Source organism: Bombina bombina, chromosome 7 (assembly GCF_027579735.1).
Source record: "Bombina bombina isolate aBomBom1 chromosome 7, aBomBom1.pri, whole genome shotgun sequence".
NCBI lineage: Eukaryota > Metazoa > Chordata > Amphibia > Anura > Bombinatoridae > Bombina > Bombina bombina.
In genome coordinates this window covers 220,900,109-220,972,197 of record NC_069505.1, presented here as the reverse complement: position 1 = coordinate 220,972,197, position 72,089 = coordinate 220,900,109, and the positions used below count along the sequence as shown (strand labels likewise).

The 72,089-nt window shown below is 38.5% G+C and overlaps 1 protein-coding gene across 1 annotated transcript; it reads left to right on the top strand.

Annotated features, from left to right (window-relative positions):
- The first annotated feature begins 17,754 nt into the window (after window positions 1-17,754).
- COPB1 (COPI coat complex subunit beta 1) lies at window positions 17,755-70,918 on the top strand. The gene is made up of 22 exons (XM_053720619.1): window positions 17,755-17,877; window positions 21,466-21,601; window positions 26,351-26,580; window positions 27,988-28,157; window positions 29,275-29,389; window positions 33,208-33,300; window positions 34,229-34,366; window positions 35,287-35,406; window positions 36,053-36,160; window positions 36,277-36,423; window positions 36,923-37,068; window positions 37,732-37,828; window positions 39,251-39,408; window positions 40,909-41,029; window positions 49,286-49,513; window positions 52,408-52,587; window positions 54,396-54,540; window positions 63,312-63,431; window positions 65,755-65,900; window positions 67,285-67,374; window positions 68,777-68,932; window positions 70,532-70,918. Exons 2-22 carry the CDS (start codon window positions 21,511-21,513, stop codon window positions 70,589-70,591), a joined length of 2,859 nt encoding a protein of 952 aa, XP_053576594.1. The 5' UTR covers window positions 17,755-17,877; window positions 21,466-21,510; the 3' UTR covers window positions 70,592-70,918.
- Window positions 70,919-72,089: the final 1,171 nt, after the last annotated feature.

The window sequence follows — 72,089 nt, the reverse complement described above, 5'->3', positions numbered from 1 at the left end:
TTCTCTCCTGTCTCTCCCCCTCTTTTCCCTCCCTGTCTCTCCCCCTCTTTTCCCTCCCTGCCTCTCCCTCTCTTTTTCCTCCCTGTGTCTCCCCCTCTTTTCCCTCCCTGTCTCTCCCACTCTTTTTCCTCCCTGTGTCTCCCCCTCTTTTCCCTCCCTGTCTCTCCCTGTCTCTCCCTCTCTTTTCCCTCCCTGTCTCTCCCTCTCTTTTCTCTCTCTGTCTCTCCCTCTCTTTTCCCTCCCTGTCTCTCCCTCTCTTTTCTCTCCCTGTCTCTCCCCCTCTTTTCCCTCCCTGTCTCTCCCTCTCTTTTCCCTCCCTGTCACTCCCTCTATTTTCCCTCCTTGTCTCTGCCTCTCTTTTCCCTCCCTGTCTCTCCCTCTCTTTTCCCTCCCTTTTCCCTCCCTGTCTCTCCCTCTCTTTTCTCTCCCTGTCTCTCCCTCTATTTTCCCTCCCTGTCTCTCCCTCTCTTTTCTCTCCCTGTCTCTCCCCCTCTTTTCCCTCCCTGTCTCTCCCCCTCTTTTCCCTCCCTGCCTCTCCCTCTCTTTTTCCTCCCTGTGTCTCCCCCTCTTTTCCCTCCCTGTCTCTCCCACTCTTTTTCCTCCCTGTGTCTCCCCCTCTCTTTTCCCTCCCTGTCTCTCCCTCTCTTTTCCCTCCCTGTCTCTCCCTCTCTTTTTTCTCTCTGTCTCTCCCTCTCTTTTCCCTCCCTGTCTCTCCCTCTCTTTTCTCTCCCTGTCTCTCCCCCTCTTTTCCCTCCCTGCCTCTCCCTCTCTTTTCCCTCCCTGTCACTCCCTCTATTTTCCCTCCTTGTCTCTGCCTCTCTTTTCCCTCCCTGTCTCTCCCTCTATTTTCCCTCCCTGTCTCTCCCTCTCTTTTCTCTCCCTGTCTCTCCCCCTCTTTTCCCTCCCTGTCTCTCCCCCTCTTTTCCCTCCCTGCCTCTCCCTCTCTTTTTCCTCCCTGCCTCTCCCTCTCTTTTTCCTCCCTGTGTCTCCCCCTCTTTTCCCTCCCTGTCTCTCCCACTCTTTTTCCTCCCTGTGTCTCCCCCTCTTTTCCCTCCCTGTCTCTCCCTCTCTTTTCCCTCCCTGTCTCTCCCTCTCTTTTTTCTCTCTGTCTCTCCCTCTCTTTTCCCTCCCTGTCTCTCCCTCTCTTTTCTCTCCCTGTCTCTCCCCCTCTTTTCCCTCCCTGTCTCTCCCTCTCTTTTCCCTCCCTGTCACTCCCTCTATTTTCCCTCCCTGTCTCTGCCTCTCTTTTCCCTCCCTGTCTCTCCCTCTCTTTTCCCTCCCTGTCTCTCCCTCTCTTTTCTCTCCCTGTCTCTCCCTCTATTTTCCCTCCCTGTCTCTCCCTTTCTTTTCTCTCCCTGTCTCTCCCCCTCTTTTCCCTTCCTGTCTCTCCCCCTCTTTTCCCTCCCTGCCTCTCCCTCTATTTTATATATATATATATATATATATATATATATATATATATATGTGTGTGTGTGTGTGTGTGTGTTTTCTGCTAGTCATGCTTTCAGTGTCTTTTTAAAAACAACTCTAAACTCTGGAGCATGAATTCCTGTAATTTATATATTGAAAGCAAACAAAACAAAGCATATTTGGTAAATAATTTATGTTGAATTTGATGTCATACCTCTATGATTTGTTATTATTGAAACCGTTTCTAGTCAAGAGACCTGTAATATGTCAGGAGTATGGAACACTTAAAGGTACCGTCATTTAGTGTTAGTCATCGGATGGAAGATGATGCTCTGCGTCGGATGACTTGAAGATGGATCCGCTCCGCTCCGGATGGATGAAGATAGAGGATGCCTCCTGGATGAAGACTTCTGCCTGTTCGGAGGACCTCTTCTGCCCAGATCGGAAGAAGACTTCTGCCCGTCTGGACGGCCACTTCTGCCCGGTTGGGTGAAGACGTCTCAAGGTAGGGTAATCTTCAAGGGGGTAGTGTTAGGTTTTATTAAGCAGGGATTGGGTAGGTTTTAGAGTAGGGTTGGGTGTGTGGCTGGTGGGTTTTAATGTTGGGGGGTATTGTATTTTTTTTTACAGGTAAAAGAGCTGATTACTTTGGGGCAATGCCCCGCAAAAATCCCTTTCAAGGGCTATTTGTAATTTAGTATAGGGTAGGGATTTGTATTATTTTGGGGGGCTTTTTTATTTTATTAGTGGGATTAGATTAGGCGTAATTAGTTTAAAATTCTTGTAATTATTTTATTATTTTCTGTAATTTAGTGGTGTTTTTTTTCGTACTTTAGTTTATTTAATTTAATTATAATTAATTGTAGTTAGTTTAGGTAATTAATTTAATTATAGTGTAGTGTTAAATACAAAGTTGCCTGTAAAATAAAAATAAACCCTAAGCTAGCTACAATGTAACTATTAGTTATATTGTAGCTAGCTTAGGGTTTATTTGAGAGGTAAGTATTTAGGTTTAAATAGGAATAATTTATTTAATTGTAGTAATTTTTTTCCGATTATTTTAAATTACGTATATTTAAGTTGGGGGGGGGTTAGGGTTAGGGTTAGACTTAGGTTTAGGGGTTAATACATTTAATATAGCGGCGGCGATGTTGGGGTCGACAGATTAGGGGTTAATAAATGTAGGTAGGTGTCTGCGATGTTAGTGACGGCAGATTAGGGGTTAATAAAATTAAACTAATGTTTGCGATGCGGGGGTGCAGCGGTTTAGGGGTTAATATATTTATTACAGTGGTGGCGATGTCCGGTCGGCAGATTAGGGGTTAAAAAATGTATTTAACTGTTTGCGATGTGCGGGGGGTCCTCGGTTTAGGGGTTAATAGGTAGTTTATGGGTGTTAGTGTACTTTTTAGCACTTTAGTTAAGAGTTTTATGTTACAGCGTTAGCCCATAAAACTCTTAACTACTGACTTTTAAATGCGGTAGGAGTCTTGACAGGAGAGGCTGTACCGCTCACTTTTTCCAAGACTCGTAATACCGGCGTTAGGCAAATCCCATGGATAAGATAGGATAAGATAGGATACGCAATTGACGTAAGGGGATTTGCGGTATGCTTGAGTCGCGGAAAAAAGTGAGCGGTACACCTGTACCTGCCAGACTTGTAATACCAGCGGGCGTTAAAAAGCAGCATTGGGACCTCTCAACGCTGCTTTTTAACCCTAACGCAAGACTCGTAATCTAGCCGTATGTTTGCCTATTTCTCCCAAATTCAGACTTGTGGAAAGCTTCTTCTAAATAAATACTGTTGGCCTTTTTTTCTTCTATCTTCAGGGTGGCCAGAATTTAATTATATCTGAAATAGAGCACAGGTGAAATAATCAGCTGATAGGTAAAAAGCAGGTTAGTGAGAACACTTACTGGATGCCTCCTATTTTGTCAACTTCCATGTGGCTTTTCATGGGGTGGAGGTTGGAAACAAAGACAATTTATTATTTGATCCCACCAGTATTTGTTACATTTTTCTAATTGTCAGAAGGAACCTTTTTTCAATCCAGATAACCTATAACACCCCTGAATATTTGAATGACCCTCCCTGTAAAAAATATCTCTGAATATACAGATAATCCGATTGTTCACACCCTCAAAAAACAAAAGACAAATAATAGCAGAGATACCCACACCTTTATTACAGCATAATATCCCATCAATCTAAGGTAATATTCTTCTCATCTTCTACTTTTACTAAACATAATAGGGTGACCACTAGCACTATTTGCATATGACTAGGTTCACATCACTGCGGAACTCTTGAGTCCTTCAAACGGTCTCAGGGTTCTTAACTGAATTGACCCCTTACCCCATTAAACTCGTAGCAACTTGCACTACAGCCCTTTCTCAGACAAATCCTGGTAACTCAGGAAATCTATATTTTTCTCTCAAAACAGATATATTATATTTTTTTTTATAAAATAGAAAACGTGTTATTTTGTTCCTACAAAAGTCCTCAATTTCCTGTGTTTTCAGATCAATATCACTACCTCCATACTTAACCTAGATTTAGAGTTCTGCGCTAGCCGTCAAAAGCAGCGTTAAGGGGTCCTAACGCTGCTTTTGGCCGCCCGCTGGTATTTAGAGTCAGGCAGGAAAGGGTCTAACGCTCACTTTCAAGCCGCGACTTTTCCATACCGCAGATCCCCTTACGCCAATTGTGTATCCTATCTTTTCAATGGGATCTTCCTAACGCTGGTATTTAAAGTCTTGGCTGAAGTGAGTGGTAGACCCTCTACCGACAAGACTCCTAACGCCAAAAAAAGTCAGTAGTTTAGAGCTTTCTGGGCTAATGCTGGTTTATAAAACTCAACTACTGTGCTATAAAGTACACTAACACCCATAAACTACCTATGTACCCCTAAACCAAGGTCCCCCCACATCGCCGCCACTATAATAAATATTTTTAACCCCTAATCTGCCGACCGCACATTGCTGCCACCTACATTATCCCTATGAACCCCTAATCTGCTGCCTCTAACATCGCCGACACCTACATAATATTTATTAACCCCTAATCTGCCCCCCCCCAACGTCGCTGCCACCTAACTTCAAGTATTAACCCCTAATCTGCCGACCCGACCTCGCCGCTACTCTAATAAATGTATTAACCCCTAAAGCTAAGTCTAACCCTAACCCTAACACCCCCCTAAGTTAAATATAATTTTAATGTAACTAAATAAATTAAATCTTATTAACTAAAGTATTCGTATTTAAAACTAAATACTTACCTGTAAAATAAACCCTAATATAGCTACAATATAACAAATAATTATATTGTAGCTATTTTAGGATTTATATTTATTTTACAGGCAACTTTGTATTTATTTTAACTAGGTACAATAGCTATTAAATAGTTATTTACTATTTAATAGCTACCTAGTTAAAATAATTACAAAATTATCTGTAAAATAAATCCTAACCTAAGTTACAATTAAACCTAACACTACACTATCAATAAATTAATTTAATAAATTACCTACAATTACATACAATTAAATAAAACTAAACTAAATTACAAAAAAAACCCCACTAAATTACAAAAAATAAAAAAAGATTACAAGAATATTAGGCTAATTACACCTACTCTAAGCCCCCTAATAAAATAAAAAAAAAAAAAAATAATAAAATTCCCTACCCTATTCTACATTAAAAAGTAATCAGCTCTTTTACCAGCCCTTAAAAGGGCTTTTTGCGGGGCATGCCCCAAAGTAATCAGCTCTTTTGCCTGTAAAAATAAATACAACCCGCCCCCAACATTACAACCCACCACCCACATACCCCTATTCTAACCCAAACCCTCCTTAAATAAACCTAACACTACCCCCCTGAAGATCTCCCTACCTTGAGTCGTCTTCACCCAGCCGGGCTGAAGTCTTCATCCGATGGGGCAGAAGAGGACATCCAGACCGGCAGACATCTTCATCCAAGCGGCATCTTCTATCTTCATCCATCCGAGGAGCGGCTCCATCTTCAAGACCTCGGGCGCGGAACATCCTTCTTCCCCAACGATTACCCGACGAATGAAGGTTCCTTTAAGTGATGTCATCCAAGCTGGTGTCCCTCGAATTCCGATTGGCTTATAGGATTCTATCAGCCAATCGTAATTAAGGTAGGAAAAATCAGCCAATCAGATTGACCTTGCATTCTATTGGCTGATCGGAACAGCCAATAGAATGCAAGCTCAATCTGATTGGATGATTGGATCAGCCAATCGGATTGAACTTGAATCTGATTTTTCCTACCTTAATTCCGATTGGCTGATAGAATCCTATCAGCCAATCGGAATTCGAGGGATGCCATCTTGGATGACGTTACTTAAAGGACCCTTCATTCGTCGGGTAGTCATCGGGGAAGAAGGATGTTCCGCGCTGGAGGTCTTGAAGATGGAGCCGCTCCTCGTCGGATGGATGAAGATAGAAGATGCCGCTTGGATGAAGATATCTGCCGGTCAGGATGTCCTCTTCTGCCCCATCGGATGAAGACTTCGGCCCGGCTGGGTGAAGATGACTCAAGGTAGGGAGATCTTCAGGTGGTAGTGTTAGGTTTATTTAAGGGGGGGTTTGGGTTAGAGTAGGGGTATGTGGGTGGTGGGTTTTAATGTTGGGGGGGGTTGTAATTTTTTTTTACAGGCAAAAGAGCTGATTACTTTGGGGCATGCCCAGCAAAAAGCCATTTTAAGGGCTGGTAAAAGAGCCGATTACTTTTTAATGTAGAATAGGGTAGGGAATTTTTTTTTTTTTTTTTTTTATTATTATTTTATTAGTGGGCTTAGAGTAGGTGTAATTAGCCTAATATTCTTGTAATCTTTTTTTATTTTTTGTAATTTAGTGTTTGTTTTTTTTTGTAATTTAGTTTAGTTTATTTAATTGTATGTAATTGTAGGTAATTTATTTAATTAATTTATTGATAGTGTAGTGTTAGGTTTAATTGTAACTTAGGTTAGGATTTATTTTACAGGTAATTTTGTAATTATTTTAACTAGGTAGCTATTAAAAAGTAAATAACTATTTAATAGCTATTGTACCTAGTTAAAATAAATACAAAGTTGCCTGTAAAATAAATATAAATCCTAAAATAGCTAAACAATATAATTATTTGTATATTAGGGTTTATTTTACAGGTAAGTATTTAGTTTTAAATAGGAATACTTTAGTTAATAAGATTTAATTTATTTAGTTAGATTAAAATGATATTTAACTTAGGGGGGGTGTTAGGGTTAGACTTAGTTTTAGGGGTTAATACATTTATTAGAGTAGCGGCGAGGTCCGGTTGGCAGATTAGGGGGGTTAATACTTGAAGTTAGGTGGCGGTGACGTTGGGGGGGCAGATTAGGGGTTAATACTATTTATTATAGGGTTTGCGAGGCGGGAGTGCGGCGGTTTAGGGGTTAATAACTTTATTAGAGTAGCGGCGAGGTCCGGTCGGCAGATTAGGGGTTAATAAGTGTAGGTAAGATAGCGGCAACGTTGGGGGGCAGATTAGGGGTTAATAAATATAATATAGGGGTCGGTGGTGTTAGGGGCAGCAGATTAGGAGTACATAGCTATAATGTAGGTTGTGGCGGTGTCCGGAGCGGCAGATTAGGGGTTAATAGTATAATGCAGGTGTCAGCGATAGCGGGGGAGGCAGATTAGGGGTTAATAAGTGTAAGGTTAGGGGTGTTTAGACTCGGGGTTCATGTTAGGGTGTTAGGTGCAGACTTAGAGAGTGTTTCCCCATAGGAAACAATGGGGCTGCGTTGGGAGCTTAACGCTGCTTTTTTGCAGGTGTTAGGTTTTTTTTCATCCCAAACTGCCCCATTGTTTCCTATGGAGGAATCGTGCATGAGCACGTTTTGCCAGCTTACCGCTACCGTAAGCAACGCTTTTATTGAGGGTTGAAGTGGCGGTAAATTCGGCTCAACGCACCCTTTTTGGAGCCTAACGCAGACCCTCAGACAACTCTAAATACCAGCCTAGTCTTAAGGGTGCGTTGGGAAAAAAAGCTGCCTTAGCTATGTGGGTCTTTACCGACAAAACTCTAAATCTAGCGGTTGGTCTTTTTTCAGAGAAGTTTAGAAACCTAAAGAATGAAATATCCCATACTCTGCAAACAATATATATATATATATATATATATATATATATATCTTTCAGGAACATTTAATTACTGAAATCCTCTAACCAGCCTATTTTTCCCGCACTCCTCCATTATCTACCTCTCCTACTCTTGGTTATGTCAGTGGACTTTATATTTTTGTATCCTACTAGTTTCTAATTTTTCTTGTTTTTCCTGTTTTTCATAATATATTTGACTATGAATTGTATTCTTTTTTCCTAGCTTCTAACATATTAAATTACATTTTTGTTTCTTCATTAAGCTTCTTCTACTAAAAGAAAATTAAATTATAATAATTATTACTCCAAACATGTCAACAAGGAATCACATTCTTCTGAAACTATTGCTATATACACAGTAACACCTGTAAAATAAACAAACAAGCAGGATCCAGGAGCAACTCTACATTTGCAGTGAAAGAGTCTGAAATCAATTGAAAATAATGCTTTAAAATGTACTGAAAGAGATGACATACTTTGCAATGAGGGCCTTTAAAATGGCATCATAACAAAATAGGTTTATAGATTTTATTGATTTATTAATTGTTAAAGATCTGAGAACCCTGGCACTTTACACTTTACCTAAAGTACACAAAAATGTATACAGTCTCATGGGACACCCTATAGTGTCAGCAAGAGATTCAGTTCTATCATATTGCTATATACTTTGACTGTATATTAAGACCTTTTGAAGAAAACACTCTATTTTGTTTTTAAAATATGGCGTTATTTGGTGCCGCTATATTGATGATATTTTTGGAATTTGGTTGGGTGGGGTTGAAACTCTTAGTTATTTTGTTTGCTCTTTAAATAGTGTAACGGAACATAAAAAAAACAAATTAGAATGTAAAGAAGAACATCACTTTTTTGGATACATGGGTTTATAGATCAGGGTATTTCTTGAAAGAGGTTTTATATAGAAAAGATACTGAACGCAACAATCTATTGCATGGTAATAGCTCTCATCCTTTATATTTAACAATTCACTACCGAGAAGTACATTTTTGAGGGGCTTGAGGATAGTAACAAATGAAGAAAAAGCAGAGAAGATGTTAAGAGAAATGGCTACCCTCTTTATAGATTAAATTTGAAAAATCACCAGTTTAATGTAATTTCTTATAAGCAGGTTATTATGTATCCCAATTATGATAACAAATTATTGAACAGTTTCTAGGGCTAGATGAGGTATGTAGTAGAGAACAATTGTAGAAACAAAGAGAGGTCTTTTGTATTTCCAGTTAGACACTTTGCAACCAAATGACATGAACAAGGACTGGGACTGTTTTTCTATAGTTTAGGGTTACTACAATTAAAAAAAAAAACTGTTTTCCCAATTTAATTAATTGTTATGATATGTTCAGTTTATTCAATGGGAAGCATATGTAGTAGAATTATGGCTATACACAGGGAATCAGTTTGTTGCTGGGGAATCACCCCTATTCTGGAAGCTGTTCATAACTGTGCCAGGGCATCAGATTGTGTGACTAATCATCTTATGGATAGTTTACACCTGCAATACTTACATAGGTACAGTGCAGGTTATAAAAGATTGCAGTTGAAAAGTGTGGAGGATTTGATAGAAAGGTAATGATAAAATATATCTATCAAATCTGTACAATCCTTCAGTCTATGTCCAAATCTCTCCTTCTTTACCTATATTTATATCACAAGCAACATAGTCATTATAATTTTTTTTCCCAGAGACTACAGAAGAATCGCATACCAGGCATTTAAAAGTCCATGGATATCTGGGACACAAACATCCTCGGCCTATACCAGCTTTACTATTGCGTACATGGCTGGTTTTTGTAAGTAATATCTGCCATTGGATAGGGGTTGGGTCCGATCTCTGTGTTAGCTCTGCCCTTTTGAAAAGGGCGTCCCTCCATAGTCTGTTAGTCATGCTGCAATGGAAATGTTTTAGGTAAGTTACTCTTAAACTTTTTTTAAATATTTATTATATCAGTATTTATTTAGTTTTTTATGATTTACTTATAGATGTAGTCTTAAGTACTGTTTGTGCACTGCCTCTTTCAGCACAGAAGAGGGAACCAATTTCTTAAGTGGAAAGCCATTTTAAAATGGTCATAATCTGAAGAAACATTATCAATATAATGTTTAATCAATTATACACTACAGCTTAAGAAAGGGTATTTCCTTTGTCTATCCTTAGGAGTCCACAAAGTCTAAGGATAAGGGAATCCAAAGCTGCATATGAGGTTAAATACAGCTAACCAAACAAGAGAATAAGTGAATGGTGCCCTCTTAATGGTCTCTCTTTACTGTATAGTGTATTAAGAGTTTACCTGTGGTAAAGAGCTCTTGGTAGAGAGAGCAAAGGAAAACATCTGTGCACTGTGTATCAGTAACCCCAGTTTCGGTATTTCCCCTTTAATCTATTTTACATTATCGGTCTTTGCTGCATCCATGATCCCGTTCTAAATTCCACAATTTCATTTTTTCATTATTTCCAGATTCTATTTGAGTTAAAATTTGACAATAGAAAATGTCAACTGTGGTGTCCTGTTCACAAAATACAGGCTTTACTTATCCTCTGACACAACCAGCCAGGGAGGGATACCTACTATTGGAGTGAAAATAGAGCGTAATACAGTTTTTGTCTTCAGTTGGGTCTGACAAAAAAGTAAAAGTGATTACTAATAGAACTGGTTTATCTAAAATATACTCACTCGTCTCTTATTATGATGGTTTTAATTTACAAAATATAGTTTAACAAAAGATACATTTTCATGGTAATACATAATAACTGTGCCCAGCAATCAGGAAACATGAAAAAAAAAAACTAAATACGTTCAGTCAGCACCTGTTGTCCCTAATCCTCCTGTAACTTAGATCTATAAAGTCTGGAGTAACAAGAATATGGAGCTACATATTTAAAACAATGTCCTTAGAAGATTCTGTGGAGCAAAGCATCTCGACATCAGTGTAATATTTGTTTAATGTAGAAAACAAGCAGCAGAAAGTATTCCTGAAGATGATTACCTTAAGCACAGAAAAGTGCACCAAGCTTCTCTTTTCTAATTTCTTTTTAAAGACACTATGAGTCCACAGATTTCATCCTTACTTGTGGGTTTACGCCTCCTGGTCAGCAGGAGGAGGCAAAGAGCACCACAGCAGAGCTGTATATATAGCTCCTCCCTTCCCTCCCACTCCAGTCATTCTCTTTGCCTGTGTTAGTGATAGGAAGAGGTAAAGGGAGGTGTTAGTTTCGATTCTTCAATCAAGAGTTTGTTATTTTTAAAATGGTACCAGTGAGTGCTATTTTATTATAGGGTGTAGCCGTATTCCTTGTCAGCCTCTATAGTAGAGCTACAGGTGGCTTTAAAGCAATGGGAACTGGTGGGACATAACTCTCACTGCGTCTCCCATACTGAGTGCTGCCCTTCTGATGATGGTCTTAGCAGATATTAACTAAGGCCCTTTCTGTGTCCACAGAACTGCAGGAGGGAGAAGACCTCTTGATCCTGTGAGACCTGACATGCTGTCGCTCAGCATAGAGGTAAGTGCAGTCCTTTATTTTTCTGGGACATGAAATTAACTCAGAAACGACTGTATGCTTACATATCTGATAGTGGGAAATTAGATTATTATATCAGGACTTCCCTTATTGTTCAGAAATACTTGGCTTTCATAATCATGACAACCGGCGCAGTAATATGCTGGGACTGTTATTTTATTATGGGCTTTTTACTGTCTAATAGCCACGATGTGTTAGTGCTGTGGGCAAAACGCTGTGACTTTAAGCTCCGGTGCAAGGCGGTGTATTTTTACTTTTGAGTTCCTTGTTAAAAATATTTTACTCTGACCGGCAATTAGTTTGTGCGCAACATAAGCGTTTGGCATGGTTTAGCCGGAAGGTTTGGAATGACGCCCACGAAGGGTGGGGCGCTCTCGAGAGAAGCCCCACAGTTATTTCTTCTACGGAGTCCCGGTATCTGGCGTGCAGTGAGCCTCCTCGCAGAGTGACTTGCATTGTTATCTGGTGTTCACTAAGACCGCATGGTTGATAGTTAAAGCAAGTGGTCTTAAGTGTTCTGAAGCACGGTTTGGAGTAGTCGGTGTACCGTGGGGGCAGGTAGGCGCCTCAGCAGAGCTGTTGAGGCGAAGAGGTGTCTTTTTTTCATTTAATTTAATTACAGTATATAGAATTAAATGTCAGTTTTTTCTTGTGCAGTAAAAATGTTAGTTTTCAACTTTTAAAGGCACAGTATACTCCCTGTTTCAGAGGATATAGTTAGCCAGCATTTATATTAGTGCTGTTCTCATATATTTTCTGACTTAAATTATATATTTAAAGGCCAAAATTTTTTTTGCTTTGCTTTATTTTATCATGGAAGATCTTCAGAACATTACATGATCCATGTGTTTGAATGCCAATGTGGAACCTCCTGTTACTTTTTGTCCCTCATGCATTGAGAGGGCGTTACACTTTAGAGAGAACATTTTCTTTGATAAAAAATTGACTAAAGCGGATGCTTCTCAGGATTCTAATGATTAGATACAGAGTATGCCTCAACTTTCTCCCCAAGCGGCACAGCCCTTAACGCCCGCTCAAGCGGAGCCAAGTACCTCTGCAGTTTCGGCTGCGTTTACATTAAAGGTCATAGCGGCAGTTATGTCATCTACACTTTCTGATGCGTTATCTGCCTTTCCCGTATTTCAAGGCAAACGCAGAAGGAAGGAGAACCACGTGGTCAATGCAGCTTCTGATGCCTTGATGGCGATCTCAGATGTACCCTCCCAGGGCTCTGAATTGGAGGGTATGGAGGTCCTATCCGAAGGTGAACTGTCTGATTCGGAAGTGCTTTACCACTGACGGATTCCGAAGTGGTTTCCTTCAGGTTTAAGCTTGAACACCTCTGCTTATTATTGAGGGAGGTTTTGGTGACTCTGGACGACTGTGATTCAAAGATCTATGTTCACCAAGGGTTGCTATTACAACCGGCGGCTTGTATTGTTACGGTTACCAGTGCGGCTGCTTATTGGTTTGATGCTCTGGAAGAGTCTCTTAAGACTGAGACTTCTTTGGAAGAGATACAGGATCGGATTAAAGCTCTTAAATTAGCTAATTTGTTTATTACGGATGCTTCTTTGCAGATTACTAAACTGGCGGCTAAGAGTACGGGGTTTTCCATCTTAGCATGCAGAGCCTTATGGTTAAAGTCTTGGTCTGCGGATGTGTCACCCAAGTCTAAACTTTTGGCTATTCCTTACAAGGGGAAAACCCTGTTCGGACCTGACTTGAAAGAAATTATTTCTGACATCACGGTAGGCAAGGGTCATCTCCTCCCTCAGGTAAGAAATCCAAACAGAGAGGTTGACAGAGTAATTTTCGTTCCTTTCGAAATTTCAAGGGAATTCTCCCTTCCTCTTCCTCTAAACAGGAAGGGAACTATTCACAAACCAAGTCTACCTGGAGACCCAACCAGTCTTGGAACAAGGGTAAACAATCCAAGAAGCCTGCTGCTGCTCCCAAGTCAGCCTGAAGGGCTGGCCCCGGATCCGGGACCAGATCTAGTAGGGGGCAGACTTTCCTTCTTCTTCCAGGCTTGGATACAGGACATTCAGGAACCCTGGGCAATAGAAATAGTGTCTCAGAGATACAAATTGGAGTTCAGAAATTCTTTCCCCAGAGGAAGGTTTCTTCTTTCATGATTATCTGCAGACCAGATAAAAAGAGAGGCGTTCTTACGTTGTGTAAGAGACCTCTCCTACATGGGAGTAATCTGTCCCATTCCAGTTCAGGAACAGGGACAGGGGTTTTACTCAAATCTGTTTGTAGTTCCCAAAAAAGAGGGAACCTTGAGACCTATTTTAGACCTCAAGAGTCTAAACAAGTTTCTCAGAGTTCCATCCTTCAAGATGGAAACCATTCGTACCATTCTTCCATTGATCCAGGAGGGTCAATTTATGACAACAGTGGATATCTTCATGTTCCTATCCACAGAGATCATCACAAATTCCTGAGGTTTGCCTTTGTGGACAAACATTCTCAGTTTGTAGCTCTCCCTTTTGGGCTGGCCATGGCACCCAGAATTTTCACAAAGGTTCTGGGGTCTCTTCTGGCGGTTCTAAGACCGCGGGGCATTGCGGTGGCGCCTTACCTGGGTGATATTCTGATCCAGGCATCATCCTATCAACTTGCAAGGTCCCATACCGACTTTGTGCTATCCTTCCTGAGAACTCACGGGTGGAAGGTAAATCGGGAAAAAAGTTTGTTAGTTCCTCAGACAAGGGTTCCCTTTCTATTTTAATGAAGGTTTTTCTGACGGAGATCAGAAAGTTAAAAATTCTGGATACATGTTGAGTCCTTTAGTCCAATCCTCGGCCGTCAGTGGCTCAGTGTATGGAGGTAATCGGATTGATGGTGGCGGCAATGGACATCGTACCATTTGCTCGTTTTCATCTCAGGCCTCTACAAGTAAGCATGCTCAGGCAGTGGAATGGAGACTATACAGATTTGTCTCCTCGAATAAATCTAGATCAGGGGACGAGGGACCCTCTTCTATGGTGGTTGTCACCGGATCATCTATCCCAGGGGACATGCTTTCGCAGACCCGCATGGGTGATTGTGACAACGGATGCCAGCCTGTTAGGATGGGGAGCAGTCTGGGCTCAAAGAGTATGGACTCAAATAGAATCTCTCCTTCCCATCAACATCTTGGAGTTGAGGGCGATATTCAATGCTCTTCGGGCTTGGCCTCAGCCCAATTCATCAGATTTCAGTCGGACAACATAACGACGGTAGCTTACATCAATCATCAGGGAGGAACAAGGAGTTCCTTAGCGATGACCGAAGTGGCCAAAATAATTCAGTGGGCGAGACTCACTCTTGCCATCTGTCGGCGATCTACATCCCAGGGGTGGAAAACTGGGAGGCAGATTTTCTGAGCAGGCAGACGTTTCATCCGGGAGAGTGGGAACTCCATCCGGAAATATTTTCAAACCTGATTCTCAGATGGGGTTGTCTGGAGTTGGACCTTATGTCGTCTCGTCAGAACGCCAAGCTTCCGAGATTGTATATCCCATACGTCACTAGCTCATGGACTCTTGCCAATTACATGAAAGAAATGTGTAATATAAAATGTTATAATTTTTTTTATATTAATAAGTTACATGTTCACATGTACTGGACTATGTCACATGATTCATTTTGATTATTTTAATATGAAACATCAGTATTTTTTTTAATATCATATTACATCAAAGTAATTTATACTGCTAACTATTCCAAAATAAATAGCATTTAAAATCCTGATATATATATTCATACAAATACAGCATGTTTCCCATTCAGTACACCCCCATTGGGACAAATATGTGAGTATTTGTTAACCAGGCCTGAAAAATAAAAGGTTAGGTTATTTATATTTTTCATTTAGCAGACATTCATATTTAATATTATACGAACAGACAATTTTATATCCATTAATGTTCTTCCTTTCATTTTCCATTAGCTTCCTGGAAAACAGAAAAAAATTATTTATTTTGGAATAATTTAAACATTTTATATCTACTAATGCAGTTATTCATTTAATTTATTTCAATCTGAATTGCATTATAGACATGTAATACAGTCTAAGGTATATATATTAAATATTTTGTCTGAATATATGTACATGTATATATATATGCATTCATTTCTATGCTGTCTTTTAACAATGGTTCCAAACCCTCACTGCCTCAATACACAGGCAGGGGTAATTAACAAGTCTATGCTAATCACTATGTAGTCAGAATTTTATTGCTTATCTAATTTTAGGCTCAGAATGTTGTCTCCATACATTCCCTGTTTGCTACCCCCTGCAAGGCTGTGAGCTTCAAAAGCTATGTTATCTTTTAATTAGGATAAAGTGTCTTCATCCAGCTAAAACCATTTGGCAGAGGGCTGTGACTTACAGTGAAATAGAACTGTTGTAAATAGCCTCATATTTAATTAATCCTGTGGTCTCACCAACTATATATATGAAAATGATATATATATATATATATATATATATATATATATATATATATATATATATATATATATATAATTTTCATCTATAATATTCATATACCCTGACAGCCCCAAAACAAGCCCATGAAATACTAGTAGTATACTTTAGTTTTAATGATTGCTTAAAGCGATAGGAAATTCAAAATGAAACTCTCATGATTCAGACAGAGCATGTGATTTTTAAATTCACTTCTATTACGAAATTGACATTGTTATCTTGGGTACCTTTGTTAAAGTAAATAGGGTTGCCACCTCAGACATGTTTTCCTGGACACTTATGAGTTACACACGCTGCAGGGTGTGCAGGGAGGAATAAGAATAGTGCATATAAATAGTACTGTCGAGAAACCTATTCCTCCCTGCACACCCTGCAGCGTGTGTAACTCATAAGTGTCTAGAAAAACATGGCTGAGGTGGAAACTCTAATACATATCCTCAGCAGCAGCAATGCACTACTGGGAGCTAGCTGTTAACTGGTGGGTGGCTGCACACATTTGTCTTTTGCCATTGATTCACCAGATGGCCTGCCGGGATACTGGGATTTTTCTTTAGCCATAGGGCCACACTCTTAGTCAGAGAGGTCATGGATGAGCCTTGTGCACATTTCTTCAAGGCCGCTCCTTACAAGGGTATGGGGGCCTGTTGCCGAAGAAAGGGTAAGAGGGTGAAGGTGGAGCCAGGGGGGCTGGGGTGGAGGTGGGGTCTGTCTGATTTCCCATTCCTGCCCTGTCAGCTAGCAACCAGTAATTTTCTGCTGCTCTTAAATAGAGGGTTCATTTTAGCCCCCACTACTATGTAATACAGTAGCACAGAGAATGTATTTTGACTTCATTTCAGTTAATAAAAACTGATGTTCTATTGCTTGTGGACATTTTTATTGGATAAGAAATTAAAAATCTAAGGGCTAGATTACAAAGGGAGTGCTAATTAAACGTGCGCCTGTAAAGGAACAAATTTGCCTGTTTACAGTTGCACATTAAATAACCAGCCATTACAAGTGGATGGCTATTGCTAACGTTAGCTCTCGGTAATATGCGCTCGTAAAATTCCCTCAATTGCTCCCACTGTGCCTTCATAAAAACAAAATAGCATCTTTATATTATTAAAAAATAACTGCACAAAGCAGTTCTAATTGGTTAAAGTTAGTGGGTGTGGGATGTGTCTTTACAGTGTGGTCTATGGGGACTATGTTAAAACTGCAAATATTTATGTATATGCTTATATACTGTACATATATATTTATGTGTTAATACATATAAACACATAAATATATATGTATATATTCATAAACATATTTTAAATTTGCTGCCCAAAGCTGCAAAATTTACCCCCTTCGCTGCGCTAGGTTCTGTGCCCTGTCTGACGGCCTCAGAACGAGCCAATGGAAGCACGTTTTTGTGAGCGCAAAGCTTCCATGCAATTGCGTTTTACCTATAATACCAGGGCACATTTGCATGCTCTGGTATTATGAGTGTAGCACAAATATCGTGCTCGCGAAAGTGCAATTTTGCACTCCACTCGCAATGTGGCCCTAAGCGTCCCTTAAAGGAACATGAAACCTAAACTTTTGCTTTCATGATTCAGATAGATCATACAAGTTTAAACAACTTTCCAATTTACTTCTATTATCTCATTTGCATTAATGTCTTGGTATCCTTTTTTGAAGGAGCAGTAATGCACTACTGGGAGCTAGCTGAACTCCAATGGCAAGATACAAGTGCAGCCACCAACCAGCAACTTCTGAGTCTATATAGGTATCATTTTCAACAAGGGATAGAAAGAGAACGAAATAAATTGGAAAGATATTTAAAATTGCATGCTCTATACGAATCATAAAAGAAAAAAATGTGGGTTTCATGTCCCTTTAAATCTTCATAAGATTGAATTACCTGGGCAATATTATATTCACTCTCAATGAAAGGTTTGCAGTTGAACACATAATATACTGAATGTTTCTATATTAAAATGTATCAGTGTAATAACTACTTATACATTCATTTGCTGATTCAGGGTGTAAAGCTGTGACCATTAAAGGGACACTTGTCAAGTAGTGAGGACTGGTGACGTCACCCGTGTCTTGCTATGCACACTATACACTCGCAGGGCAGCCAGCCAACAGTAACTGTCACTAACACTTCCTGGTTTCGCTTTCTGATTGGCTGAGGTTTTCTGACTCTCCCCGGCTTCCGTAGTATTGATGTGGCTTCTGCTTGGCCGGGCACTTCCACGTCACCCAGTGAGCGATTCTTCTCCTCCTCCGCCTCCCTGACACGGTCAGAGACTGGGCGCCGGGAGCCGCAGGTACGGGGCCTTCACGCGGATCTTACTAAAGGGGAACAGGGGCAGTCACTGTACTGTTCGTCTGAGGCTCGGGAGCTTACGGATCGCATCCCTTGGTTACCGGGCCCTAGGTGCCTCTGCTTGTGTGTATGTAGCTTATGTGTGAGGTATTTACATTACAGGTTATATGTGAGCTGCACACTGTGCTAATATCTGTATCATTATAATGGTGCACTATAGTGTCACTCTATAAAGCTGTTATATGACATGTAATATAGTATCTAGCACAGGTGAGCTACACCAGGGTACAACACCCAGCTAAAGTCATTAGTATCCAGCACATGTGAGTGACACCAGGGTACTGTCAGGGTACAACACCCAGCTGAAGTCACTAGTATCCAGCACACGTGAGTGAGACCAGGGTACTGTCAGGGTACAACACCCAGCTGAAGTCACTAGTATCCAGCACAGGTGAGTGAGACCAGGGTACAGCACCCAGCTGAAGTCACTAGTATCCAGCACAGGTGAGTGAGACCAGGGTACTGTCAGGGTACAACACCCAGCTGAAGTCACTAGTATCCAGCACACGTGAGTGAGACCAGGGTACTGTCAGGGTACAACACCCAGCTGAAGTCACTAGTATCCAGCACAGGTGAGTGAGACCAGGGTACAGCACCCAGCTGAAGTCACTAGTATCCAGCACAGGTGAGTGAGACCAGGGTACTGTCAGGGTACAACACCCAGCTGAAGTCACTAGTATCCAGCACACGTGAGTGACACCAGGGTACAACACCCAGCTGAAGTCACTAGTATCCAGCACAGGTGAGTGAGACCAGGGTACTGTCAGGGTACAACACCCAGCTGAAGTCACTAGTATCCAGCACATGTGAGTGACACCAGGGTACAACACCCAGCTGAAGTCACTAGTATCCAGCACAGGTGAGTGAGACCAGGGTACTGTCAGGGTACAACACCCAGCTGAAGTCACTAGTATCCAGCACACGTGAGTGACACCAGGGTACAACACCCAGCTGAAGTCACTAGTATCCAGCACAGGTGAGTGAGACCAGGGTACTGTCAGGGTACAACACCCAGCTGAAGTCACTAGTATCCAGCACATGTGAGTGACACCAGGGTACAGAACCCAGCTGAAGTCACTAGTATCCAGCACATGTGAGTGACACCAGGGTACAGAACCCAGCTGAAGTCACTAGTATCCAGCACATGTGAGTTACACCAGGGTACAGAACCGAGCTGAAGTCACTAGTATCCAGCACATGTGAGTGACACCAGGGTACAACACCCAGCTGCAGTCATTAGTATCCAGCACATGTGAGTGAGACCAGGGTACTGTCAGGGTACAACACCCAGCTGAAGTCACTAGTATCCAGCAAATGTGAGTGACACCAGGGTACTGTCAGGGTACAACACCCAGCTGAAGTCACTAGTATCCAGCAAATGTGAGTGACACCAGGGTACTGTCAGGGTACAACACCCAGCTGAAGTCACTAGTATCCAGCAAATGTGAGTGACACCAGGGTACTGTCAGGGTACAACACCCAGCTGAAGTCACTAGTATCCAGCACATGTGAGTGACACCAGGGTACTGTCAGGGTACAACACCCAGCTGAAGTCACTAGTATCCAGCACATGTGAGTGACACCAGGGTACTGTCAGGGTACAACACCCAGCTGAAGTCAGTTGTATCCAGCACGTGTGAGTGACACCATGGTACAACACCCAGCTGCAGTCATTAGTATCCAGCACATGTGAGTTATACCAGGTTACAACACCCAGCTGAAGTCATTAGTATCCAGCACATGTGAGCGACACCAGGGTACAACAGCCAGCTGAAGTCGGTTGTATCCAGCACATGTGAGTGACACCATGGTACAACACCCAGCTGCAGTCATTAGTATCCAGCACATGTGAGTGAGACCAGGGTACTGTCAGGGTACAACACCCAGCTGAAGTCACTAGTATCCAGCACTTGTGAGTGAGACCAGTGTACTGTCAGAGTACAACACCCAGCTGAAGTCACTAGTATCCAGCACATATGAGTGAGACCAGGGTACTGTCAGGGTACAACACCCAGCTGAAGACGGTTGTATCCAGCACAGGTGAGTGAGACCAGGGTACAACACCTAGCTGAAGTCACTAGTATCCAGCACTTGGGAGTGAGACCAGCGTACTATCAGGGTACAACACCCAGCTGAAGTCACTAGTATCCAGCACATATGAGTGAGACCATGGTACTGTCAGGGTACAACACCCAGCTGAAGACGGTTGTATCCAGCACATGTGAGTGAGACCAGGGTACAACACCCAGCTGAAGACAGTATCTTTACTGTAGAAAGGAGCAGCACACAGACAACGAGCCATGTGGCATGATTAAGGGCTACTTGGCCAAAACACTGTCATCTTTGTGCTGCTCTTTTCTAAAGTAAAATAATACTTGTTCTGAGCAGTGCTGCTGAATTGACTTTGTGGCTATATAATGTTATGCCATAGATTTGTGTAAAATTGATCTATTTAACACCTTAGTTGTGCCGGTGAGCTAATAACTAGCTAAATATATTATTGGGGACTATTAACTAACAAAAAGCATACTGCTAATCAGATTAATAGTGGAAAAGGGGGAAAAAGCACAAAAGGATTTTATAGATAAGAGTGCACACTCTAGCATACAAATAGTTAACAAAATAGAAAAGGTTTGTTTGTGTTAATAGTAAACAAAAAAAAAGTTCCAATGTACTGACTAGCATACACTAGTATGCTGTGGTTTGCCAGTTTTGCAGAGACATTTCAGGACATTTTTGTGTGTCCATAATGTCACAGGTTGCTATTAAAATCTTAGATTTTGCATTATTATTGTATTAGTATGCATGACAGCGCATGCACAGTAGAGCCCTACTCTGAGTCTGCATATGCTCAGTAAATAGTGTCTCGCATGCACAGACTGGATCAGGACATCCTTAGGACAGCCCAGAACAAGTGACATACCTGTAAATTCTGGGACTGTCCCAGTGAATTTGGGTTGCAGTGAAAAATGTTTTGTAAGTAAATTATGAGAAGTTTTGTATCACAGCAGAGCAGATCACTTAGAAATCTGTAAAGAACATGTGTTTTTGTTTTGAAGTTACTAAACCTGTAAAAAAAAATGTTTTAAAAATTTATTTAGATTAAGTTAGCATTGCCATTGCAGCATGGAGTAGTGTGATTTAATAACGTGATTTGTGTGTGGTTGATAGTGACAAGTGACTACATTTCTGGTAAAAGTAGATGGAAGAGAGACATTTATTTTAATACTAATTTTCAGCCATTTCATTATAATCCTGTTGTACTAGCTGAGCTTTTAATTCTATATTTTATAAAATTGTATTAACTTGAATTATCTTGACACTATTTTGTAAATGAGATCAGTTGGCAATAAATATTAGAATCGACTTGTTGGCTTAGTTTAGTTTCTGGTGAAAAAAACTGAAACTATATTTTCTCATTGTAGCACCTGTTTGAGTGTTGCAGATCTGCTTTTCACTGTAGTAGTATTACGTTTGTCTTGTTCCCTCCTAGTGGAATAATAAAATGTATTTTTTTTTATTCTTCTAGAACCAGCTTCTTCTTTAATAGAGCAAAGCACCTGAAAGCAGAACAATGACTGCTGCAGAGAATGTGTGTTACACATTAATAAACGTTCCGATGGATTCGGAACCTCCATCAGAAATCACATTGAAGACTGACCTGGGTAAGATACAAATGATTAATAGCTTTAAACCTCCCTTTGTTTTGCTTGCGTGGAGACAATGTGACAGTGCAGGCATGACAAGAAATCCTTCTTTTTAACTGTATACTCAAGTTTTATATAGCCCACAAATCTACTGGTCAGATTTCATTACAAATCCACTCCGGTCTCCACCTGTATTTATTGTATTCTATGCTGCTGTCTTAAAGGGCCGTAACAGTCGATATGAAACTTCCAATATTGTCATTTTAAGAGACATTTTCCGTTTACTTCTGTTATCAAATTTACTTTGTTCTCTTGGTATCCTTTGTGAAAAAGCTTACTTAAGTAGGCTCGGAAACATCACTGTGCCACTGGGAGCAAGGTTGTGATTGGTGGCTACACATCTATACCTCTTGTCCCTGGTTCACAAGAAATGTTCAGCTAGCTCCCAAGTAGTGCATTTCTCCTCTGGAGCTTACTTAACTATGTGCTTAATTTATTATCTATAAAATATTTTAAACATTCTGTTTTATATAGAGTAGTATTGTGCCCCTTTAGGTAAAGAACTGTAGAAGCCAATTAGGGTTTTTATTAACAAGCAGTTAATGACAATGGACGTACCTGGTACGTCAGTTATCTAACAGAGTGCTGGAAGCGATTGCGATCGCTTCCAGCAGCTCTGAGGGTATTGCAGTGATGCCTCGATATGGAGGCATCCTGCAATACCCCTTTACAAGCCTCCGATGCAGAGAGAGCCACTCTGTGGCACTCTCTACACCGGAGCGTCGTTGGTGGGTGGGAGCAAAGCAGGGAGGCGGGTGGGCGGCCTGCAATGTTCCTGTGATTATGTGGAGGGGGGCGGGATCGGAAGCGGGAGTGCCCGGGGGCGTGCACGGGGCGGGAGCGGGTGGGAACCGCTACACTACAGAAAAATTGAATAAAAAATTGAGAGAAAAGGGGGGGAATTTTTAATTTATAAAGCAATAGAAGGGTTCTGTGAGGGGATAGCTACACTACAGAAAAGGGCAAAAAATTAAAGCATATTTTTTTTTTTTTTTTACTAAACTGGGTACTGGCAGACAGCTGCCAGTACCCAATATGGCGCCCATTAGGCTAGAGAGGGAGGGTTAGAGAACTGTTTGATGGGGGATCCGTGAGATTGGGGGCTAAGGGGGGATTCTACACAGCAGCATATGTAAATATGCTAAAAAACAAAAAACACCAAATATTCCTTTTATTTTAGTACTGGCAGACTTTCTGCCAGTACTTAAGATGGCGGGAACAATTGTGGGGTGGGGGAGGGAAGAGAGCTGTTTGGGAGGGATCAGGGGGTCTGATGTTTCAGGTGGGAGGCTGATCTCTACACTAAAGCTAAAATTAACCCTGCAAACTCCCTACAAGCTACTTAATTAACCCCTCAATACACGAGTGATGCGCAGCGGCATTTAGCGGCCTTCTAATTATCAAAAAGCAACGCCAAAGCCATCTAAGTTTGCTATTTCTGAACAAATGGGATCCCAGAGAAGCATTTACAACCATTTGTGCCATAATTGCACAAGCTGTTTGTAAATAATTTCAGTGAGAAACCTAAAGTTTGTGAAAAAGGAAACATTTTTTTTTTTTTATTTGATCGCATTTGGCGGTGAAATGGTGGCATGAAATATACCAAAATGGGCCTAAATCAATACTTTGGGTTGTTTACTACACTAAAGCTAAAATTACCCCAAAAATCTCCCTACATGCTCCCTAATTAACCCCTTCACTGCTGGGCATAATACACGTATGTGCGCAGTGGCATTTAGCGGCCTTCTAATTACCAAAAAGCAACGCCAAAGCCATATATGTCTGCTATTTCTGAACAAAGGGGATCCCAGAGAAGCATTTACAACCATTTATGACATAATGGCACAAGCTGTTTGTAAATAATTTCAGTGAAAAACCGAAAGTTTGTGAAAAAGTGAACGATTTTTTGTATTTGATCGCATTTGGCGGTGAAATGGTGGCATGATATATACCAAAATGGGCCTAGATCAATACTTTGGGATGTCTTCTAAAAAAAAATATATACATGTCAAGGGATATTCAGGGATTCCTGAAAGATATCAGTGTCCCAATGTAACTAGAGCTAATTCTGAAAAAAAGTGGTTTGGAAATAGACAAGTGTTACTTGTATTTATGGCCCTATAACTTGCAAAAAAAGCAAAGAACATGTAAACATTGGGTATTTCTAAACTCAGGACAAAATTTAGAAACTATTTAGCATGGGTGTTTTTTGGTGGTTGCAGATGTGTAACAGATTTTGGGGCTAAAAGTTAGAAAAAGTGTTTATTTTTCTTCATATTTTCCTCATATTTTATAAAAAAAAAATTATAGTAAATTATAAGATATTATGAAAATAATGGTATCTTTAGAAAGTCCATTTAATGGCGAGAAAAACATTATATAATATGTGTGGGTAAAGTAAATGAGTAAGAGGAAAATTACAGCTAAACGCAAACACCGTAAAAATGTAAAAATAGCCTTTGTCCCAAACGGACAGAAAATGGAAAAGTACTGTTGTCATTAAGGTAAAAAAATTAAGCATCTTTCTAATTTACTCCTATTATCAATTTTTCTTTGTTCTCTTGCTATCTTTATTTGAAAAAGAAGGCATCTAAGCTTTTTTTTGGGCTCAGAACTCTGGAGAGCACTTTTTTTTATTGGTGGATGAATGTATCCACCAATCAGCAAGGACAACCCAGGTTGTTCACCAAAAATGGGCCGGCATCTAAACTTACATTCTTGCATTTCAAATAAAGATACCAAGATAATGAAGAAAATTTGATAATAGGAGTAAATTAGAAAGTTGCTTAAAATGTCATGCTCTATCTGAATCGCAAAAGAAAAAATTTGGGTTCAGTGTCCCTTTAATAATTTTACAGTTTAATGTATATACTTTATAGTCTTTATTGCAACGGTTTGGTGTCTAATACTGATATTAACTATGTGGGTTATTTCTCACACTTACAAGTTAGGAGAGCACAAGAATATCAAAGAGCTAATCACACATCACCTGCGAAATCAAACAGTGTTTGTATTTAAATAACATGCAGAATCATTTTGAAAGGTAGAATTCATTTGGAGCTATGGTTCTGTGATCCAGATGATTTGTTTAGCCCTTATGTCTCGTTCAAATCTAATAATGAGCGAAATTTCATATTTCGATTACAACATCAGTACGGAAGAAATGTTTTGGAAACACAGGACCTATTGCTTGAAAAAAGGTCTGTGTACAAAAAAATCACCCTCTTAGAGATGACCTGCTTAATCATTTTTACATCATAGAAATGCTGCATGTCATGTATTTTGGTGTCTTAGGAAGGGGGTAATATCCTGAAACCTTACATTTAATAAAAGGTGACGGATGTGAAAAAAATCATGGCGAGTGCGTCCCTTCACTGGAATATTGTTTATTTTCTGGAAGCACCCTGGGTTGTTGCTGTAAGGATTGTAAGTGCTGGCTTGTTTCGAATTTGCAAAATATATATACAGTATATATAATATTTTACATATGTGGAAAATATCACTATGGTTTACTAGTCTGGGGTTAAAATATACTAGCCCAGAGGGGAAAGGTTACTAGTCCACTCAATGTTTAAAATAGGAAAAAGCCAAATTTAAACTCGTCCGCTGCAGTTTCTAAGTCATCTGGGACTAGTGGATATTAAAGATATATATATATATATATATTCCTGCTAACTGCCTTGTGGAAATTTAGTACTGATGTGTGTGTTGATATATTATATTTTAATTATTATATTTTATTTTTTTATTATTAAAAAAACAATATAGTTTTTAATGTATACTCTGCAGCAAGTGATGGATAACTATCCTCTTCCCTTTGGTTTTAAAACAGATTTAAACAACTTTACTCCTTGGTTTTTCATGCAGGAAAATATGTTAACATCCTTTTAAATGTGTGCTATTTATGTTATTTAAAACATAATGCATTACTTCTTGTCCAATTGCAGCAGTTGATTATGGGGGGGCATTGTGTTTTTGCATATTGAAAGTAAAGCTCATCCTGTTTTTGCATCCTGTAGCTGCCCCTCCCTCCCAGGAAAAAAAGGAGCATGTTTTTAGTACTTGTTGCCATCAGAAAGAGACATAAGCAGTACTGTGCACTACAGTAGCTCCCTCATTTCAATAAGGGAGCAAGAGTGTACTCACATTGAGGCCAATAACTGTTGAGTGATTGGCTGAAGCAGTCACAGCCTAATTTACAAATAAAATGCTGTAAAATAGGGCGTGCTTCTTCAGAAATACAAATTAAACACTTTATAATACACTAGAGCAGTGGTCTCAAAGTACAGGCTATGGGGTGTCTTGCGGCCCTCAAGAATAGTTTCACCTGGCCCTCCCATGCATTGTCCAGTGTAGACTCCCATTGCTTGGATAAATGCAGTTCCAGTATGATCACTTTACTTGGCATTTACAAGCTATAGATGACTATGTATGTCTCTTGTGGGATACAAATCCCACCTTATGCTACTACTTGAGTAAATGTCACTTCCCGTTCCTAGTATATCCTGTTCCAGAGCACTCACTCTGTTTAAGCTGCCCCCACAGGACAATACCACTTTGCCAGTGGCCCCCAGATAAATTAAGCTTGATACCCCTGCTGTAGATGAGTATATTAATGCTATAATGGTAAATTACTGGGACTTGTTTATGCAAAGTGTGAATGTATTTGCATTATTGTCACTTGTTGCTTGTCCTGTTTTTCTGCAGAAAAAGGAGATGTCAAGTCCAAAACAGAGGCGCTGAAGAAAGTGATTATCATGATTCTGAACGGAGAGAAGCTCCCAGGTCTGTTAATGACGATAATTAGATTTGTGTTGCCGCTTCAGGATCACACCATCAAAAAGCTACTGCTGGTCTTCTGGGAAATCGTTCCTAAGACAACTCCAGATGGGAAACTGTTGCAGGAAATGATTCTTGTGTGTGATGCTTACAGGAAGGTGAGGAAGAAATGTAAACATACAGGAATGAACTAATTGTGTTACCTGAGATTTTACCTTTTAATTAGAGGGAACTAGATTTGTTTTTTAGATCTGTATCTTATTCACATTTATCTCTGCACATAATAGATGGATTACAAATAAAAAAAAAATTATTTGAAGACTTGTCTGAATATTTTAGCATCATTTTATAGTTTTTACCGTTATTTTTAAAAGAGACACAAGGATAGACTAACCAGAGGTGAACACATTTATTTCAAACGTAGGAACCAGACATATGCACACATCTTTAGTTCATTTTATTTCCATTTGTTTTTTTCTTTAAAAATAAATAACAAAAATACATAACCGTATTGTTGCTTGTGTAGACATACGTAAAATAATCAAACATAAGTTAGTAGTCCAATATACAGCTCTAGTAGTTGTTTCACAGAATTCTTAAGATATAATTATTTATCTTAGGAGATAGGGAATAATAATGTAATGTTTGGGGCATCTACTGTATTTTAAACTTTGAAACTCAAATTATTTTTAGCTTTATGATATATTCAGAGGAAATTGTATATTTGTTACACACGTCTGAATTAAATAATTTCAGTCTTTAAAATTTTTGTTAAAAATAAGTCACACGGCAAAAAAATATTTTTAACATGCTAAATTGTTGCAATTTTATATGTAGATTTTTTTTTCCTGTTTCCATTTAAAGGGACATAACTAAATGTTGAATCACGTGAAAGTGCTGAAGCATGTCTGTAAAAAGCTGACAAGAGAATATCACCTGAACATCTCTATGTAAAATAGGAAGATTTTACCTCAAAATTTTCTCAGTAGCCACATCCCATTGTAAAGAGATTTTAAATAGCCAATCAGGATGGTAGTCCTGGGACTAGCATAGGAGCGTGCATCTGGCATGTGCAGGCACAGTCATGTTATTTCTCTACTCAGTTTAAGGAAGTTTACTAAGAAGTCTCACAAGATTTCAGTGCCATTTCATGATATCACAACAAAGGAAAGCATGATCTCAGGATTGCTGATGCTGCTTCACTATTTTTTTCTTCTTCTAAACTTACAGATAGACAGTTGCTTGAAGTATAAATGTTTACTGAGCACTTACTTTGGTGAGCTGAAGAAATTTGTTGTAAAATGTCTTCCTTTTTTACATTGAGATGTTCAGGTGATATTATCCTGTCAGCTTTTTATCGTTATGCTGCATCACATTCAAGTGATTTAGCATATGACTATTATGTCCCTTTAAGTGAGAGTCTGATTAAAATAATTATGAAGCATATTTTACTCATTCAGCCAAATCAGGGGCATTGCTCCTTGTAATAATATTTTATGTAACTTCAGCAAAGGATTGTGGGTAAGTAGTCCTAATGTAAACACATTTTCTGTGTGCTCTTTCAGGATCTCCAACATCCTAATGAATTTATCCGTGGCTCCACGCTGCGTTTCCTTTGTAAACTTAAGGAAGCAGAGCTGTTGGAGCCGTTAATGCCAGCTATCCGTGCCTGCCTCGAACACCGGCATAGCTATGTCCGTAGGAATGCGGTTCTTGCCATCTACACTATATACCGGTGAGCCAGGAGCAACGCCACTAACATACTGCTCTCTCCTATGGCAAAGTCTTATTATAGTACTTATGTTTGTCATAAAAATTATTTAGAACATAAAATGTTAATTTGTATTACCGGCTACCGGTGCAAATGAGTGACTTTTGCCTTTTACACGTAGACAATACAATGTCTTACATTTTAACATACTTTTTGTTTCTCTCATACAATTTTAGAATTTTTCTTTTGCTTAAAACTTTTCTGATTAGATTAAGTTTAAACCCCTCTTTTAGTGCATTAAACTGATTATAATATGATGTCAAAAAGTCTCTTTACTTTCTTACAATTTAAATAGACATGATACTCCATTTTAAAGATAGATAGATTTTTTTTTATTTTTTTTTCCTGTGGATGTTGTCCCTATTGGCCAGTGACCCGCAGAATCTGAAGACTCAGTTGTACAAAATCATGCACATTCCATTTGTTTCACTTTAAATTTAAACGGCTTTCGCCTACGTTCTATTAAAAATTAAATGGATGTGTATGTGTGTATATATCTATATCTCATTCAGATAGGACATGCAACTTTCTAATTTACTCCTATTATCAATTTGGTATCTTTATTTGAAAAACAGGAATGTAAGCTTAGGAGCCGGTCCATTTTTGGTTCAGCACCTGGGTAGCGCTTGCTGATTGGTGGCTAAATGGGCCAGCTCCTATGCTTACATTCCTGTTTTTTTTTTTTTTTTAAATAAAGATACAAAGAGAACAAAAACATTTTTATTATAGGAATAAATTAGAAAGTTGCTTAAAATTGCTGCTCTATCTGAATCATGAAATACAAAAATTGGGTTTGGTGTCCCTTTAACTGCTGCTCTCTCATATACATGAGGACATGTTTCTCAGTGTCATGTCCCTTTTAATGAGTCTGTTTTATGCAAGTTGCTTCTTTGCTCTCTGATTTTCCTTCTTATTTGCTGGAGAGTTGTGCTTCAGATTCTTTATTTACCTCTTGTTCATGGATAGCTCAGTAGTAGCTTTAGATAAGGTAACAAATACAATGCTAGTTTTGCCCTTGTGTATAAGCACGGCATAAAGATTTGTGTAAAACAAACGTGGAACAATCTGTGTTTATCTGCAGAAACTTTGAAAACCTCATTCCCGATGCTCCTGAACTGATTCATGATTTCCTAGTGAATGAAAAAGACGCCAGCTGCAAGAGAAATGCTTTCATGATGCTTATTCATGCCGATCAGGTCAGTAAAGGAGTCTGGGTAAATCTGATGTGCAGTATTTAGCAAGGGTAGAAAATCCAGGTGATGTTACTGTTTGTTATAGAACGTGCACTATTCACATGAAAAGCGTTTTATTAAACCCAAATATATTTCATAATAGAAGTAAATTAGAAAGTTTTTTTAATCTGAATCATCAAATTTACTTTGTTGTTTTGGCATCCATTGTTCAAGAGCATCAGTAGGTAGACTCAGTAGCGTGCACATGTATGAAGCATTATATGGCAACAGTGTAGCATCAGTGTTTATAACAATGTTATACACTACTGTGCAAATACTGCTGCTATCTAGTAATCAAAGCATTGTCCCAAAACTGCTGTCATATAGTGATCTAGACATGTACTTGCCCCTGTGCCTACTGCTGTATGCTCTTCAACAAGGGGTACCAAGAAAATGATGCCCACACAAAAAACATCTGCTACAAGTGTATTGTATTTCCAACTCCTCAAGTAACCCTAACAGGGCAGATTTTCATGGGCAACTAGAGCACAGGAGATATAATCAGCTGATTGGTAAGAACAGGTAAATTACTTAGCTTGTTCTTTAGTTAAGATATCGTGTAAATCTAGCCTGTTAGGGGAACTGGAGTCACGTTGATTGATCACTGAATCGGATGTTGTGAATAATTGCTGTACACAGTAAATGTGTGCTAGACATGATGCTGTTATCAAAGGAAACATTAGCCTTAGAATAATGTGTTAGTTTAAAGAGACACTGAACCCAATTTTTTCTTTCATGATTCAGATAGAAAATGAAATTTTAAGCAACTTTCTAATTTATTCCTATTATCAAATTTTCTTTGTTTTCTAGCTATCTTTATTTTAAAAGCAGGAATGTAAATCCTAGCAGCCAGCCCATTTTAGGTTCAGCACCATGGGTAGTGCTTGCTTATTGGAGGCTGACATTTACCCACCAATAAGCAAGCATAACCCAGGTTCTCAACCAGAAATGGAAGCGGCTCCTGTGCATCACATTCCTGCTTTTTAAATAAAGATTGCAAGAGAACAAATAAAAATTGATAATAGGAGTAAATTAGAAAGTTGCTTAACATTTCATGCTCTATCTGAATCATGAAAGAAAAACATTTGGGTTTAGTGTCCCTTTAAATACTGACAATAGAAGTATAAAGGATTAGTTTATTTTAGATTCTATAAAGCAATGGGCACTGCCATGATTGAACATTTTCTATTTATCTCTCTCTATTGTGAACCATTAGGAAAAGATATAGAAACCCAGACAGCCTTGTTTGTACGAGTCTATTTTATTGCAAGTTTTATATCTGTAACTAATTGTTTGCAACAGGATAGTGCGATAAGGTTGAAACTTCAGTTTAGACATGGCGTCAGCGGAACTTAAAAAAACAACAATTTTCAGAGTTAAATTACAGAAAGAGGGAAAAAAAAAAATGACAGTATATTGCAAAGTTTTTTTTTTTTAACACATAAACATTTTATATTACTATCTCATACTGTTTAATATCCCTTTTATTTAAACACTGAAGAGTTAAGAAATAATAGATTTTGTATTTAAATTAATTTTTTGAGTTAAATATTTTTTTAAAATACAATTGTTGAAGCTGTCTTGCTGGAGGCTGCTAGCGTATGGATTTCAAAGCGTAGATTTGATTGTGTTTATTAAGAAAATCTAAAAGTAAATTCAGGGAATATAGAGTTTAATAATCCGCATATAAGTTCGGCTAATATATTTGATTTTAACCAATGGAAGCAGACTGGAAAGTATAAAGCTGTGCCTTTTATTTAAGAGGCAGTAAGCACCTTGATATTTTTATACACAGTATTTAGTTATGTGTAGTAAAACAAATGTGCAATATAGTTTCATTAGTTTACCCCTTGTTGTGTAACTTGGGTCTGAAAATTTTATTTTCTCTAATCTGAAAAAGCACACTGCAGACTTCTTAAAGCTAACCCTGCAACATATCTGTCACTAATGTGCTTTATAAAATATGTTCAAAACAATACCCTTTATACTAACATTATAACTAGCATTGTCAGCTGCTTACTCAAGCCTGGATTGGCTCCTACAAATGAGGCAAATGGTGGGCGGAATTTAGAAACATAGAAACATAGATATTGACGGCAGATAAGAGCCATAGGCCCAGCAAGTCTGCCCGACCTTACCTAACAATATAAACTTATCTAGTTTGTAGGATAGCCCTATACTTGTCCCATGCATTTTTAAAGTCCCCCACAGTGTTTGTTGCTACTACCTCTTGAGGAAGTTTATTCCATAAATCAATCACTCTTTCTGTAAAGAAGTGATTCCTCAAATTACTCCTGAATCTACTACCCTTTAGCTTGAGCTCATGACCCCTTGTTCTTGAATTTTCCTTTTTATGTAAAATACCCACAGCCTCAGTTTTACTAAACCCTTTAATGTACTTGAAAGTTGCTATCATATCACCTCTTTCCCTTCTCTCCTCTAAGCTATACATATTTAGGTCATTGAGCCTATCCTGGTAAGTTTTATTTTTTAGACCATGTACCATTTTGGTAGCCCTCCTTTGCACAGATTCAAGTTTGTTAATATCCTTCTGAAGATATGGCCTCCAGAACTGCACACAATACTCAAGATGAGGCCTAACTAATGATCTATAAAGTGGCATAAGAACCTTACTATTTCTGCTGCAAATACCTCTACCAATACATCCAAGCATTCTGCTAGCCTTACTCACTGCATTACTACATTGTTGTTTAATTTGTCTATTGAGAACCATTGTAGCAAACAAAATCTTTTAATTTGGTTTTAAAAATGCTTAGACTTGTTTGCTATGTTAGTCTATAGCAAGGCAACAGAAATGTTATTGTAATTACAAATTGTTTACTGTCCCTTATAGTCGTTGGTCTAATGCACTTTCATCATTGGAACTTACTCCTAGACATAGCTATATTTTTCACCAATTTTTGCTACTTGCATGTAAATGTTTACATTACCATAAAGTGTTTATTTGTAATCATAGCCTAAGTGTCAAAGAGTTGCTGTATATAATGATAATATGAAAGAAGTGATTGCTTTAAGGGTTATAAACAGTCTGTTTCATTGTTGTAATAAAACGGTACAAAGCAGAGGGCTATACGGAATAAAAATCACTTTACAATATGTAGTCTTCATCATTCTTAAAGGATTTTACCTTTTTTAAACTTCATTTGTGCAGGGTCCATGAATTCCTGTCGCAGTCCTACCAGGAGGCTGGGGTCTCAACAGGAAGGCATATCTAGTGTACAGAATAATGTTATATAAGAATTATATTACATTATCTTAGCGGTTATTTTATAAATTAAAAGCATTGCCAGTTTTTCTTTTAGTGTAAAGTTGGATTACTAGATCAGAGCAGGAGCCAGCTACATTTAGTCCAATAGCGCGATCGGGCGTGCTGTGATTAGCCTGCAAGCATGCAAAGTGCTTTGGAAATCCAAGACCCACTCAGTAGAGCCTGGAGTGGAGTCAAACTTTACTCTAAAAAAAACTGGCAATGCTTTTAATTTATGAAGATACAGCTAAGATAATGTTATGACATTATTCTGTATGTTTACTGTCCCTTTAAGGTCCATTACATGTATTCCATACATACAGGCTAGCATTTCAATAACATTTACTAACATATTTGCTCTCTCAATTCCCTGAGGACAGTGACTACACTGAGATTTTCTAAGAGCTCATTTGTCTTGCGTTTCTTTTTATCTTTAGCATATTTGCTCTTTTAGTAAAAACACTGTTTCATATCTCTCTAAAGCAGCTTCTGTTTAACGTTCCTTCTCTTGTAGGACCGAGCTCTGGATTATCTAAGCACTTGCATTGACCAAGTACAGACATTTGGTGACATCCTTCAGCTGGTTATTGTTGAGTTGATCTACAAGGTATGTGACTGAGCTATCTCTATGGACAGTATAAGTCTGTTGTTCACTAATGCTCGTCTGACTTTAATCATTTTTATGACGTAATATTTTATTGCATGAAATCAACTTCCTTATTTTTATTGTAAATTTGCTTTGCTACAAGACACCACTGTGTATAAGCAGCTAGAAATACAGACTTCTCAGAAGGTGCTGCAGCTATTGTGCTAAAATCAACACGAAAATCATAATTCAGATAGAGCATGTGATTTCCATTATCAAATTGTGACATCTGTGATTGGATAATGGCTGTCACATGATATAGATGGCAAAAACATTTGAAATAAACTTTAATATTTGTCCAAAAAAATGTTTTTAAAAAAATCCACTGCTCATTTGAAATTGAGTAAATGTTATTGCATTATCTTTTTATCATGAATTTGTTGATGAAGTATTTACTGTATTTAATAGCCCTTACCGTATTATGTGCATATGGTGTTGTCTTCTCTCAGTCTCTTGTTCCTAGGCTATTGGGAATGAAGCTGTGCAATATTTAATCAATAAGAGGATTATAATACTTAGTCAAACCCTCTGCTGCAAGAAGTTGATCGACAAAAGCACATACTGTAGGGCTACATTTCAACTCATTTGCAGTGATCTATTTAATATTTATAGGCTTCTGCCATTTTGAACAAAAAAGAGACAGATGTTAGTGGAAATTCCTAAATCTATAGTAGTTCATCTCCTCAGTTGCTCTTGATATTCTTACTGCAAAATACTGAGACTGCTGGATTCTAAGGTCTCAAACCTGACACCTAATGTTCCTGTGAACTTGGAGAAGAACATATATCTTGCCTTTCCATCAGTGTCAATATTTATTTGTTACAAGTTTTAACGACTACAACCTCAATGTCTCTCTCTGAAATGAACACACTCTTTTTCATTACTGTAGGTTTGTCATGCCAACCCGTCAGAGAGAGCGCGCTTTATTAGATGCATCTTCAACCTGCTGCAGTCATCTAGTCCTGCAGTGAAATATGAAGCAGCTGGGACACTTGTCACCTTGTCCAGTGCACCGACAGCCATTAAGGTATAATATGGTCTTATGGCGAATTCAAGCTGTCTCGTTTCTGAAGTCCTCAGCATTTATTTTGCTTTTACAAAGGTTTTAATTTTTGTTTTCATTAAATCCATTATACCATAAACGTAACTATTTCTTAAAGGGACATGAAATCCAAAATGTTTCTTTCATGATTCACATAGAGCATACAGTTTTCAAAAACGTCTATCATCTAATTTGCTATGTTCTTTTAGTATCCTTTGTTGAAAAGAATGCCTAGGCTGGCGCAGGAGCTGGGAGCGAGCTGCTGATTGGTGGCTGTTCATATATGCTTTTTGTCATTGGCTACAGATGTACTCAGCTAGCTCTCAATAGTGCATTGATGCTCCTTCAATAAAGGATACCAAGAGAATGAAAAAAAATAATAGAAGTAAATTGTAAAGTTGTTTAAAATTGTCATGCTGTATTTGAATCTTGAAAGAAACATTTTGAGCTCCATGTCCCTTTTCAATAGTCAGTCAGATTCAAGGAAATTAAGCTATGTATATGTGTATGTTTATATTTGTGTATGTTTATATGTGTATATATGTTTGTGTGTGTGTATGTGTTTATATGTTTATGTGTGTGTGTATATGTGTATATATGTTTGTGTGTGTGTATGTGTTTATATGTTTGTTTGTGTGTGTGTATGTGTTTATATGTTTATGTTTGTGTGTGTATGTGTATATATGTTTATATGTGTATATATGTTTATATGTGTGTGTGTGTGTGTATATATATATATATATATATGTATATGTGTGTGTGTGTGTGTATATATGTTTATGTGTGTGTATATATGTTTATGTGTATATGTTTACATGTGTCGGTATATCAATTTTTTTTTTTTTTTTTTCTTTTCTTCCGGTGAGTGACTGAAATGTAAAATGTTTCTCTTTTGTGCTGTATAGGCGGCTGCTCAGTGCTACATTGATCTGATTATTAAAGAAAGTGACAACAATGTAAAACTCATTGTCTTGGATCGTTTAGTTGAGCTGAAGGACCACCCATCTCATGAACGTGTGCTGCAGGTGAGCCGGACTAGTCTTTTGGAATTGTTCTGTAATTTGTAAACTGCACAACAACAGTTTTTATTTAATTCCTATCATTTTCAGCTTTGTTGCTATAATTATAGGTAAGACACATTATCTACCCCAAATATAATCATTTTATAGTCTCAGGTGCCAGTTTACTACAAAACATAAGTCAATTTGTGATCCTAATATTAAATGGATAAAATATCTAAATACATAATCCGTTATGCATTCACCATGTAAGTTATCTCTAATACAGTTTCCAGTGTACACCATTATCATGTTATTGAAGCTCTAGAATTGGCTATAATGAGCAGAGACAGTTTTATTCTTATACCTGTACTTTATTCCCCAGCAATATAAAGCACTAATGTTTGTGGAAGATGTTACATGTATACGTTTTCTTAACTCCAGCAGTATCTTGATATGTAATATGAAATGTGCAATTGTGCACCCGTATACAAATGCAGTGTTATTAATATAACCAAAGTCTCTAACTATGCGATACTCACGTTTGTATTGTCTGTTATGAATGATCTTACTTCATTGTAACAACATGCAATAAATGCTGTATATGATCAGATAGGATTTTATGTGTTAGTTTTCCTTCTGTCTCACATAATCTATTTAAATTTTATCCCAGGATCTTGTCATGGACATCCTGAGAGTTCTCAGCACCCCAGATCTAGAAGTACGTAAAAAGACTCTTCAGTTGGCTCTCGATCTGGTTTCTTCTAGGAATGTTGAAGAGGTAAAACACTTTCTGCTTTTTGATAATTTGTTTACGTTTAAATGTCTTTTTTTTTTTTTTTTTTTTTTTTTTTTTTGTGTTTGTTAACTTCTGATCTGTGCTTATTTCCATTGCAGCTGGTGATTGTGCTAAAAAAAGAAGTAATCAAGACTAACAATGTGACCGAACACGAAGATACAGATAAATACAGGCAGCTGCTAGTGCGAACTTTACACTCCTGTAGTGTCCGCTTCCCAGACATGGCGGCCAACGTCATCCCTGTGGTATGATCTCCGTGCTGGATATTCATGTAACATATATGCAATATATTCAGTTAGTTTAGGGCAGTATTTTATTTAAGCTTACATGTGATGCTTTTATACTACAAAAGAGATTTTTTATTAAATACAAACCGTTGAAACCACAACAATAATAGTTTTGTTGCCAAGCTAAAAAATGTAAGCAGCTCTATGACAAAGTCCCCATTCTGGCAGAATCTGTTCAAAATTGTTTTGAATATGATACTTGTTAATATAATTGTTTGATTACTTTGGAATCTGTATTCATCAAATACATTTATATAAAATATTCTATAGATTTCAATCATCTTTTAAAATACCAACATTTGTTTTTCCTCCTATTAATCACCAATAGGACAAAGCCTAAAAAAACAATTTACTGCATTTTATATCTGCTCATTTATCCGAGAGAGACACATTTTACTGACTGTTTTTGAGCGATCTATACCAGGGTTGTTCACTTGCTGATCCCCTTTGTATTTAGTTGATGGAGTTCCTGAGCGACAGCAATGAGGCTGCAGCTGCAGATGTCTTGGAGTTTGTACGAGAAGCTGTGCAAAGGTTTGATCACCTCCGGCCGCTGATTGTAGAGAAGATGCTGGAGGTTTTCCATGCCATCAAAACTGTAAAGTAAGTCTTCAATCCTCTTCTGTAAACCGTATACTTAAGTGCAACTGTTCAAGTTCCTTTAGGGGACATTGAATGCATTTAATCTATGCATAGATGACATCTGCACTGTAAAAATCAGTATACCAAATAGGTGCTTTAAAGTTATTTAAAACTTTAATTGTGTATACAGAATTTGCATTGTTTTGAGGTCCTGTAAAAAAAGCTTTTTGAGTATTGAGTCTTATCTCCTATCTCTTTGCTGCGGCTAATTAAAGAATAGAGACTGATATAAATGAGCTTTTCCATCAAGCAATCACTGTGTAGAATACAGAAGTTCTAGATCCAGCAGGTTGCATTCCAGCATATTTTAGGTAGAGGACAATAAAAGTTATATTACATGCTCTAATTTGTTAGATAATATAATTTTTTGACCAGCCATCTTGCACCTCTGTTTTTAACCCCCGCAAACGTGTTAAACTCGTAGCGTAACAATCATGTCCCGCAGAGCACTGCTGATCTGAATCAGAAACTGCTGCTGATTTAATCAACAGCGCCAGTTGCACAGCTGGGTTGTGCATAAAATGTACCTATAATTACAGCCCTTTACTGGCACTTTATTTTTTAGAACAATAAGACTTTAGGCCAGAAGAGCTGTATTTATATTAATGCTCTCTATAACTGCAGGATATTTCGAGGAGCTTTGTGGATCCTGGGTGAATATTGCAGCACAAAAGATGATATCCAGAGTGTGATGACAGAAGTGCGCCGGTCACTGGGAGAGGTATCCGTTTTCTAGAAAATAAAATATTACAATATATCGGCGCAATATAAATTTATTACAGAATTTTAGTATTGCACTTATGCTTATTTATAACAAAATGTGAGCCCCATTAATGCACTAATGGGAACTACTTGATGGTTCCTGGTTATACACACTTGTCATTGGTTCCCAAAAGGTGCTCGGCTGGGTCCAAGTAGTATATATTTCTGCCCACAGAGATGACTTTAACTATGTGTTTAAGCACTTTACACTTAGTGCAATAATAAAATTAACTAGTACATTAGAGAGTGTTCCTTTTTGTCCTTGTATGTCCCTTTAAATATCCAATCAATAGTAACACACTTGTGAAAGTAAGACATTTAACTGCATGCTGGTTTCGTGAGGATTGCCTTTACTTATGGGTTTTACTCTATAGGTATAAGTATTCATGGTAGATGAGCTTATCATTCCAAACCCAGCCAGGCTTAGTCTTCCTCTGTTTTACTAGTACTCATAATTCAGTTGTCTTTATCAGTCTCCTTCCAAGAAAATGCCCCCCATTCTAGGACCTACCCAGTGTTCCAAATCATAGTTTAAGATTCTAAGAGGAATTAGACAGGATACAGTTAACCCATTGACTGTTACAGAGGGCTGTAGTGCTAATGTAGTAATGAAGAACAGAGGGCTGTAGCGCTGACATAGTAATGAAGAACAGAGGGCTGTAGCGCTGACATAGTAATGAAGAACAGAGGGCTGTAGCGCTGACGTAGTAATGAAGAACAGAGGGCTGTAGCGCTGACATAGTAATGAAGAACAGAGGGCTGTAGCGCTGACATAGTAATGAAGAACAGAGGGCTGTAGTGCTAATGTAGTAATGAAGAACAGAGGGCTGTAGGGCTGACGTAGTAATGAAGAACAGAGGGCTGTAGCGCTGACGTAGTAATGAAGAACAGAGGGCTGATGTAGTAGTGAGGAACGTAGGGCTGACGTAGTAGTGAGGAACGTAGGGCTGACGTAGTAGTGAGGAACGTAGGGCTGACGTAGTAGTGAGGAACGTAGGGCTGACGTAGTAGTGAGGAATGTAGGGCTGACGTAGTAGTGAGGAATGTAGGGCTGACGTAGTAGTGAGGAATGTAGGGTTGACGTAGTAGTGAGGAATGTAGGGTTGACGTAGTAGTGAGGAACGCAGGGCTGACGTAGTAGTGAGGAACGCAGGGCTGACGTAGTAGTGAGGAACGCAGGGCTGACGTAGTAGTGAGGAACGCAGGGCTGACGTAAATAAGTTATGACATTAAGCACAGTTTACAATGGTAGAACACATCTGATCTCTAGCTCTTTACTACAAGTCAGCTGCTGTAAATAAACCATCTCCTGATTTAGATGGGCTTGTCAGTTGCAGGGTTGGTTTTGCATCTTAAATTATTGACCTTTCAATTCTTGCAGGTCCCAATTGTTGATAGTGAAATCAGGAAGGAATCGGGTGAGAAAGCAGAGGAAGAAGTGACTGTTGGCCCCGCTCAGAAGCTGGTCACAGAGATGGGCACTTACGCCACACAGAGTGCGCTCAGCAGTTCACGACCTGCAAAGAAGGATGAAGAGAGGTTGGTTGGGGGCTTATTTTATGTTATTACATCGTTCTCTGCTGCCTTAACAAAATATTCCCAAGTGCTAAATCTTCCCCTTGTGAATAGCAAGATCATTGTGTTTTGTTAGACTTTTATTGCAAGAGATTTCTGCCTATTATGCTAAATTGCTGATTTTAAAAATTATTTTTTTTCCTGAATAATAAGGGCTGTGAGATATAAATGTTTTTTTAAAGGACCACACAGATTCAAGAGCAGTATTGAAATTCTATTTGCAGGGACATTCATTTTACTAGCTGGGTTGCATTATGAAGTTGCTGGGTGGGGGCAGATTACTGCTTTGTTTCTGTTACTTATAAATTATACTTAAAGGGACATGAAACACAATGTTTCGTGATTCAGATAGAGAATACATTTTTTTTTTTAAACAATTTTCCAGTTTACTTCTTTTATATAATTTGCTTAATTCCTTTAGTATCCTTTGTTGGAGAAACAACATTGCACATGGCTGAGCCAATAGCATGAGGCAAATATGTGCAACCACTAACTAGCAGCTCCTGAGCCTACCTAGGTATGCTCTTCAACAAAGTATACCAAGAGAACAAAAAACTTAGATAATAGAAGTTGGAGAATTGTTTAAAATGACGTGCTCCCTCTGAATCATGAAAGAAAAAATGTGAGTTTCCAAAACAGAAATGTAACTTACTATTTGCTTAAATTATTGCCAGGTGGTCAGTAAAATCAGCTTGGTGGTGTGCCCATTAAATAGGTCCTGGGGAGAATACTGTAAAATATGCACAATACGTTCTCAATCAAATAGGAACTTAACTAGTTTACATGCTGCGTATGTTTCTTATTTAATTTGTTTGTGGCCCATTCAAGTCAGCTGTATATGAGCTCATGCACTGGTTTAAGCAATCACTGTGCAGTATATAGCAGAGGTAAACGAAAACATACTTAAAGGGACATTCCAATCAAAATTTAAATGCACATAGATGAATTACATCTTTGAATAGAAAGATATTTACAAATGTATTGGCTAAATACTTCTAGTAAAAGTTTTCACTCTTTTGGTGTTAGCATTTTTTCTGTGCACATGAAGCATAGCTAGATATTCTCAGTGCACCAGCATTTAAATACTGCAGCTGCTCAGAGCACCAGTGGGGCTTGTATCATGTGAGCAATTAACACATTGAGTCATTACCAGATAGTACAAGCACCTGAGGTTCCCTGAACAAGTGTTGTGTTTAAAATGCTGGTGCACGGTGCATACTTCAATACACTATAGCTTTTATTAGAAGCATTTTTGCCAATATGTGTATCTTACAACAATGCTTCTATTCAAAACTGAAATGCATCCAGGTGGATTTCAATTTTAGCTGGAATGTCCCTTTAAGCTGTATTTTTACATTACAAGTAGACACATCAATTAATGGATATATATTGCTATGTTGTATTTTCCTTAAGTAAGAATGCATGTTACGTATTATGTTTTATGTCCCTTTTAATCTGTGACAGACCGCCACTGAGAGGATTCCTGCTGGATGGGGATTTCTTCGTAGCAGCATCTCTGGCAACAACTCTAACCAAGATTGCACTGCGCTATGTGGCGTTGGTTTCAGAAAAGAGGAAGCAAAATGTATGTTTAAATCTCTGGTTAACCAAATTAGATTTGTTTTCTTTAGAAAAGAGGCGCTTGAGTACAGATATGATTCACTTAAGGACTCTACAAGACAGTTGGTGGGATCTGAATGTAAAAAGTGGTTACCCTGTTAGGCTAGAGGAAAGGAGAATTTTACCTTTCTCCAACATAGGTGTGTCCGGTCCACGGCGTCATCCTTACTTGTGGGATATTCTCTTCCCCAACAGGAAATGGCAAAGAGCCCAGCAAAGCTGGTCACATGATCCCTCCTAGGCTCCGCCTACCCCAGTCATTCTCTTTGCCGTTGTACAGGCAACATCTCCACGGAGATGGCTTAGAGTTTTTTAGTGTTTAACTGTAGTTTTTATTATTCAATCAAGAGTTTGTTATTTTAAAATAGTGCTGGTATGTACTATTTACTCTGAAACAGAAAAGAGATGAAGATTTCTGTTTGTATGAGGAAAATGATTTTAGCAACCGTTACTAAAATCCATGGCTGTTCCACACAGGACTGTTGAGAGGAATTAACTTCAGTTGGGGGAACAGTGAGCAGTCTTTTGCTGCTTGAGGTATGACACATTCTAACAAGACGATGTAATGCTGGAAGCTGTCATTTTCCCTATGGGATCCGGTAAGCCATTTTTATTCAGACAGTAAATAAGGGCTTCACAAGGGCTTATTAAGACTGTAGACATTTTCTGGGCTAAATCGATTCATATATTACACATATTTAGCCTTGAGGAATCATTTAATCTGGGTATTTTTGTTAAATAATATCGGCAGGCACTGTTTTGGACACCTTATTCTCTAGGGGCTTTCCCTAATCATAGGCAGAGCCTCATTTTCGCGCCGGTATTGCGCACTTGTTTTTGAGCAGCATGACATGCAGTCGCATGTGTGAGGAGCTCTGATACATAGAAAAGACTTTCTGAAGGCGTCATTTGGTATCGTATTCCCCTTTGGGCTTGGTTGGGTCTCAGCAAAGCAGATACCAGGGACTGTAAAGGGGTTAAAGTTAAAAACGGCTCCGGTTCCGTTATTTTAAGGGTTAAAGCTTCCAAATTTGGTGTGCAATACTTTTAAGGCTTTAAGACACTGTGGTGAAATTTTGGTGAATTTTGAACAATTCCTTCATACTTTTTCGCAATTGCAGTAATAAAGTGTGTTCAGTTTAAAATTTAAAGTGACAGTAACGGTTTTATTTTAAAACGTTTTTTGTACTTTGTTATCAAGTTTATGCCTGTTTAACATGTCTGAACTACCAGATAGACTGTGTTCTGAATGTGGGGAAGCCAAGGTTCCTTCTCATTTAAATAAATGTGATTTATGTGACACTGAAAATGATGCCCAAGATGATTCCTCAAGTGAGGGGAGTAAGCATGGTACTGCATCATTCCCTCCTTCGTCTACACGAGTCTTGCCCACTCAGGAGGCCCCTAGTACATCTAGCGCGCCAATACTCCTTACTATGCAACAATTAACGGCTGTAATGGATAATTCTATCAAAAACATTTTAGCCAAAATGCCCACTTATCAGCGTAAGCGCGACTGCTCTGTTTTAGATACTGAAGAGCATGAGGACGCTGATGATAATGGTTCTGAAATGCCCCTACACCAGTCTGAGGGGGCCAGGGAGGTTTTGTCTGAGGGAGAAATTTCAGATTCAGGGAAAATTTCTCAACAAGCTGAACCCGATGTGATTACATTTAAATTTAAGTTGGAACATCTCCGCGCTCTGCTTAAGGAGGTATTATCCACTCTGGATGATTGTGAGAATTTGATCATCCCAGAGAAACTATGTAAAATGGACAAGTTCCTAGAGGTCCCGGGGCTCCCAGAAGCTTTTCCTATACCCAAGCGGGTGGCGGACATTGTAAATAAAGAATGGGAAAGGCCCGGTATACCTTTCGTCCCTCCCCCCATATTTAAAAAATTGTTTCCTATGGTCGACCCTAGAAAGGACTTATGGCAGACTGTCCCCAAGGTCGAGGGAGCGGTTTCTACTTTAAACAAACGCACCACTATACCCATAGAAGATAGTTGTGCTTTCAAAGATCCTATGGATAAAAAATTAGAAGGTTTGCTTAAAAAGATGTTTGTTCAGCAAGGTTACCTTCTACAACCAATTTCATGCATTGTCCCTGTCACTACAGCCGCGTGTTTCTGGTTCGATGAGCTAGTAAAGGCGATCGATAGTGATTCTGCTCCTTATGAGGAGATTATGGACAGAATCCGTGCTCTCAAATTGGCTAATTCTTTCACCCTAGACGCCACTTTGCAATTGGCTAGGTTAGCGGCGAAGAATTCTGGGTTTGCTATTGTGGCGCGTAGAGCGCTTTGGTTGAAATCTTGGTCAGCGGATGCGTCTTCCAAGAACAAACTCCTTAACATTCCTTTCAAGGGGAAAACGCTATTTGGCCCTGACTTGAAAGAGATTATCTCTGATATCACTGGGGGTAAGGGCCACGCCCTTCCTCAGGATAGGTCTTTCAAGGCCAAAAATAAACCTAATTTTCGTCCCTTTCGTAGAAACGGACCAGCCCCAAGTGCTACGTCCTCTAAGCAAGAGGGTAATACTTCTCAAGCCAAGCCAGCCTGGAGACCAATGCAAGGCTGGAACAAGGGAAAGCAGACCAAGAAACCTGCCACTGCTACCAAGACAGCATGAAATGTTGGCCCCCGATCCGGGACCGGATCTGGTGGGGGGCAGACTCTCTCTCTTCGCTCAGGCTTGGGCAAGAGATGTTCTGGATCCTTGGGCACTAGAAATAGTCTCCCAAGGTTATCTTCTGGAATTCAAGGGGCTTCCCCCAAGGGGGAGGTTCCACAGGTCTCAATTGTCTTCAGACCACATAAAGAGACAGGCATTCTTACATTGTGTAGAAGACCTGTTAAAAATGGGAGTGATTCATCCTGTTCCATTAGGAGAACAAGGGATGGGGTTCTACTCCAATCTGTTCATAGTTCCCAAAAAAGAGGGAACGTTCAGACCAATCTTAGATCTCAAGATCTTAAACAAGTTTCTCAAGGTTCCATCGTTCAAAATGGAAGGTCAATTCATGACCACGGTGGATTTAAAGGATGCGTATCTACATATTCCTATCCACAAGGAACATCATCGGTTCCTAAGGTTCGCATTCCTGGACAAGCATTACCAGTTCGTGGCGCTTCCTTTCGGATTAGCCACTGCTCCAAGGATTTTCACAAAGGTACTAGGGTCCCTTCTAGCGGTGCTAAGACCAAGGGGCATTGCAGTAGTACCTTACTTGGACGACATTCTGATTCAAGCGTCGTCCCTTCCTCAAGCAAAGGCTCACACGGACATAGTCCTGGCCTTTCTCAGATCTCACGGATGGAAAGTGAACGTGGAAAAGAGTTCTCTATCTCCGTCGACGAGGGTTCCCTTCTTGGGAACAATAATAGACTCCTTAGAAATGAGGATTTTTCTGACAGAGGCCAGAAAAACAAAACTTCTAAACTCTTGTCAAACACTTCATTCCGTTCCTCTTCCTTCCATAGCGCAGTGCATGGAAGTAATAGGTTTGATGGTAGCGGCAATGGACATAGTTCCTTTTGCGCGCATTCATCTAAGACCATTACAACTGTGCATGCTCAGTCAGTGGAATGGGGACTATACAGACTTGTCTCCGAAGATACAAGTAAATCAGAGGACCAGAGACTCACTCCGTTGGTGGCTGTCCCTGGACAACCTGTCACAAGGGATGACCTTCCGCAGACCAGAGTGGGTCATTGTCACGACCGACGCCAGTCTGATGGGCTGGGGCGCGGTCTGGGGATCCCTGAAAGCTCAGGGTCTTTGGTCTCGGGAAGAATCTCTTCTACCGATAAATATTCTGGAACTGAGAGCGATATTCAATGCTCTCAAGGCTTGGCCTCAGCTAGCAAAGGCCAAGTTCATACGGTTTCAATCAGACAACATGACGACTGTTGCGTACATCAACCATCAGGGGGGAACAAGGAGTTCCCTGGCGATGGAAGAAGTGACCAAAATCATTCAATGGGCGGAGACTCACTCCTGCCACCTGTCTGCAATCCACATCCCAGGAGTGGAAAATTGGGAAGCGGATTTTCTGAGTCGTCAGACATTACATCCGGGGGAGTGGGAACTCCATCCGGAAATCTTTGCCCAAATTACTCAACTGTGGGGCATTCCAGACATGGATCTGATGGCCTCTCGGCAGAACTTCAAGGTTCCTTGCTACGGGTCCAGATCCAGGGATCCCAAGGCGACTCTAGTAGATGCACTAGTAGCACCTTGGACCTTCAAACTAGCTTATGTATTCCCGCCGTTTCCTCTCATCCCCAGGCTGGTAGCCAGGATCAATCAGGAGAGGGCGTCGGTGATCTTGATAGCTCCTGCGTGGCCACGCAGGACTTGGTATGCAGATCTGGTGAATATGTCATCGGCTCCACCATGGAAGCTACCTTTGAGACGAGACCTTCTTGTTCAAGGTCCGTTCGAACATCCGAATCTGGTCTCACTCCAGCTGACTGCTTGGAGATTGAACGCTTGATCTTATCAAAACGAGGGTTCTCAGATTCTGTTATTGATACTCTTGTTCAGGCCAGAAAGCCTGTAACTAGAAAAATTTACCACAAAATATGGAAAAAATATATCTGTTGGTGTGAATCTAAAGGATTCCCTTGGGACAAGGTAAAGATTCCTAAGATTCTATCCTTTCTTCAAGAAGGATTGGAGAAAGGATTATCTGCAAGTTCCTTGAAGGGACAGATTTCTGCCTTGTCGGTGTTACTTCACAAAAAACTGGCAGCTGTGCCAGATGTTCAAGCCTTTGTTCAGGCTCTGGTTAGAATCAAGCCTGTTTACAAACCTTTGACTCCTCCTTGGAGTCTCAACTTAGTTCTTTCAGTTCTTCAGGGGGTTCCGTTTGAACCCTTACATTCCGTTGATATTAAGTTATTATCTTGGAAAGTTTTGTTTTTGGTTGCAATTTCTTCTGCTAGAAGAGTTTCAGAATTATCTGCTCTGCAGTGTTCTCCTCCTTATCTGGTGTTCCATGCAGATAAGGTGGTTTTACGTACTAAACCTGGTTTTCTTCCAAAAGTTGTTTCTAACAAAAACATTAACCAGGAGATAGTCGTGCCTTCTTTGTGTCCGAAACCAGTTTCAAAGAAGGAACGTTTGTTGCACAATTTGGATGTTGTTCGCGCTCTAAAATTCTATTTAGATACTACAAAGGATTTTAGACAAACATCTTCCTTGTTTGTTGTTTATTCTGGTAAAAGGAGAGGTCAAAAAGCAACTTCTACCTCTCTCTCTTTTTGGATTAAAAGCATCATCAGATTGGCTTACGAGACTGCCGGACGGCAGCCTCCTGAAAGAATCACAGCTCATTCCACTAGGGCTGTGGCTTCCACATGGGCCTTCAAGAACGAGGCTTCTGTTGATCAGATATGTAGGGCAGCGACTTGGTCTTCACTGCACACTTTTACCAAATTTTACAAGTTTGATACTTTTGCTTCTTCTGAGGCTATTTTTGGGAGAAAGGTTTTGCAAGCCGTGGTGCCTTCCATTTAGGTGACCTGATTTGCTCCCTCCCTTCATCCGTGTCCTAAAGCTTTGGTATTGGTTCCCACAAGTAAGGATGACGCCGTGGACCGGACACACCTATGTTGGAGAAAACAGAATTTATGTTTACCTGATAAATTACTTTCTCCAACGGTGTGTCCGGTCCACGGCCCGCCCTGGTTTTTTAATCAGGTCTGATAATTTATTTTCTTTAACTACAGTCACCACGGTATCATATGGTTTCTCCTATGCAAATATTCCTCCTTAACGTCGGTCGAATGACTGGGGTAGGCGGAGCCTAGGAGGGATCATGTGACCAGCTTTGCTGGGCTCTTTGCCATTTCCTGTTGGGGAAGAGAATATCCCACAAGTAAGGATGACGCCGTGGACCGGACACACCGTTGGAGAAAGTAATTTATCAGGTAAACATAAATTCTGTTTTTAACAATTGTTTGTTTTTTTCTCCTGGTTTTCCCCACTTCAATAGCAGATGAGATAGAGAAAGAAGGTGGTAATTGCAGATAACCATAAAAAGGTCTCCGCTGTAGTGATCTGGGCTAGAATAGTATCCATGTTCTAGTACGTTAAAGGGACAGTCAAGTCCAAAAAAAACCTTAATGATTCAGATAGAGAATGTAATTTTAAACAACTTTTCAATTTACTTTTATCACCAATTTTGCTTTGTTCTCTTGGTATTCTTTGTTGAAAGCTAAACCTAGGAAGACTCATATGATAATTTCTAAGCCCATGAAGGCCGCCTCTTATCACATGCTTTTTTTATTTGCTTTTCACAACAGGTGAGAGCTAGTTCATGCGAGCCATATAGATAACATTGTGATCACGCCCATGGCTTGTGGCAGACACTGCATTAATTGGCTAAAATGAAAGTCAGTAGATAATAAATAAAATGTCATGTGATCAGGGGGCTGTCAGAAGAGGCTTAGATACAAAGTAATCACAGAGGTAAAATGTATATTATTATAACAGGGTTGGTTATGCAAAACTGGGGAATGGATAAAAAAAGGGATTATCTTTTTAAACAACAAAAACTGTCCCTTTAAGGGTAACCGTATTTCGTGCAGTCAATTCATTTGGCAATGGTTTTATTATAATGTCCGGGGTTAAAGGAGCTCTGTGAAGAATACACTTAAGCAGCTCTTTGTGACGTTATATTAACCCAGTAGATAATAAAGAAAAGGCTTATTAAGGTTGCGCTTTCAGCCATAGGTTTTGATCAACCCTAAAATGTAGAAGGGAATTTGTTTTTCTGCCTGTGCCTCTATCTAAGGGAGTTTAAGAATGACTGGTTTATTCACAAGGTGATATTGTTGTTTAATTAGAGGGCCATAAAACTCCCCAATCATTATTTCATGATTTAGATAGAGCATACAGTCTTTCCTAATTACTTCTGTTATCAAATGTACTTCTTTCTCTTAGTATCCTTTGTTGAAACGTAGGTAGGAAGGTGTAGGAGCATGCATGTGACTGGAGCAATATATGGCGGCAGTTTTAGAACTTCCATACCTTTGCAAGAACAATAGGTGGCAGCAGTGTTTCCTGTCATGTTCAGATGCAGAAATGTGCATATTACCTATCTAGATATCTCTTCTACTAAGAATTCCATGAGAACAAAGTAAATTTGATAGTAAAAATGGAAAACTAAGTTCTGTCTGAATCACAGAAGAAAAATTTGGGGTTTCATGTTCCTGCAAGTGTACAATTAAAGGTACACGTTGTAGTTATATTTTTTATCTATTTCTAGATGGTTTTTATATTGCTGCCTTAAAGGGACATGATACTCATATGCTAAATCACTTGAAACTGATGCAGTATAACTGTAAAAAGCTGACAGGAAAATATCACCTGAGCATCTCTATGTAAAAAAGCAAGATATTTTACCTCACAATCTCCTCAGCTCAGCAGAGTAAGTTCTGTGTAAAAAGTTATACTCAGCTGCTCCCAGCTGCAGGTAAAAAAAAAATGAAGAAATGAACAGCATCCAATCAGCATCAACAGTGCTGAGGTCATGAACTCTCTTACTGTGATCTCATGAGATTTGACTTAACTCTCGTTAGATTTCATTGTAAACTTCCTTTAAACTGAATAGGCAAATAAGATGAGTGCACGAGGCTCAACCCTTCGGCTGTCCCGGGACAGACATACTGATATGCTGCTTAGAAGTCCTTTACAATGGTATGTGGCTACTGAGAAACTTTTGAGGTAAAATATCTTTCTTTTTTACATAGAGATGTTCAGGTGATATTTTCTAGTCCACTTTTTACAGCTATGCTGCATCACTTTTAAGTGTTTAAACATTTGGGTATTATGGCCCTTTAAATAAACGGACATTTTCTGGTCACTTGAAGAGGTTTATCCTGTTACCAGTAAAGCAGAGGCATCAGCCAGTTACGATTTAGTAGGAAGTAAAAAAAAAAACTAAAAAAAACTGAAGTATTAATTTAATTTTAAATGGACAGTGAATCCCTTTAGGTTTCAATATAAAAGGTTGTTTTGCACAGTAATACAACTTTGCAATATCCTTTTATTATTTATTTTGCCTCCTTTATATGTAATTTAACACTGACATTGAGTATTTTGTTGTGGTTTAATCGCATGCGTAAAATAGATGAGATCATCAGTGCGCAGGGGCAGATCAGGTGGGCGCATTTCTTGCATGTGACAACGTTTTCTTTCTTCCCTAGTCCTTTGTTGCAGAAGCTATGTTGCTCATGGCTTCCATCTTGCACCTGGGGAAATCCTCTCTTCCAAAGAAGCAGATTACTGATGATGATGTGGACAGGATCTCACTCTGCCTTAAGGTGCTGTCTGAATGTTCTCCACTCATGACTGAGATCTTCAACAAAGAGTGTCGCCAGTCCCTGTCTCTGATGCTCTCTGCTAAGCTCGAAGAAGAGAAACTTTCTCAGAAGGTGAGAATTGCTGACATGATACCAAACATGCCCTTGCTAGACCTAGAGGAGCGGCATGAACTGCACATGACAATTACACTTCCTGTTCATTTTCAATATTTAAACAGAGGGATATATATTGACATGATTTGCTGCAAAATAGCACAAGATCACTTGAATTCAGTGTTAATTTCGTTGACTAAAACTAGACTAAAATGAGTATAAAACTAAAGATATTCTGATGACTAAAATACGACTAAAACTAAAATGGCATTTTAGTCAAAAGACTATGACTAAAACTAAATCAAAATTTGCTGACAAAAACATTTTATGGAAGGTGTTGTAATCAATCCATATTTAATTACTGCTCTTTTGTAAGATTTCCGAAACTTAATTTTATTAAAATTTAAGCTAGACATGTTATATACCACAACAGTTAAATCTGTATTGCATGTTCAAACCTTAATACCATAAATAAAAACAGGTTAAAGGGACACTCAATCAAAATTAAACTTTCATTATTCAGATAGAGCATGCCATTTTAAACAATTTTCCAATTTACTTCCATTAAGTAAATGTGCACATGCTTTTTATATTTAAACTTTTTGAGTCATCAGCTCCTACTGAGCAAGAATAAATGTGTGTGCATTTGTGATTGGCTGATTGCTGTCACATGGTACGGGGGGAGTGGAAATAGACATAACTTTTAAAATTGTCAGAGAAAAAAAATCTACTCATTTGAAGTTCAGACTAAGTGCTATTGCATTGTCTTGTTATCTTGCATTTGTTGATTATGCAAATCTACTGTGTTGACTGGTCCTTTAATAAACCTTTACTCCAGGAGTATATAATGCGTTTGGAAGTTCTAGAGCAGTGCTAATATCGTTGCCAAAATGTTTTCAAATCTGTGAACAATAAATTGATTCTTCCTATAGAAATAAGCATAACCCACAAGTATGGGTTTAAGTTATGCTGTGCCTGTGCTAGCTGCAGAAACTTTTTTGTTGGGTTGAGTTACTTTTTTTTTCATTCTTAACAGAGAACTGTTAAAGTTTTTATATTGGGTAATATGTGCAATACAGTTTACATTTTTTTTTTTGTGTATATTTTAAAGTTGCACTTCTGTTTGTTTATGGAGCTTGGTTTTATTTAAAGGGACATGAAACCCAATTTTTTTCTTTCATGATTCAGACAGAGCATACAATTTTAAACAACTTTCTAATTGACTTCTATTATCTAATTTTGTTTCATTCTCTTGGTATCATTTGTTGAAGTAGCAACAATGCACTAGTGGTTTCTAACTGAACTCATGGGTGAGCCAATCGCAATCAATATATATAGGCAGCTACCAATCAGCAGCTAGAACCTAGGATCTCTGCTGCTCCTGAGCTTTCCTAGATAAAGCTTTCAGCAAAGGATAACAAGAGAAGGAAGCAAATTAAATAATAGAAGTGAATTAGAAAGTTGTTAAAAATTGTATTCTCTATCTGAATCACGAAAGAAACATTTTGGATTTCATGTCCCTTTAATTTTAAGTTTAATAAAGATGTTATATATCACAACGGCTAAATCTGTGTCTGTATTGCAGGTTTAAACCTTAATACCATAAATAATAACAGGTGTTATGTTTACTCCTGGAGTATATAATCAGTTCAATTATAGAGAAATGCTTAAATAATGCATTACACTTTAACTAAACCCCTTAGATTTTAGTCGACTAAAATCTACTGGAGATTCAGTCGACTTAAACTAGACTAAAAACTAAAACAATTCAGATGACTAAAATACGACGAAAACTAAGACTAAATTGAGATTTGCTGTCAAAATTAACACTGCTTGAAATTAGAGCTCTTGGTGTCCATAAAAAGAAAAAAACTTGATGTTGAAAACATTTTTAAATCTACAGTGCAGCGTAGTCTTGTCTCATGCTGTTTTGTTCGTATTTACAAAATGCACTTTAGAAAAAAATAGTTTAAATATTAAAAATTAGTTGTTATATATATATATATTTTTTTTTTTTCTTTGAAACTGTGGAATTATTATTACTGATATCATACATGATATGTTATATATTATTTGTCAGTTAATTGTCCTGGATGTCGGTCATACACCTAATACATAGGGGCAGATTACAAGTGGAGTGCTAATTGCCAGTTTGCGGGCACGCAATAATTAACCAGCCATTACAATTGACTGGTTATTGCTACCGCAAGCTCGCGGTAGCAATTAGCGCTCAGAAAATTAACCAGAGATGTAGCACTAGGCAGTATTTTGGAGTTTAAGTTGGTGGGAGTGGGGTGTTAGAAAAAAAAACGGCACTGAAATGTTCCTTTACATTGCGGCCTATGGGAGCTGTGTGTTTTCAGTAAATATATGTATATGACTATATACATATATATTTGTTAATAGGTGTATGTACACATGTTAACTCATACAAATATATGTATATGAACATGAGCTCGCGTTTGCATTGCTGTTAACTTGTAAAACCAACGCACATTGGCGTGCGCTGGTATTACACAGTGGAGCGCAAATATCGCCATCAAGGAAACAATATTTAGCGCTCCACTTCTAATCTGGCCCTTAATGTATTAAACAATCTTCCAGCAACAGTATCGGATTTCTCTCACTTATTTTCAGTATTTTTTTCACCTCAGCCTCATGTATCATATTTTTAGACATTTCATCAACAGAAAAAAGGCATCACTGAAATAAAACTATATCTGTTTCTGCCTTGACATTTGCAACTTAGTATTATCTGACCTTTTCATCATATGGACTGTTGGTGTTTTTATTTTATCTGTATTTCTTTAAATATACCCTTCAGTACTTTAGAGCTCATTTTAAATAGACAATTCCTTAACTCAGTTTGTTTTCTATGGGTTTTTTTTTTTTTTTTTTTTTTAAATCAACAGAAAGAATCAGAAAAGCGAAATGTGACTGTTCAAGCAGATGACCCCATATCCTTCATGCAGTTGACTGCCAAAAATGAAATGTCTTCCAAAGAAGATCAGTTTCAGCTGAGTCTCCTTGCTGCAATGGGGACCACCCAAAGAAAAGAAGCTGCGGACCCTCTGGCATCTAAATTAAACAAAGTAAGCTGGGGTTATTCAGAAATGGGATTCTCTAGTTAAGCCCTGTAATGTTTAAATATGGCAAAGTAATGTTGTTTCTATTTTCATCATCTCCAGCAATTTTTAAAGCCTATTGCTTTATGTTAAGTGTTTATTCACAGGGTGCATTTTGTATGTGTGATTGAAGGGTATGGTATGTGTGCGCGTCTGTGTAGTTGAGCGGTATGGTGTGTGTGTGCGTTTGTGTGGTTGAGCGTTACATTGTGTGTGTGCACGTGGTTGAGTGTTATGGTGTGTGTGTGTGCGCGCGCACGCATGTGTGGTTAAGCGGTATATGTGTGCGCGTCTGTGATTGAGCATTATTGTGTGTGTGTACGCACATCTCTGTGGGATTGAGCGGTATGGTGTTTGTGCGTCTGTGGTTGAGCCCTATGGGGGGGGTGTGTGTGTGCGCACGTCTGTGTGGTTGGGCGGTATGGGGTGTGTGCGCCCGTCTATGTGGTTAAGCGGTATGGTGTGCTTGTCTGTGTGGTGTGGTTCAGCAGTATGGTGTGTGTGTGTGTGTGCAAGTGGCTTTGTGGTTGAGCGGTATGTTGTGTGCGCCCCTCTATGGTATGATGTGTATGTGTACGCCTATCTGTGGTTGAGCGGTATGGTGTGTGTGTGTGTGCGCGCATCTGTGTGATTCAGCAGTATGGTGTGTTTGCGAGTCTGTGTGATTTAGCAGTATGGTGTCTGTGTGGTTCAGTGGAATGGTGTGCGCGTGTCTGTGTGGTTGAGCGGTATGCTGTGTGTGCGCGCATCAGCTGTATGGTGTGTGTGCACGTCTGTCTGGTTAAGCCGTATGGGGGGGTGCGCGTGTGGAGTTGAGCCGTATGGGGGGGGTGTTTGCGTATGTGGTGGAGCTGTATGGGGGGGGGGATGTTTGCGTATGTGGTGGAGCCGTATGGGGGGGGGGGATGTTTGCGTATGTGGTGCAGCCGTATGGGGGGGGGGGTGTTTGCGTATGTGGTGGAGCCGTATGGGGTGTGGTTAAGTGGTGTGTGGTTGAGTGGTGTGTGTGTGTGTGTGGTTAAGCAGTATGGTGTACTGGTTGGTGTCAGAGGGTGCGTGTGCAGTGGAGGACTGAAGCTGTGCTTTAGGATAGAGAATGTGTTTTGTTCCTGGGGCTATGGCTGTAAAATGTTGGGAGATGTCTGGCTCTGTGTTAGCAGAACAGTAAATATTTGAGTATGTGAAGTGTAAAAGAGTTATGTGGAGTTTGTTGTATGTATCTGTTTCATGGAAGTGCAAATTCAACTTTTATGATTAATATAGTCTGCAAGTTTTAAAGGCATTGCAATTTATTTGTATTCTCAAATTTAATTTTTATTGATATCGTATCTGCATTCCGTGAGAGCATATTGAGGTAGGCTCAGGAATGTGCATGTTTCTTGAGCATTATATGGTAGCAGAATTTGCAGAAATGTGTGTAACAATGTTCTACATATAGTGCACACTCCGTAGAAATGAGCTACGGATACTGAGGGAAATAGGTAAATCTGATAAAAATGTACATTGTATCCAAATTATGAACTTTATTAGTTTTGAGTTTCATGTCCCTTTAATAAAAATCTCTGCATACATAACACAAGTCTGTTCCTTCAGTTAAAATATTCTATTAGATTTCACACGTTTTGTGCTGTTTTAATATGATTCTAAAAGCAAAAATGCTGTGCCTAATTCATTAGCCTATTCTATTCCCTCTAACTAATGAAATAAATATTATATAGACCACAAGGGAGGTGTCAGCGTGTTGTCACTAACGCTACATGTTTGTACCATTGCAGGTCACCCAGCTGACTGGTTTCTCAGACCCAGTGTATGCAGAAGCCTATGTTCATGTTAACCAGTACGATATCGTATTAGATGTCTTGGTTGTCAATCAGACTAGTGATACTTTGCAAAACTGTACCCTGGAGCTGGCGACTCTAGGTAAGTCTGTGCTTATAGGTAAGCCTGTGCTTTTACTATAGGTAAACCTGTGCTTGTAGGTAAGCCTGTGCTTGTAGGTAAGCCTATGCTTGTAGGTATGCCTGTGTTTTAATAGGCATGCCTGTCCTTTGCTTATAGGTAAGCCTGTGCTTATACTGTAGGTAAGCCTGTGCATATAGGTAAGCCTGTGCATATAGGTATGCCTGTGCTTATACTGTAGGTAAGTCTGTGCATATAGGTATGCCTGTGCTTATACTGTAGGTAAGTCTGTGCATATAGGTATGCCTGTGCTTATACTGTAGGTAAGTCTGTGCATATAGGTATGCCTGTGCTTATACTGTAGGTAAGTCTGTGCATATAGGTAAGCCTGTGCTTATACTGTAGGTAAGTCTGTGCATATAGGTAAGCCTGTGCTGCGTGCATATAGGTAAGCCTGTGCTTATACTGTAGGTAAGTCTTTGCATATAGGTAGGCCTGTGCTTATAGGTAAGCCTGTGTTTTTTTTTTTATACTGTTCCAAAAGTAGTATAACAGCACCACCGATTTAATAAAAAGATTACTTTATTAAGCCAACATAATGTGCATACATTTAAAATCAACCTTAAATAGGCTATAACCACGCCCCCACATACACCTCCACCAGTCTTAACCCTTGCCTGTACAAAATCACATCAATTTCTAAAGATAGTGCCATCTAGTGGCCAAAACATATGTTGTTTAAACACATAGTAAAAAGTATCTCTAAGATCCAATTTTTTGGGGTCATTAGTATAACATAATTACCATAATTGAATTTTAAATCCTAAAGGAATGGTTATTTATTCATTACAAGCATACCCCCCAATCCATTTCCCTATTCATCCCATTTGGGGTCATAGTCCCTAACTCATGTATCCAGTATAGCTCCCTATTCTGTAAAATTTTTGTTCTATTTCCTCCTCTTCTGGGTATTCTAACATGCTCCAGTACCTGAAACCTGAGCTGGTTTATTTGATGTCCATCCATAATAAAATGATTGGACACAGGGACCTCCAAATTACCTATTCTAATATTACTCTTGTGCTGGTTGATGCCTTCACGCACCTTACGAGTAGTCTCGCCAATGTACCCCAGCCCACAAGGACACTTAGTTAAATAAACTGCATACTTTGTATTACAGGTATAATGATCTCTTAATCTATGTTTTTTACCTGTACGAAGATGGGTACAGATTGGGCCTTTTATGATGCTGTTGCAATTTTGACAACCAAGGCAGGGAAAACATCCCAAATTTTTCTCACAGATGTAAATTTGGTTAACATTCTTTATTGGACCGACATCTGCCTTTACCAATGTATCTTTAAGGTTTTTACCCCTTCTGAATGCAGTCATAGGGGGACTTATAAACCCCTTCACATCTGGGTTTAAAATCTGTAAAACATGCCAATGCTTTCGCAGAACCTTTTATATCTGGCTACTCCAAGGGGAATAGTCATTAACAAAAATCATTTTGGGGGTACCCTTAACCTTTATTTTGTCTTTAAGAATGGTGTTCCTAGGAATTTTCAATACATCCTTCATTCCCTGTTCAATTATATCTGCCGGGTATCCCCTCTGTTTGAAGCGATCACCCATTTCCAAAAGCCTATGTTTAATTCAATTCTCATCAGAGACAATCCGTCTCACACGCATGAATTGGCTTCTGGGTAAACTCTTCACCAGAGCAGGAGGATGTGCACTTTCAAAGTGCAACAGATTGTTGCAGTCTGTTTCTTATAAAGATCTACAGCCAACATACCATCTTTTTTGTACACAGTAGTGTCCAAAAAAGCAATTCTTTCTTCACTCATATTTAATTAAGACTTAGTATGCTATGTGGCACAATTTAGATACCTAACAAAATGCTCCAGGTTTCCAATGTCACCCAACCATATGCCAAAAATATCATCTATATAGCGCCACCATGTGGCGTCATATAGATGAAACAACTGATGACTATAAACAAAATATTCTTCAAATGTATTCATGAAAATATTGGCATAGGTTGCAGTGACATTGGAACCCATAGCCGTACCCTGCAATTGCAAATAAAAATGATCTTGGAACAGAAAAAAATTGCATCTAAGGACAATACACAAGAGATTCAAAACAAAATGTCCCCTGTCTCTCACTTCTATCCAAATCTTATACTAAACACCTATTGACAGCACCCATACCTGCCTCGTGTGTAATCAAGGTTTATAGACTTGTCACGTCAAGGCTAAATAGAATACCCTTGTTGTTATCTAATATCACATTTTGGACTTTATTTACAAAGTCCCCTGTATCTTTAATATACGAGGTGGAGCAAACAAATGGCCTAAGTATTTTATCAACATATATAGATGCTTTAAAAAGTATAGAGCCCACCCCTGCCACAGGAGGCCTTTCCATGTCCTTGTGGACTTTGGGGGGGTGTACAGGACAGGTATAGTGTCTTCTGTTTCTAGAATAAATCTGGCTGTCTTGCTATCAATTAATCCAATTCTTTGAGCTCTAACCACACATGTTTCAAGCTCCTTTTTATTTTATACATTAGATTAGATTGTAGCAATTGATATACATCAGCCAGCTGTCCCACAATCTAATATTCTTTTTTTTTTTTAAATGACAAGGGTTCCACCCTTGTCCGCCTCTTTAGAAATAAGTTTATTATTTTCCTTAAGGCTCTTCAAATTGCCCCTATCCTCCCTATTAAAGTTATTCACTCTATATGCATGTTCCACTAGTTGGATAAAGGTACTAACACCTGGGTTCACCTGTTGTGGCGTAAAGTTACTTTTATTATTCAAACCCAGTGCTTTTAACTTAAATCTATTGTGTGACGTTGAAATACAGGTAACATCATCAATATTCCCAGCATTTACCCCAGGAAAATTACATTTTAATTTTAGAGATCTGTAAAAACGCTGTAACTCTCCTTAATTCAAAAGTGTCCAGTCTCTGTTGTACCGGACAAAATGAGAGTCCTTTACAAAGAGTTCTCTGTTCATCTGGTGCTAGAGGATAAGCACTACTGACCGTACTTGCTGCGGGTCATTACCCGGTAAGCACTCTGGCGGTTCCTGCTTCGTCCACCTCTTCTGGTGACTCTCCTACCGCGCGGCCTCCTTCCAGGTCGGATGTTTGGCTCTATAAGCCTGCATAGGCATTTTGCGTGTCATGGCGTCTGGTGCCGGAAGTAGTTCCCCATGTACTTCCGGTCCGGCCATTCAATCCCCGGTAAACCGTTCCAGATAGGTAATCGTTCTCATCACGGCTCCATTTGCTCTTTTTTACGCTCTTGGATTTCATTTCTCAACTCCAGGATCTGTTTGAACAGGTGCAGAGAAATACAGGTAAGTCCAATATGTACAAGCACCAAGGTAACCCCCACCAATGGGGTTGCAAATTGTTTGCAGGTGTGCAAGCTAACAGACCGGCACCACGGTCTGGAAAAATTGAACTGTTCCAAAAGTAGTATATCAGCACCACCAATTTAATAAAAAGATTACTTTATTAAGTCAACATAAAACAGACAACGTTTCAGATTTTCATCCTTAATCATGTCTAATGTGCATACATTTAAAATCAACCTTAAATAGGCTATAACCATGCCCCCACATACACCTCCAGTTGGATCGGCTCAAGAAAGACCTACAGTCCAATCTATCTCCGGATGCCTTACAACAGTATATCGACACGATTGACAAACAGATCCTGGAGTTGAGAAATGAAATCCAAGAGCGTAAAAAAGAGCAAATGGAGCAGTGATGAGAACGATTACCTATCCGGAACTGTTTACCGGGGATTGAATGGCCGGACCAGGAGTACATGGGGACTACTTCCGGCACCAGACGCCATGACACGCGGAATGCCTATGCAGGCTCATGGAGCCAAACATCTGAATCGGGGTCAGGGGACTCCGACCTGGAAGGAGGCAGCGACACCGGCGGGGCAGTAGCAGACACCGAAAGAGGTGGACGAAGCAGGAACTGACAGAGGGGCAGAGGCCAGAGTGCTTACCGGGTAATGACCCGCAGCAAGTACGGTCAGTAGTGCTTAATTTAAGTACTTATCCTCTAGCACCAGATGAACAGAGAACTCTTTCTAAAGGACTCTCATTTTGTCCGGTACAACAGAGACTGAACACTTTTGAATTAAGGGGAGTTACAGCATTTTTACAGATCTCTAAAATTAAAATGTCATTTTCCTGGGGTAAATGCTGGGAATATTGATGTTACCTGTATTTCAAAGTCACACAATAGATTTAAGTTAAAAGCACTGGGTTTGAATAATAAAAGTAACTTTACGCCACAACAGGTGAACCCAGGTGTTAGTACCTTTATCCAACTAGTAGAACATGACATTGATAATTTATGCAAAAGGGGTTGAAAGGAATTGTTGTTCTAAACATGCATATAGAGTGAATAACTTTAATAGGGAGGATAGGGGCAGTTTGAAGAGCCTTAAAGAAAATAATAAACTTTATTTTTAAAGAGGCGGACAAGGATGGAGCCCTTGTCATTTTAGAAAAAGAATATTATATTTAAGAGATTGTGGGACAGCTGGCTGATACAAATGTATATCAATTGCTACCATCTAATCCAATGTATAAAATCTAAAAGGAGCTTGAAACATGTGTGGTTGGAGCTCAAAGAATTGGATTAATTGATAGCAAGACAGCCAGGTTTATTCTAGAAACAGAAGACACTATACCTGTCCTGTACACACCCTCCAAAGTCCACAAGGACATGGAAAGGCCTCCTGGCCTCCTGTGGCAGGGGTGGGCTCTATACTTTCTAAAGCATCTATATATGTTGATAAAATACTTAGGCCATTTGTTTGCTCCACCTCGTATATTAAAGATACAGGGGACTTTGTAAATAAAGTCCAAAATGTGATATTAGATAACAACAAGGGTATTCTATTTAGCCTTGACGTGACAAGTCTATGCACCTCGATTACACACGAGGCAGGTATGGGTGCTGTCAATAGGTGTTGAGTACAAGATTTGGATAGAAGTGAGAGACAGAGGACATTTTGTTTTGAATCTCTTGTGTATTGTCCTTGGATGCAATTATTTTTCTTTTCCAAGATCATTTTTATTTGCAATTGCAGGGTACGGCTATGGGTTCCAGTGTCGCCCCAAACTATGCCAATATTTTCATGACTACATTTGAAGAATATTTTGTTTATAGTCATCAGTTGTTTCATCTATATGGCGCCACATGATGGCGCTATACAGATGATATTTTTGGCATATGGTTGGGTTACATTGGAACCCTGGAGCATTTTGTTAGGGATCTAAATTGTGCCACACAGCATACTAAAGGGACATAATACTTATATGCTAAATCACTTGAAACTGATGCAGTATAACTGTAAAAAGCTGACAGGAAAACATCACCTAAACATCTCTATGTAAAAAATGAAGATATTTTACCTCACAATTTCCTCAGCTCAGCAGAGTAAGTTCTGTGTAAAAAGTTATAATTCATCTGCTCCCAGCTGCAGGTAAAAAAAAATGAAGACATGAACAGCAGCCAATCAGCATCAGCAGTGCTGAGGTCATTAACTCTTTTACTGTGATCTCATGAGATTTCATTTTAAGCTTCCTTACACTGAATTAGGGAAATAACATGAGAGTGTACGTGGCTCAACCCTTCGGCTGTCCTGGGACAGACATACTAATTTGCTGCTTAGAAGTCCTTTACAATGGGATGGGGCTATTGAGGAAATTTTGAGGTAAAATATCTTTCTTTTTTACATAGAGATGTTCAGGTGATATTTTCTAGTCATCTTTTTACAGCTATGCTGCATCACTTTCAAGTGTTTAAACATTTGGGTATTATGGCCCTTTAAGTTTAAATTAAATATGAGTGAAGAAAGAATTGATTTTTTGGACACTACTGTGTACAAAAAAGATGGTATGTTTGCTGTAGATCATTATAAGAAACAAACAGACTGCAACAATCTGTTGCACTTTGAAAGTGCACATCCTCCTGCTCTGGTGAAGAGTTTACCCAGAAGTCATTTCATGCGTGTGAGGCGGATTGTCTCTGATGAGAATTTAATTCAAGATAGGCTTTTGGAAATGGGTGAACGCTTCAAACAGAGGGGATACCCGGCAGATATAATTGAACAGGGAATGAAGGATGTATTGAAAATTCCTAGGACCACCCTTCTGAAAGACAAAATAAAGGTTAAGGGTACCCCAAAATGATTTTTGTTAATGACTATTCCCCTTGGAGTAGCCAGATACAAAAGGTTTTGCGAAAGCATTGGCATGTTATACAGATTTCAATCCCAGATGTGAAGGAGTTTATAAGTCCCCCTATGACTGCATTCAGAAGGGGTAAAAACCTTAAAGATACGTTGGTAAAGGCAGATGTTGGTCCAATAAAGAATGTTAACCAAAGCTACATTGGTGAGAAAAATGTGGAATGTTTTCCCTGCCTTGGTTGTCAAAATTGCAATAGCATCATAAAAGGCCCAATCTGTACCCATCTTCGTACCGGTAAAAAATATAGATTAAGAGATCATTATACCTGTAATACAAAGTATGCGGTTTATTTAACTGTGTCCTTGTGGGCTGGGGTACGTTGGCGAGACTACTCGTAAGGTGCTTGAATGCATCAACCAGCACAAGAGTAATATCAGAATAGGTCATTTGGAGGCCCGTGTCCAATCATTTTATTATGGCTGGACATCAAATAAACCAGCTCAGGTTTCAGGTACTGGAGCATGTTAGAATACCCAGAAGAGGATGAAATAGAACAAACGTTTTACAGAATAGGAAGCTATACTGGATACATGAGTTAGGGACTATGACCCCAAATGGGATAAATAGGGAAATGGATTGGGGGGTATGCTTGTAATGAATAGATAACCATTCCTTTAAGATTTAAAATTCAATTATGGTAATTTTTATACTAATGACCCCCAAAAAATTGGATCTAAGGGATATTTTTTACTATGTGTTTAAACAACATATGTTTTGGCCACTAGATGGCACTATCTTTAGAAATTGATGTGATTTTGTACAGGCAAGGGTTAAGACAGGTGGAGGTGTATGTGGGGGCGTGGTTATAGCCTATTTAAGGTTGATTTTAAATGTATGCACATTAGACATGATTAAAGGGACATTCAACACTGCCCACAACAATAATCTATGTTTCTAAACTAAGTATAAAGAGCAAGTTTCAACGTTCCCCCTTTCTCTTACTTACTGCCTTCACTGTTCAATCCTCATCGATAACTTCAAAATTTGTTTCCTAATATGGCTGCTTAACTCCCCCCACTGTGATGTATAGCTTGTCTTCTTCAAACTTGCCGGCAGTTATATCCCATTTCTCCTACTTCAATCCCAGCGCGTTCACGGGCGTTAGCACATGTGCGATACAATAGGAACATTAAAAGCGGAACCATAATAACCCAAGTTGTTTCCGTTCCGATTATCTTACTTATAGTACTCCATTACGTAATATAAGCGGAACGGAAACAACTTGGATTATTTTGGTTCCGCTTTTAGTGTTCCTAGTATATTGCGCATGCGCTAACGGCCGTGAACGCGCTTGGATTTCAGTCCGGGGAATGGGCTCTCATTGGCTGCTAGTTTGAGAAAGAAGGCGAAGACGTCACGGTGGGGGGAGTTAGGAAGACATGTTAGGACACCAATTTGGAAGATAACAATGACGATTCAACAGTGAAGGCGGTAAGTAAGAGAAAGGGGGCACCTTGGAGCTTGATCTTTTTATTTTGTTTTGAAACATAGATTAATGTTGTGGGCAGTGTTGAATGTCCCTTTAAGGATGAAAATCCGAAATGTCTGTTTTATGTTGGCTTAATAAAGAAATCTTTTTATTAAATTGGTGGTGCTGCTATACTACTTTTGGAACAGTTACATTTTTCCAAACTGTGGTGCCGGTCTGTTAGCTTGCACACCTGCAAAAAAATTTGCAACCCCATTGGTGGGGGTTACCTTGGTGCTTGTACACATTGGACTTACCGGTGTTTTTTATAGGTAAGCCTTATATAAGCCTGTGCTTATAATATAGTTGTAGCAACCTGGGAAACACGGTCAGTCAGTATTTATTTATTTTCTATACCAACCTGTGTTTTTATCTTTAGATTATTTGTATTTTTTGTCATTCCTTGTTCTTGATTTGTCCTGGTCACAATTTCTAAAACTGTCATGATTAATATTTACCATGTTGTTTTGTGAAGCCTTATTGCTGCAGGTTTGCTCTGTGTGACCATTTATAGGACGTTAAACGCCCCTTGTTTTGTGTACAAGTTATGCTTGTCTCAAATCCCCAAGAGAGCAGAAATGCAAATTCTGTAACCCAGGTTTTCCTCACAATGTTGCAAATTGTATATCTACATGGTACATAGTAATTGCTTAGAGCAGTGGGAAACTCCTCTATAGAAAGCCCTATATGACCCACAGTTAAGGGAGAGGATATAAACCTAGCTATGCAAATCTTTAATATAGTGTCAGTTTTAAATGCTCTTTTACAGTTCAGTACTTAATTGCTTATATAAACTGTATCTGTATGCAAAATAATTTTAAGGCAATTTCATTCTTTACCATTTTTAAAATGTTCTTTTGTTCAAAATGTGCAACGTAACATAAAATATATATATTTATATATATATATATATATATATATATATATATATATATATATATATATATATATATATATATATATATATATATATATGTTTTATCACGGTTTATGTGACTTGCTTTTCATGTCTTTTGATAGGTGATTTGAAGCTTGTAGAGAAACCGTCCCCCCTCACACTCGCCCCACATGATTTTGCAAACATAAAAGCCAATGTTAAAGTTGCATCTACAGAAAACGGGATCATTTTTGGTAATATTGGTAAGTCCTTATTTGTTTAGGAGGATTGTGTCCATTGCTCTTGTACCTGCCAAAGCAGCAGTCATTTACCGCAGTGGTGCTTCTCTAAAGAGTCTTTTATTAGCATAACCTGAAAATAGCTGCTGCTTATATATTTTTATATTTTTTTTTTTTATGAGTGAATGAAATGGGTAACATAGTATTGAGCTGTAAATAGCTCACCCACGATTGGCTTAGGGCCCAATAATATTGTCCAACTTCCAAACATAAGGGAGCGAGTAATAAATATATACCCCCTGCCCAATAGGGCCCATTACTATTGTCCAACTTCCAAACATTAGGCAGCAAATAATAAATATATACCGCCTGCTCAATTTAAAGAGCAGAACATTTAAAGAGTATTACTAAAAGCAAAGGGTAACACAAACAATAAGTACAATTACAATCTATTGGCCAATTTTTATTTTACTTCCTGCTGAAAAGGGGCTTTTGTTTATTTCGATGCAATCACAATGTGGGTTTTCAGTTGTTTCTTGGAGATGATCACATTCCATTTTCTTGATACTTCTCAACAGGTTTTTGAGACCATTTTATGTTTCTCAAATTCGACACCTGAAGGCACTTGTCAAAAATGCCAGTCTGGAACTTTATCATCTATGGAAATATTCTAAGACCATTTGTAATAAATTGCCTTGAAATACAAGACGCTCTGAAATGGTCACAGATGACACTTTAGAGGTGTATTTGTATACATGGTCTAGATTCATTACAACAATATTAATTGCTATTGTATTGACCAGCTGGTGTGGGCAGGACACAAATTTACATATGTATTTAATACATGATTTCTCATGCAGCTAAGGGGATGTTCAGGAAAGGTGAGATCAGGATCCTAACACCTAGAAATGGCAACTAGTAATCACTTTCTATAAATGTTAGTTTCTAATCCAAACTGGTATGGTCGATATTGTCCCTTTCAGTACAGGAATCTTCATACCCGGCCTTTTAAACAGGATTGTGCTTTCGTGATATCAAACACCATCACACCTTTTGTTACTGCAAAGACAAAACCCGTCATAAGTGCAGTTTCCTGTTTTTGTGACTGCATTATTGAAACCACAGGTCACTAAGGAGCAGCTCAGTTTGTACAACATATTTGAGTCTACATTATTTAAATGCAGCAGTTTCAGTGGGAGAACTGTTAAAATCACGTTTTAGAAGGTGAGAAGTTGCGTCCTCTTCCTTCTAATAGAAACCCCTAGTGTTCATGTTGATTTCAGAAGTATATCGTGCTAAACCGGAAGACAATCAATATTTGGACAATTATGGAAAAATGAATACTTTTAAATATAAAAAGTGTCAATATAATAATTGCACAAACATGCCCAGAAAACCCTTCACACCTATATACTAATATAGTGATCAGGATGGATTCAGATTACAATAGGTTAATCTCACACATGTAAATGTCGATTTCCCTTACACACTGTACAACGGGGTTAATTTAAAACAACTGTGTGAAAGTGTCATTGTGTATGTCAGTTTGATCGGGCTTTCAGTGCCAAATACATTTTGTATTGCGATCACCTGAAAAACAAGATTCCCATATAGTCTGAAACCGAATTGTTAGGATATTAAATATTATAACATTTTTTAACATTGTTCTCTTATTTATAAATGTGACTTAAACTATCCAGACCACACATGAGTTGCATAATTGAACATAAATGTATTTAATAATAATTTTGTGCAACAAACATTGAAAATGTTACATTTAGCTTAAAGGGATACTGATCCCAGGGTGCTGAACCAAAGATGGGCTGGTTCCTAAGCTTTACATTCCTGCTTTTTTCAAATAAATATAGCAAGAGAATGAAGAAAAATTGATAACAGGAGAAAATTTAGAAAGTTGTTTAAAATTGCTGCTCTGAATCATTAAAGAAAAAAAAATTGGGTTCAGTATCCCTTTAATATTGGCTTAAATGTTAGCCAGGTGGTGCGCCCAATAAAATTTTTCCTGGGAAAAACACCGCAAATTGTATACTTTCCAAAACAAACCCATAATATTTTGACGATATTGTAAAAAAATATTTAATTTTCATTTTTGTAAGTTTGCATCACAGAGAGGCTTAATCAGTGTAACTCGGATTTTATATTGTGTGAGTTTGTTTTAAGTTGGTAGCAGAGAAACCTCAGATTCTTGAGCCTCTCCATTTATATGAACATATTTGTGCTTTGAGTTTAGTACACGCTTGTTTTTCAAACATCGGGAGGTTGTAGAGAGAAGTAACAATGGGTTTAAAAGTGATGATGGAAGCTTTTTACATTTTCGTTTTGTTTCTAGTGTATGATGTGTCAGGTGCAGCAAGTGACAGAAACTGCGTTGTCCTAAGCGATATTCACATTGACATTATGGATTACATCCAGCCTGCATCTTGCACAGACACAGAGTTCCGGCAGATGTGGGCGGAGTTTGAATGGGAGAACAAGGTTTGTATTTTCTTATTTAAGTCACACATCACAGACAAAATTATATTGGTACCCTATAAAATATAACCACCATTTATTTCTAGACTTGAATCCCCTTTATGGATAAATAGTGTGACCTTTTTAGTATAAAATGAATGGCTATGGAGTTATTTATATGACTTTAAACTTAAAGGACCCCTCAATGCAGTAGAATTTCATCATTAACAAGTGCATAATAAAAAGATAATAATTTAACACTTACTCTGAATTTCATATAAGCAGTAGATTTTGTTTCTTACATTTTATTTTATTTCTCCCATTTTTCGACCCACTGTATCATGTGACAGACATCCGCCAATCACAGACTAGTATACGTATACCCTGTGAGCTTGTGCACATACTCAGTAGTATCTTGTTCCCCAGAAAGTGTGAATAAAAAAAGATTGTGCAAAATTTGATAATGGAAGTAAATTGGAAAGTGTCTTAAAACTGCATGCTATATCTGAATCATAAAAGTTTATTTTTACTTGTGTCTTTTTTAAAAGATATTTTCGATGATGTACAGTTTGTAATTTTGGGCAGCTTGTAACACTCGGTCATTTAAAGTGAAGGTAAACTTTGATGAATAAAAGCATGGTTTTTAAAAATACTATTAAAAACAAGGGGCACTTTCATTCATCAAAGTTTAGAAAGCAGCCGTTTTGTTTAAAAACTTAGCTTTGTTTTTTTCACAGCCAGAGCAGCTTCCCCCACCCGGAGATTCTCTCTTCACACATCAGCAATGACTAATACGGCTTCCTCCAATCACAGCATGGCCTCAGGCAATGACTACCCTGGGGGAAAACCATGATTGGAGGAAGCTGGATTAGTCATTGATGACGTGTGAAGAGAGGATCTCCGTGTGGGGGAAGCTGCTCTGGCTGTGAAAAAAACAAAGCTTTTTAATCAAACGGCTGCTTTCTAAACTTTGATGAATGAAAGTGCCCCTGTTTTTAATAGTATTTTTAAAAAACAGGCTTTTATTCATCAAAGTTTACCTTCACTTTAATATCTATAGACTACAGTCTTGTGCTCCTGAACCCTCTGCCCACAAATAACTGCACCACTGCCAGATGCTTATTATTGCAATCTTCAGTGCTTAATATGGAATTTTGCTAAATAAATGCTTAAAACAGCCATATAAAGATAGATATTTATAAGCGTTTATCAGATGACTTGTCTTGGTAATTATGTTTGTGTAACGTTATTAGTAAATGTTAATGTTTCACATTGATTTTTGCCATTGTGTAACTAATGAGTTAGAGCTCTTTACGCTTTTGTTTTAAATGAATGAAACCATAAAGGAGCTGTATGTGTTGTGCAACACAGAATTATTTACCGACTCTCTTTGCCTTTTGTAATTAAGGTGACCGTCAACACGAACATTGTTGATCTGAATGAATATTTGCAGCACATTCTGAAATCCACAAACATGAAATGCTTAACCCCGGAGAAGGTAAGTTTAGATGATTATTATTTATTTACACAAAAAGTGGTGAACAGTTAAAGGGACATTTACATGCTCAAATTTGTTAGAGCATGTAATAATTTTAGCACTTCCGACCCTGCAAGTCTATGTGTTTAACCCCAGGAATGGAGCTCTAGAGGGGTATTTAAACTTTGTGTGTAAGCCTGTAGTACTAAAATGACATGCTCTAATGAATAAAAGCATGTAACTTTTTTTTTTATTTTTTTGCACTACAATATTTTCAAATGGATAAATTCCAATAACACACAATTATCTGGAATTGAAAGAACCTTTGAAACATTTTTTCACAGGAATTTATCATTTAGTATTTTCAGAAACTACAAAGAAATTAACAAAACAATAAATAGATAAAATATTGCATGATAGTACAGTATGTCAGTAAATAATAGGATGTTTAAAAATTTGCAGTAATACAAGACAACTGATTGTAATACACTCATGTGACACTAACAATCCCAACATCAAGCATTAATATATAGCGCCAATTTGCTACAACAATATCTGCCTATACCTTATCACAACAGAGCTTTGCTAGAACAAATTAAAGTAATGTAAACTCTCCCTTTATAAAAATAGATCCGCACTGTTACTGATATTTTAGATGGAGTTTAATTCATCGGTTGTAACGAAGATGCGCTGTAACTTACTTTTTCAAATTCCATGCGCTCCGGCCACCCACTTCAAAAGTCAATTATTCTGCGAGCTAACGGTTTGAATTATTGTCCAATCAGCTCTCTCCCCATATGGCACTTTTTTGTAGCTAGAGCGCTGATTGAAGAACAAACCGCTTACAGAAAAACTGACTTTTGAAGTGGGCGGAGGAACACGGGAATTTCCATTTCATATCTATATTAAAAAAGTAAGTTCTAGCGCATCTTCATTACAACTGATAAATTAAACTCAGTCTAAAATATCCCTAACATTCCGGATATGATTTTAAAAAGGGGTGAATTTACCATCACTTTAATACGTTATTATATATTTTAATATTCTTGTATTAAAAATACTTGGTGTACTCTTCCCATAGAAATATCACAGAAATAGTAACGACTTTTTAATAAATAGTGATATAAATAGGTTTCATGTTCCCTCCACTCCTCTCTTGATCTAGCTCCAGTATCTTGGGGTGAGGCACTTAGCACCACTTGTTAACATGTGACCGTTTTCATTGTAACTTACATTTCGGTCATATATATTTATTAAGATGGAAACGGCACATCAGCATATACAGAGAGCTGTGCTCCTGATTAGTTATATATATATATATATATATATATATATATATATATATATATATATATATATATTTTTTTAATCTCTGATTACCTGGTGCTGTGCCAGTAATGTAAACGTGTATGTTCCCGTACAGGCTCTGTCTGGCTACTGTGGTTTCATGGCTGCAAACCTTTATGCTCGTTCCATATTTGGAGAGGATGCCCTTGCCAATGTCAGCATTGAAAAGCCAATTCACCTTGGGCCCGACGCCCCTGTGACTGGACACATAAGAATTCGCGCTAAGAGCCAGGTAAGTTTGCTAATTCAATGAGCCGTCACTCAATAAATTACAATATTTCTTCATGTTGCTTATTAATACTCTGCAACGTTTCAATGTAGGTTAAGGTTGAAATGAAAATCTTTATAGTCACCAGATATTTAAATTGAAACCAGTGCAACAAAAGCTGTTAATGCTCCGTATTTGTACCATAAGGCCATAAAAGCATTAACAGGAGGTACCTAAGAAAATATAACCCTGTTTAAATGCCGCTTGCTCTTATGGATTAGAGAAAATATTAGTTTCCCTTTTACTTCAACAATTGCAGCACAGTAATATGGAGCAGGTGAGGAGAAGGGGACTGGGCCTATAAACAAGAAGGGGAACAGGTACTGCTCTATTTCACTGCCTCTTGCTCAGCTCTTTAAAGGGACATTCCAGCCCAAAATGGAATTTACATGGATACATTTTATTTTTGAATAGAATAATTTCAGTAATATAAATATATTACCAAAAATGCTACTAATAAAAGCTATAGCTGTTTCAAAAGTGTATTTAAGTATGCACCGTGCACCAGCAGTTTACACACAGCACTTGCTCAGAGAGCCTAAGGTGCTTGTATCATCTGGTGAAGACTCAATTTGTTAATTGCTGACATGATACAAGCCCCATTGGCATTCTAAGCAGCTGCAGTATTAAAAATGCTGGTGCACTGAGAATATCTAGCTATGCTTCACATGCACATGCAGGGAAAAATGCTGACACTAAAACTGGTAACTCTTGCTAGAAGCATTTTTGCAAATACATCTGCAGTATATTGCAAATATGTTTCTATTCAAAGATGTAATTGATCTACATGCATTTCAGTTTTGACTGGAATGTCCCTTTAAAGCCGATTCTCAAAAACCTGCTGGCATGGAGAGAAATCAGCTTGTTTTGCTATAACTATACTATAAAATGTGTCTCTCCTTCACGTAAATAAGATTAGTGACCGCCCATTAAATTGGCATGAAACCTAAAATGTTCTTTTATGATTTAGACAGAGCATACAATTATAAAAAAGGGTTTCTATTTACTCCTATTATCGGATTTGCTTCATTCTCATGGTTTTCTTTGTTGAAGGGATACCTAGATAGGTAACGTGCACGTTTGGAGCACTGCATTGCAGGAAAAGGAGCTGCCATATAGTGCTCTTGCAAATGTATAATATCCTTTCAAAACTGCTGTCATATAGCGCTGGAGAGACGTGCACGCGCCTGAACTTACCTTCCTGCTTTTTAACCAAAGATAACGAGTACAAAGACGATTTGCTAATAGAAGTAAATTAGAAGGTTACTCTTTCTGAATCCTAAAAGAGAAAATTGGGGTTTTGCCTTTAATGAGATGCACGGTTTCCAAGGTAAATCTTTCCTTTTAAAACAATCCCAGAGGGGACTTGTATTACTGACAAGGGTGATATACAAACTGCAGCTAACAAGACCATTAATTCATCTTCAGATTACCCGATGGCTGAAATGTACATCGATGTATTAACATCTCTGCTGTTGTGTCTGTCACATGAAGTTACATATAAATATATAAATCTTCCCTTTTTAATCGTTTATTCGTGACACCTCTTCATTTTTCTTTTAGGGAATGGCTCTAAGTCTGGGTGATAAAATCAATCTCTCACAGAAGAAATCCTGTATATAAGGCAGAGTAGACCACCTCGGGATCAACGTAATAAAACATTCAGCCAATATGCTGTTCTCATTTGGAACATACTGTATTTGAAGTCGTCCCCGCCCTGTGTGCTTCGTAGCAACAGAATACATTGGAGCAGATAATTTATAGTATTTTCAGATCTCCTGTGATCAAGATCACTAAACCTATAAAATTTATATATATTTTTCTTTCTTATATTCATACTGTCTCCTAACACATACTGAGACTATCCGACCTTCAATAAAATGTAATGCCCACTATGTCCTATACGGTGACGTTTGATAATAAAGCAATCTTGGTTTTGTTTTTTTTTTACTCCAATTCTAGTGTCTGATTTATTTTACATTGTCAGCCTATTTATGATTACAAGCTGGTTCTGCAGTTTTTCTTATGATATTCTTAGTTGAATGACAGTTTTAGAAATGTAATGAAAAAAACACTGACATTTCTACTTCATCAATCTGCAGAAGAAAACTAAAGTTGAGATATGTTTAATATAATATAACTTTAATAAAAAACTGATTTGTAGAAGTGCTTTGGATGTTATATTTAGTTTGCAAAAATTGGACCTTTTTAACAGGTGAAAGTAAACATTTAAAGGGACAGTCCAGTCCAAAATAAACTTTCATGATGCATATAAGGCATGTAATTTTAAACAACATTTCAATTTACTTTTATCACCAATTTTGCTTTGTTCTCTTGGTATTCTTAGTTAAAAGCTAAACCTAGGTAGGTATCGGAATGTATTTTGACAGTTGTTCACCACTAGAGGGCTTAGTTCATGTGTGCCATATAGATAACATTGATCTCACGCATGTGAAGTTACCTAGGAGTCAGTACTGATTGTCTAAAATGCAAGTTTGTCAAAAGAACTGAAATAAGGGGGCAGTCTGCAGAGGCTTAGATATGGGTAATTGGAGGTAAAAAGTGTATTAATATGTGTTGTTTATGCAAAACTAGGGAATGGGGATTGTTTATCTTTTTAAACAACATTAATTAGAATTATCCTAATTTCTGTACAAATGAGTTACTGTAATGGGATTTAGCTGCTGAGGTATGGAAAGCTTATTACCTACAAGAGATTCTCCTCTGACAATTATTTTTGCACACACATCATTTTTTTTTTTTTTATGCAGTGTAAAAACTAAAATATATAAAACCAGAGCAAGGTGCAATGTAATCTCTGGTCCCAAGTGACACCTACTGTGTGTTTACAGATTAGAGCATGTCATTTTTTGACTATTATGGCCCTTTAAGGGCAAATCTGGATTATCAACCCACGACCAATACTGAAATAAACATGACCTGTGATTGTTAGCTACTCACATATGCTGTTGCTGATTGGCTCAGAACCCTTAAGAGCTAACTTTAATTATTTGTTTAACGTCTTTGTTTGGGTTAAACATCCAGTTCTTCTCATGCAATAATGTCTGTATGATGCTGTATCCTGGAAGTGCATATCTGCAGCTAAGCATGGGGGACTTTT

What these genes read in the sequence shown, in the direction of transcription:
- COPB1 (XM_053720619.1), top strand. Translation starts at nt 21,511, where the DNA reads ATGACTGCTGCAGAGAATGTGTGTTACACATTAATAAACGTTCCGATG. An exon ending in CATGCCATCAAAACTGTAAA is followed by an intron (nt 37,069 to 37,731) that starts GTAAGTCTTCAA and finishes CTATAACTGCAG; the next exon opens with GATATTTCGAGGAGCTTTGT. An exon ending in AAGAGAAACTTTCTCAGAAG is followed by an intron (nt 49,514 to 52,407) that starts GTGAGAATTGCT and finishes TTAAATCAACAG; the next exon opens with AAAGAATCAGAAAAGCGAAA.